This window comes from Thamnophis elegans, chromosome 13, assembly GCF_009769535.1.
Source record: "Thamnophis elegans isolate rThaEle1 chromosome 13, rThaEle1.pri, whole genome shotgun sequence".
Classification (NCBI taxonomy): Eukaryota; Metazoa; Chordata; class Lepidosauria; order Squamata; family Colubridae; genus Thamnophis; species Thamnophis elegans.
This window is the reverse complement of record NC_045553.1, coordinates 27,947,200-28,019,288: the sequence shown is the minus strand read 5'-3', so window position 1 is coordinate 28,019,288 and position 72,089 is coordinate 27,947,200. Positions and strand designations below refer to the sequence as shown.

General features: G+C 42.7%; 1 protein-coding gene across 1 annotated transcript; it reads left to right on the top strand.

The window, feature by feature from the left end:
• The first annotated feature begins 39,699 nt into the window (after nucleotides 1-39,699).
• On the top strand, nucleotides 39,700-70,880 carry STC1 (stanniocalcin 1). Its single transcript, XM_032228798.1, has 4 exons — nucleotides 39,700-39,829; nucleotides 44,961-45,103; nucleotides 56,552-56,763; nucleotides 70,610-70,880. The coding sequence occupies exons 1-4, from the start codon at nucleotides 39,700-39,702 to the stop codon at nucleotides 70,878-70,880; spliced, it is 756 nt and encodes a 251-aa protein (XP_032084689.1).
• The last annotated feature ends 1,209 nt before the right edge of the window (nucleotides 70,881-72,089 follow it).

Here is a 72,089-nt window from a genome sequence, read left to right as displayed (position 1 = left end):
TTTTTTTAAAAAATGTAGTTAAAATTGATATGTGATTATGTGGAGCTTTTCCCACCTCTTGCCAACAGACTTTGGAAAATCTATCTGAGAAAAGTCTCTTTAACCTGTCACGTAGTGACTAAATCCCATCCTTTTTGGTAGGAATGTAGTTTCTAATCTTAGAATCTGGATCAGTAGCTTCCTTCCTGTTAACAGGGTTTATCTCCTATGATTTTTTCACTTCTGTGTTAAAACCTACTTAGATGCAAAGCCCGGTGCTAAAATAAAGGGAAAACAAATTGCTGGGCTAGAAAAATAAGAACAAACAAAACAAAAACTGTCAGATTTTGAAGGCAAGTCATTTTCCTATGACTTATAACGCCCCCACTTCCGTGTAGCTTTTGGCATCACAAAGAGCCTTGCCTTATAAACGCAATTGAAGAAGTCGCAAAGGGAAATCATACTGTATGAGAACTGGCTAAGAGTTGCTTTGCTGGTCACACAGGGGCACTTATCAAAGCCAACACAAAACTGGGATTGCAGGGTGATTGGGCTGGGAGCCACTGGCAATGCACTCAGTGTGTGGGAGAGAGTTTGGAAGCCGACATAACTCTGCCAAATTGAATTCTCCGTGGAGAACCTCTCCCACCTTTGCCTGCCATGAAAGGAAGCAGGAGACAAACGTGAACGTCCATCCCAAGAGCAACTGTGCAACCTCCTGACTTTTGATTTCAATGTCAGGAACAGGAAATAGGGGGGGGGGAGAGATATTATCACAAGAGTGGAGTTGATTCCTGGCAAAGGCTGAGAAAACTTCCTGCACTCCTATGTGGATCTCCTGAGTTGCTGGTGGCTACTATTTAGTCACTGGACCAATCTTCGGGAGGAAGTTTGGCCATGATGCTAAAATGGAATTTATGAAAGGTCATGAAAGGACATTGAGTTGAGACATAGAGGCATGTGTGATATATTTCTGGTTCAGTCTCTAGAAAGAGTGCAGAGAAGAGCAACGAAGATGATTAAGGGTTTGGAGGTGAAAGCATATGTTGAATGATTGTGGGGCATGGGATGTCTACTCTAACAATGTGGAAGACTAGGGATGGCATGATAGCAGTGTTCCGATATTTGAGGGGCTGTCAAAGAGAAGAGGGAGTCAACCTATTCTCCAAAGCACCTGAAGGCAGGATAAGAAGCAATGGATGGAAATTAATCAAGGAGAAAAGCAATCTAGAAGTAAGAAGAAATTTCCTGATAGGGAGAACAATTAATCAATGGAATGGCTTGCCTTCAGAAATTGTGGGTGCTCCATCACTGGAGCTTTTTAAGAAGATATTGGAGAGCTATCTGTCTGGAATGGTTATAGGGTTAAGCAAGGGGTTGGACTACTAGAAGAACTCCAAGGTCCTTTCCTATGCACAGATACAGTATAGGTGGTACCTTCAGGGGAGAAATTCAGGTTCTGACCAGTTCTGGAGAACCGGTAGCAGAAATTTTGAGTAGTTCTGAGAACCGGTAAATACCACCTCTGGTTGGCCCCAGAGTGGGGAGGGAATAGAGATTTTGCAGTATCCTTCCCCTGCCATGCCCACCAAGCCACGTTCACCAAGCCACACCCACAGAACCAGTAGAAAAAAATGAATTTCAACACTGGGTACCTTGCTCAATAGTACTAACTGTGAGAAGGATCTTGGAGTCTTAGTGGACAACCATTTAAATATGAGCCAGCCATGTGCAGCAATTGCCAAAAAAGCCAACACAGTTCTAGGATGCATAAACCAAAAGAGAGAGTCAAGATCAGGTTAATACCACTTTATAATGCCTTGGTAAGGCCACACTTGGAATATTGCATCCAGTTTTGGTCACCATGATGTAAAAAGGATGTTAGTCTCTAGAAAGAGTGCAGAGAAGAGCAACAAAGATGATTATGGGACTGGAGGCTGAAACATATGAAGAACGGTTGCAGGAACTGGGTATGTCTAGTTTAGTGAAAAGAAGGACTAGGGGAGACATGATAGCAGTGTCCCAATATCTCAGGGGCCGCCACAAGGAAGAGGGAATCAAGTTATTCTCCAAAGCACTTGAGGGCAGGACAAGAAGCAAACGGATGGAAATTAATCAAGAAGAGGACTAAGGAGAAATTTCCTGGCAGTTAGAATCAGTGGAACAACTTGCCTCCAGAGGTTGTGAATGCTCCAACACTGGAAGTTTTTAAAAAGATGTTGGATAACCATTTCTCTGACGTGATGTAGGGTTTCCTGCCTAAGCAGGGGGTTGGACTAGAAGACCTTCAAGGTCCCTTCAAACTCTGTTATTCTATTGTAATTCTGTTACTCTGTATCACGTGTGGTTCGCATAACATCCAAGTTTGTGCTATGGTGATAAACGTACCTGGGGTCATCTCCTTTTGTGAATCCTTCCCTAATTAGACAATTTTTTAAAAAGGGGTTATTTTAATTAAAATAAATTGAATGTGAAACAAGCACATTGCAAAACCCGCTTTTTGTTTTCCTGAAATTTGTGGAGTAGAATACTCCAAAAAAGGAGAAAGCCTGAAACATTATAGTAACCTTTAACTCTCTTTACTTCAAAAAAAATTAATAATAATAAGGGGGGGAGAAATAACTATATTTGGAAAAACCCTCCCCCCATATCACAATTCTCCTGTGTTATGTGAATCCACCCACTGTGTTCTTTTGAGTCAACCAAAGACACAGAAAATAAAGCATCATCTGCACCCAGGCTGTGTGGAAAAATTCCCTACCCTTGCTGGATTCTATTATCTTCATTCTTCAAATGCTTAGTCAGTTGAAACAGTAAAAGGAAAAAAATGAACGACCTTCTGGGAATCCCAATGTTTTCAGATTTTTTTTAAAAAAAAAAATGCTTAGGAAAACATGCTTAGTGGACACAGAATACTCCCTATTTTCCTGAAGAAGAGGAGAGTTAGCTCTTGAGAGATGGCTTGGTAAGATGGTAGATCCTGAAAGGTGGACCATTCTGGGCTCCAACATTTTGTCTTCATTTCTTATTATTCACTAGTGCTCATAACCCAGCATTGCCCGGGTATTTATTTATAGGGGGGAAATGTCCAGACCAAACATAATTTCTAATGTTGGATTTCCCCCACTTACCAGAGAGAGCCCCCTGTGAAGCAGTTACCATGGCAAATCCACTGCACTGTACAGTAGAAGCCAGTTTAAGGCACAACAGGCTGCATCTTAACCCAACACGCACCCCGAGGGGTGTTAGGGGTGTCTTACCGCCACAGTATTTGTTTCCAGAGAATAAGTCATCTGTGTATCAAATTTGGTTGAAATTGCTTGAGGCATTCCAGAGTGATGCTGGACCATACACACACACCCAGCCATTTTTATAGAGAGATATTTATCTCAACCCCCGCCCCTTCTGCAAAGCTAAACCTAAAGAAATTAAAAATTAACTCTCTTTGCTCACATCCTATGGTTTCATTGATCCAACTGGCCAATTCCTCCCTATCACAGTTGTGGAGTCTCTCACCACAAACAAGACACTCTACAAGTGCCTCACTTGTTGTATATACCAGGGGTCTCCAGCCAGCTGAGGAATTCTGGGAGTTGAAGTCCACAAGTCTTAAAGTTGCCAAGGTTGGAGACCCCTGGTATATACTATCATTGGCAATTATGTGCCAGATTGCACCACAAAGGTTCTCCGCCTCCTCCGCCTCCTCTACCACCACCTCCTCCTCTCTCCTCTCTCTCTTGCCTCTCTCCCTTCTTTAAATCTGCTTCCCTCTGCTCTGCTCTGCTCTAAGACTTGAAATTTGAAGGAATGAAGCAAAGCCCACCTCCTTCTCCAATCTATGGACATATTCTCTGTTAAAAAGCTTCCTTCCGTTCAGCTGCTAGACAGGTCACTCTTTCTTGAAATACACCACATAATAAGTACCCGGGTAGTCACCAGTGGTGGGAGGTAACCAGTTTAACAACCGGTTTGGTGAGTGTACTTACGCATCTAACGTGTTTTGCGCACAGCATTCAAAATACAGTAATTTGAAACTCAGCTGCTTAACTTCCAAGGCAGCCCCGGTAAGTAGAACAGTGGAGGCGTGGAAATCAACTCTGCCGTGCCAATCAGCTGAGCTAGAAAGAAGGAACTATAGGACAGGATAGGGCAGACAGTGTGTGGGTGTCACCAACTGATTGTTGCCACTACCGGTTCACCTGAACTGGTCCGAACCGTCTGAATACCACCTCTGGTAGGCACGCTGCAGTGCTTGTAAGAGAAGGCAAGAAAATCCAGCACCTTTAGCTACAAATTCCACAAGTATTGCAGGATTTGCTTCAAAGCAACATCAGAAGAAGCTTCAGGGTTAAGCTTTCTTGTGTGTATTTGTTGTGAGTTGTTTTGATTAGTTGGGTGTCGGTCAGGTCATGTTCAACCCTTGATATCTGAAGGATGAATAAACGGTAGGTCTTTTAAGGACATTCCCATAATCTGCCTTATCCTAACCACATTATCCACACCACCTCACCTTTATTCTATGTCCCTCAATGTTGCTGAAGATAATTGCTTTTTCTAATCCACTCCTGAGATCATGTGCTCAAAGTATATGAGGTTTCTCTATTTGACACCTGGTTTCTCATATCTAACTTTCAAATAGACTTGGTTGCTGAATGGATCCTCTCTTTTCTTTTCTCTATCTCTTTTTTACATTTTCCACTTAACAGTGAGTCTCTCTCTGACAGTCAGTCTCTCCTTCCCTCCCTCTTTCTCTCCCCCTCTCCCTCTCTCCCTCTTCCCCTCCCCCACTCTCCCCCTCTCCCTCCCTCCCTTTCTCCTTTTCATTATTTTCCCAGTGTCACCACAATCTCGCACACAGGGCTACAAATATTTATTCACTATACATCAGCTTGGGAAATCCTTTTGCAACTTTCAAGAGTCTGTAATTACCCCAAGATTAGCATTCAAAATACCTTGGCAAAATCCACATAGTCCTTGCTTTCTTCATCTTGCTCAGGTCAATCAGAACGGAGCTGGAAGGGACCTTGAAGGTTTTCTACTCCAGCCCCCTGCTCAAGTAGGAGATCCCATACTATTCCCAACAAAATAGTTGTTCAGTCTCTTTATAAAAAAAACCTCCAGTGATGAAGCACCATCCCACAACTTCTGAAGGCAAGCTGTTCCACTGGTTAATTGTCCTCACTATTAGGTTGCTTCTCTCCTTGATTAGTTTCCATCCATTGTTCCCAAAGCACCCTCTGGTGCTTTGGAAAATAAATTGACCCCCCTCCTCTTTGTGGCAGCCTCTCAGATAATGGAATAGTGCTATCATGTCCCACCTAGTCTCATTTTTCTCTAGATTAGCCAAACCCAAATCCTGCAACTATTCTTCATATATTTTAGTCTCCAAGCCTTTATTCATCTTAGTTGCTCTTCTCTGCACTTTTTCCAACATCTCAACATCTTTTTTTGTAATGTGGTGGCCAAAACTGGATGCAGTATTCCAGGTGTGGTCTGACTAGGGTTTTATAAAGTGGTACTAATACTTCACGTGATTTTGATTTTATGCCTGTTTTACAACCCAATATTTTATTAGCTTTTTTGGCTGTCACCACACATGCTGGCTCATGTTTAAATGAACATCCACTAGGACTCCAAGGTTCCTCCAAGGCACAGTAGAAATCATTTTACGGCAGTACAGCAGAATCCATTTTAAGGCACAACAGGCTGTATCTTAACAGAGCACACACCCCAAGGGATGTTAGGGGTGTCTTACCCACAAGGTATTTTTTTTCCAGAGAGTAAGTCATCTGGGTGCCAAGTTTGGTTGAACACAGTTCTTCCAGCAGGTCCTAGAAGGTTCCACACTCATTTGCTCTTTGATACAGGTGACCCTGAGGGCACAGATAATCTCCAAGGGGCTCTCAGGAAGAGTGCTAACGACAAGATGACTGCAAAGAAATATGACGGTTCCAAGACAGCTCCCCGATCCATCCTGTCAGAACTAATCACCCACACCATCATGCCAGAACTGATGAAACGTCTTGGGATGAGAAGCGAAATGTCTTCTTCTTCCTCAAGGAAAAGAATAGTCCAGCTGCCTTTTGAAAAAAATATGTTTAAGACAACTACGACCTGGATGACTGAGAATTTCCACAGACCTGAAAGGGAGCAGTTATCTGTTTTGATTTGGTGATGGTGTGAGAGGAGAAACACAGCCCTCGTAATCCACCAGTCAATCTCCTTCACATCTTCTGCATTCAGAATAGGACTTTTTCCAGTTAGTTGCTGAATTTAGCTATCACAGCTGTACAGATTATGCCAGGGTAGTTTTTTGCTGACTCAAGGAAGATAGCTGTGGGGAAGAGCTCTCGGGCAATACAGTAAAAAGGTGCTGGAGAAATGATTGAAAAGTAGGAAATTCCTCAATCTAATTGCCTGCTTCAGGAAGTTGCCCAATAATAAGGTGGTTAAATGTGGATTGCAAATCTGGCAGAATAAAAATAAATAAAAACTAGGTCAAGAGCCAATGTCTTTTCTCCATTTTCTGATTATGACCTAATGGCTCGGATGGTGCTTTGCTGCTGACAAAAACTCCAGAAGTCAGATGTTTCTAGCTCTACCTCTGGACTGTAATTTACAGATATTAGTTTGCCAATTCCCATTTTCAGTCTGCTCTGTGGCCTCCGTCGCAGAGTTAGTGGCTAAATTTATTTCCATAAAGACTCTAAGAAAATTCAGAACGTAATTCTTTTGGAACCAGTTTCATTTTGTACTATAAACTGCTCTGGAACTACTTTCATTTTGAAACCACTTTCATACATTGTAGATTTCCCTCTAGGGTTCAAGAGTATTATAATGGTTAGCCCAGTGATGGCTAACCTTTTTATCATTGCGTGCCGAAAGCAATAAAGCAATGTGGTGAACCCCCCACAAATGCAGGCATGACAATGGTGGGTTCCGGTATGGTTGGAATGGGCCAGGCGTCACCCACATGGATGCATGTGGCACGCATGCACAGGCGCATGGCGCGTGCATGCATCATACCTGCCTGCGATGCCTCCGCAAGCCCCCATGACCCTCCAGCTGCTTGGTGGAGTGTTGCGCCATGCACGTGCGCAGAAGCGCCAAAGGCTTAAAGGACAGGTAAGGAGCTCAGACAGGTGGGTGCCCCCCCCCGAGCACCATACTGGAATGTTACCCGGTGCTCCAGGCAGGCTCCACTACGCCCGTACCGGGGTGTACTTCCTGCAACCCACCACTGACGCATGACCCCCTGTGCATGCACACGTGAGACCTCTACACTCCCCCATCCCCCACACATGTGCCCCGCCTCCCTCACCCATTTTTGGCTTCCAGGTTGGTGTTGAAGGATATTTAGACCCAAAATGGCATACCGGGGGGGGGGGGCTTGCGTGTTGTCCACACACCCTGTTTTGGCTTACAGGTTGATGAAAAAGGCCTTTCAGGCCTGAAACCAAGCACAGGCAGACAAGAGAAACCAGAAGACCACTGGCCGGCAGGAGGCATGCGCCAGAGGTAGGTTCCTACTAGTTTGGACCTGTTTGACTGAACCAGTAGTGTTATGCTGGCCTTCGCAGAACCGTCAGCGACCCAAGCTCGCCAAGCCCCCAAACCGGTTCCCCGGTGCCGCTGCCACCATATTCTTTTGGAGTTCTGCGCATGCACATAACAATTTCCATTGAACTGTGCATGCATGTGAAGCACGTGCATGAGTGAACCGGCAGTAATGCTGGCTAGAACCCCTGGTGCGCACACATGCACAGTGGAGCTGGGCAAAGAGGGCTCTGCATGACACATGTGGCCCATGTGCCATAGCTTCACCATCATGGGGCTAGCCAATGAAATGAATATTGTTAAATACTAAGCTCCACTTGTTCTGAAATTTCTTAAATGCTTCCTTTTCCAAGTGCACCTGAGAATTTCTCTGGAGATGTTGAAAGCAGCAGGGGTGGACATGTTTCCTTCTTATGCAACTTCCCGTCACTGAGAAGTCTCCCTTACTGCTAATAGTTGCCTGGCTGCTCTTATTTTCTAGAAAACAAGTATTTAATGAAAGTGTTTGAGCCGAGTGGACTGTACACTGCTAGGAAAGACCGTGGAGATTCTCATTTACCTCTTAGCCCTCATTTCATCAAATATGTGTAAATATATAACTTAAATTTCACCAAAGTTCTCTTCTCATTTCAGGAAAAATGAGACCAAGCTTCCTTCCATCAGAGCAGAAGGGGACAACTCGCCACAGCCAACATGCTGAGAAGCAATTCAACAATTAAATTTAATTATTTAAATTTAATTTTAAAAAATATTTTAAATTTTGGTCATTCACATTTTATTTTGTCCCTCCTTTGGCATCCTTTCTTTAATGATTCCATTGGACTATTTATTTGATATTAGGGTAATGACAGCTGGAAATGGCAAGTTGGAAATGATAAATTGGACATGGCAGGTTGGACATGGCGAGTTGGACAAGATGAGTTAGACATGACGAATTGGCTTCAGAAAGTTGGCTGTGGTAAGTTGACTGTGGTGAGTTGGCCACCGCAACCATGGCAAGTTGCCGTAGACCCCTATCAGACTGGATGAGAATGGGTAACATAGAAAAACACAAGAGGATTCCTTTGACTTCACAGATATGGTAGACACCCACGGAGACCTAGACAGAGACAATAACAAGCATCTTTCCACCATATTCATCCCACTCCATCATTGGCACAGACACCCACAAATCCACAGCTCCAGGCTTTGATTTAAGATCAACTTGCGTTTGTAGCAGAAGACTTGGGGCAACCCAAATGACAAGTTTAGTAGGGCTTGTTTTGTTTGTTTAATCAATAGTTCAGAGGGGAAGGCAGCAGTAGATCTGTTGCACTGACATCGGTTGGAAGGGAGACTGTCTTCTCTGCACACTCACATCAATTAAAATTAAGGGCTTAATGAATAAAAGATGATGAGACTAATTGAAGCCAAAAAAAACCCACATACACAACCCCTGCCCACCATCCTTTGCAGAATTACCCCAGCCAAAGAATTTTCCACTGTCTTTGTGCAATAAATAACCATCTTGGGTTTGTTGTTTTTTAAGCCTATAAATAACCACTTTATGCACCACTGAGAAACTGTAACTTTGTTTTATAATTTAGGCACGCTTGAGAGTCGGAAAACGGCGGCACATGGCATATAGACGGAGAAGGAGTGCAAATGCTCAAACCTGGGTGCAATTAGAAGAAGCACATGGACTCCAGATGCTGACTGTGGGGAGAAATGTGGTGGGACATTGTCAAATGGCACAACCCTATTGAAACGACTAAGAGCTGCAATATTACAACCAAGAACCAGCTTTTTATTTTTCGCTGCTTCCCTGGGCAAAGTGCTGCTGAATATACGGTGGTGGTTGTGTTTAAGTGTGAGACACAACCTCCCCCTCCTTGCAATTCTTGCAAATCTGGTATATATTTCCTGCCCAAAATATACTTGATCTGCATGCATGGTATAGGAAAATTCCATTACAGGTTTTCTCCTTAAGGATGTATGACTCTGGAGATTCGCAGTCATCCGGGTCATAGTTATTTCAAAGGGTGATTTTTCAAAAAGCAAGTGGACTGTTTTTGTTTTTGCTTGAGGAAGAAGAAGAAAATGTTTTGCTTCTCATCTAAGAAGCTTCATCAGCTGGGCTTCATCAGAGTCACCTTTTGTCTTTCAAATGCAGGCAGCAAATGAAGACAGCAAAATCCACATTTTGGATAGAGGGAACTATTGGTTTGAAAGTGGGGGTAAAAGAAGCTATGATAGAAGAGGGGGAGGAATAAGACACACGTGTTGGTTCAGTGGCTAAGATGCTGAGTTTGTCTATCAGAAGATTGGCAGTTCAGCTGTTCGAATCCCTAGCACTGCGTAATGGGGTGAGCTCCCGTTACTTGTCCCAGTTTCTGCAGCCGTGCGAGCGATTATGGGTGCACCTTGGTATACCCACGTTACACCTATCCTCCGCGAGCTGCACTGGCTACCGATCGGTCTCCAGATACACTTCAAAGTGCTAGTCGTAACTTATAAAGCCCTTCATGGTATTGGACCTGGGTACTTGAGAGACTGCTTGCTGCCAATTACCTCCCAAAGACCCATTAGATTTCACAGGGTCGGCCTCCTCCGGGTTCCGTCCACCAGCCAATGCCATCTGGCTACTACCCGGGGGAGGCCCTTCTCTGTAGCAGCTCCGGCCCTTTGGAATGAACTCCCCGTGGAGATCCGGACCCTCACCTCTCTCCAGGCCTTCCAGAAAGCCGTCAAAACCTGGCTGTGCCGGCAGGCCTGGGGTTGATGAGTTCCCCTCCCCTCTCGACTGGTATGGCTGTGTGATTTTCGTGTATTTTAATTATGTGTATTGTGTTTATGTTCCCTTTCCCCCCTGAGTTGTTCGCTGCCCTGAGTCCCTCCTGGAGAAGGGCGGCATACAAATATACCAAATACAAATACAAATTCTGCCAAACAAACAGTTCGAAAGCATGTAAAAGTGCAAGTAGAAAAATGGGAATCACTTTGGTGGGATGGTAACAGCATTCCATGCACCTTCGGTGTTTAGCCATGCTGGCCACATGACCACAGAGATGTCTTCAGACAGCGCTGGCTCTTTGGCTTTGAAATGGAGATGAGCAACACTCCCTAGAGTTGGGAACAACTAGCACTCATGTGCGGGGGGAACCTTTACCTTTACCTCCAGCCTACCACACAACAATTCCAAGAAGATTTCATAACCAATATCACTCTGATTCAGGTGACCCTAAGAGCACAGATATACCCCCAAGTGGCCTCATGAGCTCTCATGCAGAGTACTAATGATCAGATGAATGCAAAGGGATACAATCCTTCCATGCCCCCCCCCCCATCCTACCAGAAGCTTCTTGGATGTGAAGTGAAATGCCTTCTTCCTCCTCAAAGAAAAAAAAAAACTGTCCATTTCCCTTTTGAAAAAGCACCTTTGGGACTTCCTAAATAAATAGCTTCCAGTATTACTTTTATTTATACCTGTACCCACATGGCTTCATTTTCATCCCTGTAGACAAGATCAAGATGAATTTAAGATGCAAAAGTGTATGGACTCACAGAACGTTCAGAAAAGGGTCAGATTTGGTAAACCAATTGTGTTTCTGTTTGCTTTAATGCATGAAGATTATAGGAGAGTGATGGCAAATCTTTTCGGCACCAAGTGCCCAAACCAGAATACGTGTGTGTGTGTGTGTGTGTGTGCGTGCCCAGAGCACCAGAAACCAAAGACCAGGTGGCTGGCACACATGCACATGCCAGAAACCAGAAGAGCAGCTGGCGACAGTGAGTCTGCCCACAGAGAGGGCTCTGCGTGCCACCTCTGACATGCGTGCCATGGGTTCGCCATCATGGTCATAGAAGCAGTTATGAATCTAGGTTAAATCTAAGTTCAGGCATAAAATAACTTTCCCCGGCCTTGAGACATTGTGCTCGTGTGGACTTAAACTATGTGGATTCCCCATATAGCATGACCTTTATTTAAAATTTTGAGAAATCAGTGGCCACTGTTAATTAATTAACTAACAATGGCAACTTTATATAAAGAAAACTTATGTAAAATGGTTCATAGATGGCACCTACCACCTGCTGGGTTAGCCAAAATGTTCAAAAATATGTCTAGTAAATGTTGGAAATGTAACCAGAAATCTGGCACATGTTACCATCTATGGTGGACTTGTGTTAAAGTAAAAAAAAAAAAAAGGGGGCAAAAATACACATGTGTTTAGAAAAGATGTTAGGAAGATCTTGAAGCAGAACATTTCCCATTAGGTAGAGTATCAGAAAAAAATTCTTCAACAAAATATATATTTAATATTGCATGTATTAAGAGCAGTGAGGATTGTATTGGCTTTTTTGGCTGCTGCCACACACTACTGCCTCATATTTAGCTGGTTGTCCACTAAGACTTCAACATCCCTCTCACAATTACTGCTATTAAGCCTGGTTTAACCCAGTCTATATGTCTATGATTTTTCTTACCTAAGTGTAAGATTTTACTACATTGAATTTCATTTTGTCAGACAGGGCCCAGTGTTCAAGTCTGTCAAGATCCATCTGGATCTTGAGCCTACCTTCTAGGGTGTTGGCTATTCCTGCCAACTTAGTATTATCTGCAGATTTGGTAAGTTCCCCTTCTATTCCCTCATCTAAGTCATTTATGAAGATATTGAATGGTACTGGGCCCAAGATGGAACCTTGTGGTACCCCAGTAAGGATTATATTCCAGAAAAAGTGTGCTTTCTTAAAAGCGTAACCAATTTTGTTGTATACATCACAAACAATGACAATAAAGGCTTTGAACTGAGCAAGGGTGGAAACGTAATGTTGTTCTGCCCTGCGCTGTTCACATGGCACACTTAATACGATCCTTTAGATTCATTCACCCAGTTTGCTAAGCTTAGTTACTGCTAACCTCTACATTTCTGGTCACCACAATACAAAAATAAAATAAAATGCTGAGGCCCTAGAAAGTGTGCAGAGAACAAATTTCCAGAGAAGAGTGACAAAGGTAATAAAGGATATGAAGATTAAACTGTATGGTGAACAATTAAGGGAACTAGGTATGCCTAGGCTGATGAACAGAAGGACTACAGGTGACATGATAACTGTCTTCCAGTACTTGGGGGTCTGTCACAGGGAAGAGGGAATGGACGTATTCTGCAAGGCACCTGAGGGAAAGACAAGAAGTAATGGGTGGAAACTTGTTAAGGAAATCCAATCTAGAACTAAGGAGAAATTTTCTGATAGTGAGGACAATTAATCAGTGGAGTAGCTTGCCTCCTGGAGTTGTGGATGCTCCATCACTGGAGGTTTTCAAAAGTACACTGGATGACCATTTGACCAGATATAAGATCTTCCACTTTGAGCAGTGGGTTGGACTAGAATACCATCAAAGTCCCTTCCAGATTTATGATTCTAGGTTCTTTGACCTGATTACTTTTGATAGCACAGTATGCTGATGTATGTCAGTTTGGTTAGTTTATGGTTCAGGGTATTAAATGATCCATGGAAATGTGTTTATTCATAATAATATACACAATCCTGTATAACCATAACCTACGATTCCCAGTACTCCAAACAACATAGAAAACGTTGAAGAACCAACTTTCTCCAGTTGTTTCTAGCCAGCCTCCCCGATCTGGCAGAAGGACCATGCTCTGGATCTTGTCTGTTATAGAATGTCATCTAGAGACCAGAAAGTGGTTTAGCACCCAGGAAATGTGCCTTTTCAGCCCCGGTATCAGCCCTTTGGAACGGCATATCACTCAAAGTTAGGTTGTCCTCAACCCTACTAGACTTTTAGAAACCTGGTGGCGGGGAAAATGGGAGTAGTTGATTCCACATGTGTTGGTGTTTCTGAAGGAACCATTGTAAGTTCTTCTTCTTTTGCTTTTGTTATTTCCAATTTATTGTATTAATTTTTGTTAGCCAGGGTCACATTTGGCAAGATGGGCAGCCATATAGTCAAATTGGATGGATGGATGGATGGATGGATGGATGGGTGGGTGGGTGGGTGGGTAGGTAGGTAGGTAGGTAGGTAGGTAGGTAGGTAAATAGCTAAATAGGTAGGGATGGATGATGGATGGATGGATGGATGGATGGATGGATGGATGGATGGATGGATGGATGGATGGGAGAGTAGATAGATGATAGATTAGATAGATAGATAGATAGATAGATAGATAGATAGATAGATAGATAGATAGATAGATAGATAGATAGATAGAAAGACATACAGACAGACAGACAGACACAGATATAAATGGATGGATGGATAGGTAGGTAAGGATGGATGGATGGATGGGGGAGTAGATAAATGATAGATAGATAGATAGATAGATAGATAGATAGATAGATAGATAGATAGATAGATAGATAGATGATAGACAGACAGACAGACAGACAGAAATGGATGGAGAGGGAGGGAGGAGAGAGAGAGAGAGAGAGAGAGAGAGAGAGAGAGAATATTATGCTGAAATTGTGGAGATAGCTGTTGGTAATATCAGGAGGGTCCCCAGTCTTTGAGTTGATCTCCCATGAAGAAACTGTCTATTCCATTGCATTATCCTCCCTTCTCAAGAACTTAAAGCTTTCCTTTCCTTTGCTTGCCACCCTTGATTAAAATAAAAAGGACAAACAATCTGTTTGCCTTCGGCAAAATTCTTCCACAGGCATAATAAATAAAACAATAAATATGTAAATAAAAAGTAAACAACACTCTCTGCTCATTCCAAGTTGAATAAGCAACTGCGCTGGATAGTTGGAATAAGGCACGTGGTAAGGAACGCATTGGCCCTGTTGCAAAAGAGCCATCAAATCCCTCAAATCCCAGGTCTTTTTGAAACTTCCAGTTGATCGCAAGGATTCTTGGGGACAGAAAGAGAAAAAGAAATAGAGGAATGTCCAAATATGCTATCAGCGCTGACCACATTTCCAAACAAGCTTTCAGTCGCTTTCCTATTTTTTAAGTGTCAAATGTTTCCATGGTAGTTTTGGAAAACTCTTGGTAGTTCAAAATTAGAAGGAGCTGGATTTATGCTTTGCATGCATGGGCTGGAGTCAATTGAGACCCCACCCAGTTTCCACAACATAGAAAAGCTGCCAAGGGTAGTCTACCAAAGCCTTGACCTTTGCAGTTGCCTTTAATGTGGAGGGGCCACGATTCTGAGTTTATCAGCCTGTCTAGAGACAGAAATGCCATCATTAAATCTTTCACAGTCTCACGTAGGTCACCTTCATGTAGAGGGGAATACCAAGGAACTCAAGGAGTCCCAAACCAGCAAATTAAACAAGGATGACTGCAAATTAAACAAGGATGATCTACCCAGGCTGTTTGCTAAAAAACAACAGCATCGCATTATATAGGATACTAGCTGGATACCCATGCTTTATGACGAAACTATGTGATTGGGCAATGCAGGAAAAATCTGGTTCACTCCAGTTCAATCCATTGGCTCAGTGGTGGTCAGTGATTGAAACACATAAAGGAATATTGCACCCACCGCCTTGAGTCCGGAAGCAGTTCCATAGGTGGAAGGCATAGACATGTTGGTGCGGTACTGACATTTAGTACTGTAAAGAGCCCCAAACTGCTCCTGAGGGAAGGAGTGGAACATCTGCCAGTTTGAACTGAGGTAACGGAATGTGAGGCAACTGGCAGTTGGAACAGAATTATTTATAGATGGGGAGGGGGAGTAGAATGTCTAACTCCTTAGCATCAGAGCGTATTAATATAAGGCAACTGGCAGTTGGAACAGAATTCTTTTCAGGTAGGGAGGGTGAGTAGAACTCATTAGCATCAGAGCGTGTTAATTGTTGTATAAGAAGTGCTAATGATCTGATGGTCATTTTGAAAAACCCTTTCTTAGTGAGCACCTAGAAGCCAAGAGGAACATAGGTGCCAAATTTCAAGTTTGTAGGCTTTACAGTTCTGGAGATTTCCTGGTGAATGAGTGATATTTGGCTTTTGTATATATAATGGCAGGATTGACCCAGCCATACAAGTAGTCTTTGACTTACAACTGTACCTGAGACTACAATTTCCCATGCTAACTAAGGCAGTTGCCATCCAATTTTACATCCTTTTTGGCCATGGTTATTAAGGAAATCAATGTAGTTGTTACACAAATCACAGGGTTATTAAGCAAATCCAGCTTTTCCCCATCGATTGTGCTAGTTGAAAGGCAGCTGGGAAGATTGCAAAGATCACATTACCCCAGGATGCTGCAATCCTGGTAAATACATGTTATTTGCCAAACATCTGGATTTTGGTGACATGATGGTGAGGATGCTGCAATGGTCGTAAATGTGAGGAGCATCGTAAGTCACTTGTTTTGATGCTGTTGTAACTTTGGTTGCTAAATGACTACCTATTAAAAATTGGACAAATTTTTAATTTCATAGGCTATAGTTCATTGTGTTGGTGAAAGGCCAGCTATAGTCTTAGCATGTTGCACAAATCACATCATTAGCAATAGCACTTAGACTTATATACCATTTCACAGTGCTTTCCAGCCCTCTCTAAGCAGTTTACAGAGTCAGCTTATGGCCCCCAACAATTTGTGCCCTCATTTCACCCACCTCGGAAGGATGGAAGACTGAGTCAACCTTGAGCCTGGTGAGATTTGAACTGCCAAATTGCAGGCAACTGGCAGTCAGCAGAAGTAGCCTGCAGTACTGCACTCTAACCACTGCACCACCATGGCTCATTAAAACATAATTTAGTGCCTTTGTTCTGAGCATAACGCCAGACTACGTACTGCTAATTCACTACATGATAACAGATACAGCGGAAGATACAGATATTAAACCACCTCTTATTAAATTCTAAAGCTGCTGTAAGTTTGAAACGTAATGATTCCAAGTCCCATTGAATTAAATCTCCTAATTAAATTGCTTTTATGAAATCATTTAAAGACTCCGGCTCAATCCCTGAATTGAACAGATTCAACCATCTGCAAAGGCTTTTACATTTATTAATCAAAACTCTGAATTGGTTGGACTCCATGTGTCAAATGACTCTGTTCCACAAACAAAATTCACAGTTCAAAGGGCATCATTTCAGTTATTTGTATCATCTAGAACAGGGGTGTTCAACCTCGACAACTTTAAGACTTGTAGACTTCAACTCCCAGAACTGAAGCATGGCTGGCCACTTGAAATTTGATTTTTTTTAAAATCCAAAGTGTGTTTCTCTAAAAAACCCAAAAAGAATTCCTCTTATCTGCAGGCTAGATCTGAATTCCACAAAGAGTAAAAGGCACTAATTGGAACAATTTTGCAATCTGCTCTCCAGCACCACCTTATGACCAGAAAGCGTCAAAATGCACAAGCCTTGGTAAATTTGTACAAAAGGAAATCCAATATCAAAGATGGTAGAAATGAGAAGTTTAATCTAAGGATTGAAGTGAAGCTGTGGTCTCAGAAGATAAAACAATAGTTTGAAAAATACAGGCTTCATAGCTATTGATGTATCCTGTTTCCCTGAAAATAAGACCTCCCTGGATAATAAGCTCAATCGGGCTTTTGAGGGCATGCGGTAAAATAAGCCCTCCCCTGAAAATAAGCCCTCCCCCAAAATATTGCAACACAGCAATAACCATGAGGTGACCACGCTCGCCACCTCCTGCACCTCAAAAATAATAAGACCTCCCCCAAAATAAGGCCAAGCGCTTATTTTGTGGCTCAACAGAAAATAAGATCCTGTCTTATTTTCAGGGAAACACGGTTACTAAGGCCCTACCTTCATTAAAGAGCAAAATCTATTGCAAATTCTCATTGATGTGCACCACAATTTTCACTTTGAACTGCAGATAATCCTGTACTACAGGATACACATGAGCACAAGAAACAGAAGTTTAAAAAGTGGGGTGTCGTGATAATAATGTTCAAACATTTGAAGGGCTGTCACAGAGAAGAGAGGAATTCTCCAAAGCACCTGAGGGCAGAACAAGTAGTAACAGATGGAAATTTATCAAGGAGAGACGCAACCTAGAACTAAGGAGAACAATTACTCAATGGAACGGCTTGCCGTTGTGGGTGCTCCAACACTGGATGTTTTTAAGAAGAGACAGTCCTTTGTCTGGAATGGTATAAGGCAGGGGTGTCAAACTCAAGGCCTGGAAGCTGGATCTGGCCCACAAGGTACTTAGATCTGGCCCATGGGGCTGCCCTGGAAACAGTAAAGGACCAGCCCGTGGTGCCTCTGCCAACAAAAATGGAGCTCAGGAGGGCTGTGAGCAGCCCTCCCAAGCTCCATTTTTACTGGTGGAGGGTTGCAGGAGGCTGTCCCAGCTGAAAACAGAGCTTGGGAGCCCGTTTTCACTGGCGGAGCACTTGGGCTACTGCAGGCGCCTCTGACATGAGTGATATCGAGCTGGCCACGCCCCCCCTGACCCCCTGAAGTCAAACACAACCCTGATGCGGCTCTCAATAAATCTAGTTTGATACCCCTGGTTATAGGGTCTCCTGCTTGAGCAGAGGGTTGGACTAGGACACCACCAAGGTCCCATCCAACTCTGTATTCTGTACATTGAGGGCAAAAAAAGAATGAAGAACTCATAGCCAAGACTATAGAATATAGGATAAAGCAGGAATCCAGTTGAAAGAACTAAAATGTGGCAATAAGAGAAGGCATTTCTTGGATTAAAAAAAATCCTAGCCTTGCCCACTAAAAGAGGACCATGTGACTTCCAGTTTTTAAAAAAGTTCAGTCAGACCTTCCAACTTCTTGGTGGGAAAAAAGAACTTGCGACGTTGGAAGGTCTGAGTGAACTTTTTTTAAAACTGGAAGTCACATGGTCTTTTGGGCTGCAGGGGGTTGGCAGCCTCCCAGCTAATCGGCACTGCAGGTTCATTCACACTTTCACAGCCTGCCAGCTGATCAGCACAGTTCCCAGTCAGAATCCTGCAGTTTCCCCACCCTGAATGGTAACCCCAGAGGGGCAAGGGGGCAGGGCAGGAAGAGGGGAGGGAGATAGGGACGGGGCAGGGAGTGGGGGCAGGAAGGATGGAGGCAGGGAGAAGCCAGTGGTGAGATTTACCAATTTACCAAACTAAGCAGAATCTTAACATCCAGTTCAACTCAACCGATACAAACCAGCTGAAGCCCCCACTGGAGTTTTGGCTGCCAAAGTATAGAGGTGAAGGCGCATCTTCCAATATGTCATCTCAGATGACAGCTGAAAAGGTTGAAGTGGTCAACTCTTCTTGAAGGAGACAAAGGATCTATAGATCATTAGCAGATACTGCAGACCAAAGGTTGAGCCCCTGTACACCTCCAACACAACATTTGTGTTGGGATTTCTAGTCAACAGCCCGGAATAATTCTTAACTAGGCTCTGAAAGGAAGATGTGAAAATGAAAATTCTTCAAATCAGCCTTTGATTCTGGGAAAAAGTGATGACTAATGGTTAGGGGAGAAGAGAAACATCAGGATTTGAAGAGATATGAATAGGAGGGACCATAAGAAATTAAGGCTCTCCAAGGCAGTGATGGTGAACCTTTTCAGCACCAAGTGGCCCAGTGGTGGGATTCAAATAATTTAACAACCGGTTCTCTGCCCTAATGACTATCTGGTTAGGTGGGGCTCAGTGGTCATGTGACTGGGTGGGCTTGGCCAACTCAAGGTCACTCAGGTCGTTGGGCGCTTCGCCTTAGCTGTTACAATATAGTAAGGGTTAACCGGAGAGGCAGTTTCTGTAAGCAGGTCAATAAAGATTAGGCTAGAAACAACACTAGAATATTTCCTTCCTTCCTGCCTTCCTTACAGGATTAGCCCTGTAAAGTGGAAAAAAACAAAAGGAAATTTCTTCCAACAATCGTTTCTCTGAACTACCTGGAAAGTTACCAACCGGTTCTCCCGAATAGGTGCGAACTGGCTGAATCCCACCACCGGAGTGGCCAAACCGGAACACATGTGCATGTGCTTTCATGAGCAAGCGCCAGAGCATTGGAAACCCGAAGACCAGCTGGCCAGTTTGTGCATGCCTGTTTTTTGGCCATTTTCAGGCCATTTTTGAGTCATTTCCAGGCTGTTTTCCAGGGCTCTAGCACCCATGAAGATCAGCTGGCACCAGAAACGAGAAGAGCAGTTGGTGATGACATGCCTGCCCGCAGAGAGGCCTCTAGTACGCGTCCCATAGGTTCGCCATCATTTTCCTAACAAAGGTTGGAGCGCCATCAATCAAAAAAGATTTGGTCTATGGCTGTAAAAACTCCTAATATATATATATAGATGATAGATAGATAGATAGATAGATAGATAGATAGATAGATGGATGGATGGATGGATGGATGGATGGATGGATGGATGGATGGATGGATGGATGGATGGATGGATGGATAGAGATAGAGAGATAGAGATAGATAGATAGATAGATAGATAGATAGATAGATAGATAGATAGATAGATAGATAGATAGACAGAGAGAGAGAGAGAGAGAGAGAGAGAGAGAGAGAGAGAGAGAGAGAGATGCTCCTTAGGATTATCTGGCTGCGCATTTACTTTAAGAGTAAGCAGAGAAGATAAAACGAAAGGATTTATGCTCATAGAGACAGTTACAAACAGGCAGGGAGCAGGCAACTATGTAGCCTCCAGATGTTTAATTATATAACTTATCTTAATCAACCCAAGCCTGTCCTCTTCATTGTTCAGCTGTCCTGGCTCAGACACCTCTTCTGCACACCATCCTTTTCAGACTGGAAATAGCAAGCATTCACAGCCTCTTTTTTCCCCCCTCAAGGGCCTAAGTAAATTCATGAGGATACAAAACTCCTACAATGCATTAAACTTCAATGTGGCTCACTTACTTGGTCTTATGGTGTCAGCCTTTCTGATAAATTGATCCCACCCCAAAATGGTTTGTTTGACAAATCTCAATTAACCAAGCCTTAAGAGGGTTAACCACACCTTAGAACAAGGTGTGCTCCTGACCAGAGTTGGGGCATATGGACAGATTCTCTGTATGCAAACACTGTCTATATATGAGCAATGTTAACAGCATAATGGTTTCATATAAGGCAGAAGTGCATCCCTCTACCCTGATATAATCATATGAATTAAATAGGGCAGCAGAGACAATAGAGCCATTGGGCAAACATGAATTTATAAACCTTAATTATATAAACCACAGGCAGGAAAGCAATAATCTCACATGCTGGTGATCATTGTCCATCAGCAAAAAGAAGTTACGGAAAAATATATGCATATTTGGTTGGTAGGCCAACCAAATCAGGGCTACAAATAAAATAGGCAACCATTAGAGGCCAGCAAGGAATAGAATAGAATAGAATAGAATAAAGTTGAAGAATGGAATGGAGTGGAGTGGAGTGGGAACGGGAACGGGAACAGGAACAGGAACAGGAACAGGAACAGGAACAGGAACAGGAACAGAATAGAATTTGGAAGGGATCTTGGCATTTATCCTGCCCAGAGCAGGAGTCTTTATTCCATCCCAGACAAATGTCTATGGAGATTCTGAGTCAACCAGTTCATGGTTGTCCCAAAGATTCTTTTTCAAGAGACAACTGGACTTTCCAGTTTTGCTTTGAAGATGTTTCGCCTCACCAAGAAGGTCCTTCAGCTCTAAAAGAGCTTCTTGGATGAGAAGCAAAACGTCTTCAAAGAAAAATCAGAAAGTCCAGTTGCCTCTTGAAAAAGCACCTTTGGTATTCCAAACAAATGTCCAATCTTTTTTTTTTAAAAAAAAAAACTCTCCAGCAATGGAACCCCTAGGTCAGGAGGCAAAGTGTTCCTTTGACTAATTGTCCTCACTGTCATGCAAAACTAAAAGTTGGATAAGGCAGAAGCCCTGAGAGATGACCAAGAAAGTCCTCATATCTCTGACACTGCACTGGCTAAGTGAACCCACCAAATGCCTTCAATCTTTCTTAGTATTACCAGTTTTCGAGATGGGAGTTGCATCAGATCATCCAAGGAAGGAACAAATATTACCACCATCCTGGCATTCATGAAGGAGGCATCCATTCTTGGTTTCTCTTCTGATGGCATCTCTCTCATTTGTCCCTTTAGAAATGCACTGTGCATGAAAAGATTTGCCTAAACAAAAACAACAAAGTATTTGGAAGCTCGGTTGCTCGTGATATTTAATACTTTGATTGGACAAAGCCGTAGGAATCACACAGCCTTGGCCTGGTTGGAAGGAAGGATTATATGACCACCCACCCCAAACTTTTTTCCACAACTTTCTAACCAGTGAGCCAGAGAAAAAAGTTTCCCTTGCTTGTAACAACTGGTTTCAGGTTGATGACAATACACAAAGAAGCTCCAATTTCCTCTCCTTCAATTGGCCAAATTGTCAGGAAGGCTATCAGACAAGAAAGAGGCTGTTTGCCAGAGGCTGGGAAAGAGAAGACAAGTTCAATGCCTTGAGCAATTTCAACCAAACTTGGTACACAGATGACTTACTCGCTGGAGAAAAATACTGTGAGGGTAAGACACCCCTAAAACCCCTTGGGGGGTGTTCTGTTAAGATATAGCCTGTTGTGCCATAAAATGGCTTCTACTGTACAGCCCATGGAGTTGCTATGGTAGTGGCTTCATGGTACTCCACAAGGGGGCTCCCTCTGGTAAGGGGGAAAATCCAATATTAGAAACTATGTATGGTCCAGACATTTTCCCCTTATAAAAAAATACCCAAGCAATACCGGGTTAGCAGCTAGTCTGGAATATATTAGCAAAGTTGATTACTTTGCTGAAGTAATCAAAGTTGATTGCATAATAGCAGACAAGCACTTTCTCTGTAACCCACTGATATTCTTATTTATTTTATTGAAATCGTGTTGCAGTCAATTGCAGTCACATCATTCAGAGATGCCTATATCAATCTGAGTATATCAACACACTCAAGCCAGGAGAAAAGAAGAATGAATCATTCATTTTACCTAAAGGGTAGAGCCCATTTTCCAATGATTTAACTCCTGTTGAGTCTATAGCTCATTTTTTACACCTCAATGTTTGCCTGAAATTTTTAGTTTTTCCCAAGCAATATCCTATACATACCCATCACTTTATACATACCAAAAGTTGTGAAGCTCAAAATGAGGAAATATGCAGTAGTTCTGAACGAAAATGCTCTGATCTTCTAGAGTGTGATTAACAAAGGCATGCATGGTAGTGAAAGTGTATATACATAAATTATAATATTATACAATATATAATTCAGTGGTTAGAATGCAGTACTGCAAGCTACTTCTGCTGACTGCTGGTTACAGTTCAGCAGTTCAATCCTGACTGGCTCAAGATTGACTCAGCCTTCCATCCTTCCAAGGTGGGTAAAATGAGGACCCAAATTGTTGGGAGCAATAATCTGACTCTGGAAGGAAGGAAGGAAGGAAGGAAGGAAGGAAGGAAGGAAGGAAGGAAGGAGGAAGGAAGGAAGGAAGGAAGGAAGACAATGAAAAGGAAGGAAGACAATGAAAAGGAAGGAAGGAAGCTGTGTTGGTGCAGTGATTAAAGTGCTGTATTGCAGACTAACTCTGCTCACATCCAGGAAGTTCGATTCTGACTGGCTCAAGGTTGACTCAGCCTTCCATCCTTCCGAGACAGGTAAAATGAGGACCCAGATTATGGGGGCAAGAGGCTGACTCTGTAAACCACTTAGAGATGGCTGTAAAGTACTGTGAAATGTATATATGTCTAAGTGCTATTGCTTGGGAAGGAAGGAAGGAAGCCATGTTGGTGCAGTGGTTAAAGTGCTGTGTTGCAGGCTAACTCTGCCCACAGCCAGGAAGTTTGATCCTGAACGGCTCAAGGTTGACTCAGCCTTCCATCTTTCCGAGGTGGGTAAAATGAGGATCCAGATTGTTGTGGGCAATATGCTGACTCTGTAAACTACTTAGAGACGGCTGTAAAGCACTATGAAGCAGTATATAAGTCTAAGTGCTATTCAGGAACGTGCAGTCAGGGGAGGCAGGGGAGGCAGAGCCTCACCACTGTCATTATGAAAAGAAAAAAAAATGTAAAAGGAAAAAGGCAAGAGCTGAGGTCAGGCTGGGCTAGTTGCTGCCAGAGTCACCGTGGATGACTCTGCTTAGTGCTTAACTTTTTTTAAAAGCCTCTAAACCCTCTACAGGAGGAGGCAGGAGAATGATGTGCCTCATCTAGTCTGACTTTAGGCATTTTATGATCACTTGAACAGCGTTAAGCAGAGGTTAAAAGCCTAAAAAGTCCTGACGTAGGTGAGGCACGTCATTCTCCTGCCTCTTTCTGTAGAGGGTGCTTTTTTAGAGGCTTTTTTAAACAGTTAAGCAGAGTCATCCACGGTGACTCTGGCAGCAACTAGCTGAGCCTGACCTCAGCTCTTGCCTTTTTCCTTTTACATTTTTTTTCTTTTCATGATGACAGGCAAGAGCAGAGTTGAAATCCTCTCTGAAACAGCTGGAAAAGGTATGTGTGGGTCGGATAGAAGGGGGAAGAATTTAAATTTCATCCTCAAGTGTAGATCCCTCCCCAAGTGTAGTTTGATTGCAGGCAGAGCCATGTTGCCTTTTCAAATACACACACACACACACACACACACACCTGGATAAACTATATAAGCCCAGTTTCACTGATTACAAGTTTGAAAAGGCAACGTGGCTCTGCCTGCAATCAAAGGCTCAGATCGGCTCCCCTCCAGCTTCTCTGCCTCTTCTCTCACCCCAGCCTGCAAGTAGGAGGTGAGTGGGTGGGTGGACTTTATTGCATTTCAAGCATTTCCCACCCAGACAGCAGGCTGCATTTGCAATGGTGGAGACTTCTCGGTATGCGTGTGTCTGTTTGAGAGAGGGGGGAGGGAGGGAGAGAGGGAGGGAGGAAGTAGGGGGAGGGAGAAGAAAAAGAATGATGGAAACTTTTTCGCAAAGGAGAAAAACAAATGCTCTCCCTTTAAATTGGAACTGAGCATGCCTGGCTGTGGAATTCTGGGAGTTGAAGTCTAAAAAAGTCTAAAAAAATTTGAAACCCACCACTGTGCCAGTGCCTCACCAGCCATAAACCTCAGCACGTCACTGGTGCTATTGGTATATATAAATTAAATTATAAATAAAAGAGCTAGAACTTCTGTAAGCCATCCGGAGCCACTGTGAGTGAGCTGGATGAATGAATGAATGAATGAATGAATGAATGAATGAATGAATGAAAGAAAAAAAAATAAATAAATAAAAATGGATATCAGAAATTGGTGTCATCTAAGGGGGCTGGACCAGAAGACCTGCAAGATGCCTTCCAGCTCATTCATTCTAGGTAAAGGTTCCCCTAGTCATTCCCCACTCTTGGGGGCGGTGCTCTTCTCTGTTTGAATGCCAAAGAGCCAGCACTGTCCAAAGATTTCTCCGTGGTCATGTGGCCGGCATGACTAAATGCTGAAGGTGCATGGAATGCTGTTATCTTCCCACCAAAGGTGGTCCCTATTTTCCTACTTGCATTTTTACATGCTTTCAAACTGCTAGATTGGCAGAAGCTGGGACAAGTAACAGGAACTCACTCTATTACACAGTGCTAGGGATTCGAACTGCTGAACTGCTGACTTTTCTGATTGACTAGCTCAGCATCTTAGCCACTGAGCCACTGCTCAGTTCCCAGCATTCGATCCAGTGTAAAGATGCTGTGGTTTGGTGTATTTGAGATAGCTGGTATAGTCAGGCAAGGAAACAGAACAAGGAGTTCTGAAGCACAAAATCCACTGGGTTGCTTTTGGGTCAGTCCCTCTGTCTCAACAGAGTCAGGACATGGCTACCAAATATCAAAAACATCTGCCAGGCTATCCCTTTACATGGATGATCAGAAGCTGCATGGAAAAACAACATCCGAAACAGAATCCCTGTTCAACATTGTCCAGCCAAGATATTGCAATAGTGTTTGGACAAATGTATCATGTATGTGAAACTTCATTGTAACTCTTTGTTGAGGCTGAAGGGTTCAAATGTATCCCGAGCATTTCTCCTGCTGTCTCAGTTATTGTGAAAGCCATGTGTTGCTTCAATGGTGATGACAGCAGCTGGAAGGCAGCCAAAAGATGGGGTTTTATGTAGTTGTTGTAGTTGTTAGTTGCAAAGTAATGTCTGACTCATTGGGACCCCACGGAGAACATTCCTCCAGGCCTTCCTGTCCTCTACCATCCTGTGGGGCCCATTTAAGCTCACACCTACTGCTTCAGTGACTCCATCCAGCCACCACATTTTGTGTCATCCCCTTCTCCTTTTGCCCTCCATCGTTCCCAGCATGAGGCTCTTCTCCAGGGAGTCCTTCCTTCCCATCAGGTGGCCAAAGTATTGGAGTTTCCTCTTCAGGGTCTGGCTTTCTAAAGAGCAGTCAGGGTTGATGTCCGCTAGGACTGACTGGTTTGATCGCCTTGCAGTCCAAGGGACTTGTGATAGTCTTCTCCAGCACCAGAGTCCAAAGGCCTCAATTCTTTGGTGCTCAGCCTTTCTTATGGTCCAACTTTCACAGCCAAACATTGCAACTGGGAAAATCATAGCAGAAAAAACGGGAAAACCATAGCAGGCCGTAATTTCTCCTTGTAACTCAAAGCACTGGCATATGTCTTTCCCTGCTTACTTTCAGTCTGAAAGCAATTTTTACACTTTGAATTCCAAATCCTTAATATTAGCAAGGATCCTGTGGCCTTCAGTGGGTTTTCATTCAGGACCTCTGCCCATTTTCAAGACATAACCATCCAGCTTTTTGTTTTTCCTTTTGAACTCTGGATGAAGTTCCTCTGATGAGGCTCCAAGTGACTTTTGGAAGCTCAAGGGAATCAACTTTTTTTGATTTTTGGAAGCAAAATCACTCCCGCGGCTATGATGTAGCTGAGAGCTATTTAGGGAATCAGATTAATACAAACTCTTCATGAGCCACTGGCTGTATAACTATAGAGGAATGAATCAGCAGCCTGGTAGCCTGGAGGCTAGTTCTTAATTGAAAATGAAGAGAGAAAATAGAACCGCAAATCCAAAAGTTAAATAGCCTGGAAAAGATTTTATGCAATTGGAATGTTTGAAGGACTAGCTGAGAATCTGGGCAGAACTTAGTCCACAACTGCAATAAAATAAGATCAATAACAACTCTATAACCAATCGTAATAAGAATAATTTTCATCTGCAATCCACTTTATAAGAAGGCTTTTATTGAAATAAATAACACAGGCCTCTACTTGGAAAAAAAACTTTGCAATATAAGAAACAAACCATCTACAAGTTGATTCATAATTGGTATTTTTTTATTTAAAATATCAATCTTTTGGGGGGGGATTCCAGGTATGATCAGGAAAAAAGTAGAGAGCATCTCTTATCCTTGACATGTCTTCTCATTCTCCTCCTTTGCTCACCAGATACTTCTGAATGCTTTTGAGCAAAAAAAGGAGTTGGATCAATAGAAGCAACAATAAACTGGATCTCATTTAAAACGCAACAAACCAGATCCCTAACCATCTTTTTGTCCTGTTAAACCCACATCATTCTCATGTAATCTTGTAGGAAGTTAGCACCCACCTCTCTCCTAGAAAATGAAATATTTTAGGAAATATGAAAGGGCAGAATATTTCCTCTAAAAGGGAGGCAGAAACTCTGTTTTCCCCCCCCCCACACACACACACCTTTGTCCATGGGCCATTAAGGCCCGAACCAGTCTATTCTACATAACAAAGATCTACCCCTTTCAGACAGACTCATCTAGCAAACAGAAACTCACCACAAGGCACCTGGGAAAATTACATCAGCCAGCAAGGCAAACAAGCTTAGGTCTCAGGACAGCCTACAAAGTTAGCTAAAAAAAACAAACCTGGGAGTCTGACAGCCAATCACAGTGCATTTCTTGCACAGGAGCAGGAGGCCTTGGGGCAGGGCCCAACAGAGGGTGTAAAACCCAAGGACTCTTAGCAAGCCAGCCCTTTTTTTCCTTCTTCAACATCTTTGAGGCATGTGATCCCCTTTTCCCCAGGACCTCAAACCATGTGGTCCTGTCCACATTAAAACCATCTTTCCAAGCGGCCTCCATGTTTCCAGTGTCTTTTTCCCCACTTGCAACTGAAGCCAGAGGACATTTCTTCCAAAAATTTGAGGAGAACAATCCGAAAGTAATCAAGGAGAGAATCAATCTGGAACTAAGGAGAAATTTCCTGACAGTGAGAACAATTAATCAGTGGAATGACTTCCCTCCAGAAGTTGTGGGTGCTGCAACACTGGAAGTTTTTAAGAAGACGTTGGATAGCCATTTGTACGAAATGGTATAGGATTTCCTGCTTGAGCAGGAGTTGGACTGGAAGACCTCCAAAGTCCCTTCCAACTTTGTTATTCTGTTGTTCTGATGCTGAACTGCCCAGTTTTTGGGGGATTGGGTGGTACACAATTTTAATTATTATTTTCTTCTTAATATTCTCCCACACTGGAGGATCCATGTTTTAAATCAATCAAGTGTTGATCCATTGATTGTGACATAAGTTGGCTGATGAATTGTGGGCTAAGAGAATGTGACTGGCCCAAAGCCACTCAGCTGGCTTTCATGCTGGAACTGGAATTTACAGTCTCCTGGTGCCTTAATTATTAAACCAAACTGACTCTACTGGTGTACAAATTTAATAATACATTATAATTATGACACTATTTTAACCGTTATCTAAACAAGAGATGATTGGAAGTGAGTGTTCTGACCTAGGCCTCTGACTCTGAAACTGACTCCTCGTCCTGATAAAACCTCTTTTATTTAGGTTAAAGGGATTTCCTCTCCAGTAAAGTCCCGGCAAACAATCTTCCATGAGATTTCACAACTACAGACCTTTATCAGGCTTGGAGAGCTGCCAGGCCGATATCTTCCAAACGCCACGCTGTAGCAGCAAGTACTTGGCAAGAAGTCAGGAACAGATCTTCACCCTAATGAATTGAACTGTTTCCTGCAAACTCCACTCCCCTTTCGCTCCTCTTTATTACCTATGGGAGGGGCCATTTATCATCCACCTGTGGCCTTACTCCCAAGTCAACCCTTGTTCCTAGCTGTTCCCTTCTCCTGGAAGCTCTATGCATGCGCACATTGGGACAGGTTCCAGCTGTTCTTCTGTCCCACTGATCTCCGACTCCAAAGGCAGCTGATAACTGTTAGACGGCCCTGGCCCCCTCTCTGCCTCCGATGCAGAGCCCTCATCAGAACCTTCCCCAGACTCCAGGACTGGTCCATGTTCCTCCCCAGCCTCCTCACTGTCCGAATCTGCTGCCAGATCCGCTGGCCACCTGTGGGCCACAACAGTCAGACTTGCAGCACAGAAGAAGAAAGCAAGTTGTCTATCACATCAAGCTGGCATGAAAAAGAGGAGCAAAAGGATTTAGATGTTGGTCTTGCCAAACTTTGTCTTGAAACCAAATGCATTGAAAAGTTTAATCTGCTTTCCTTGAATGGTTGAATCACAGTGGTTGAGTTGAGTCCGTAAAAAAAAAGATGTTTGCAAACAAAAATATAAAGAAATGGTCTCTGATATCCTTCACAGCAGTTATAAGTCCAAATATAGTCAAAAGGTTTGGAATTTCCCATGTCATTCAATGCCATGACTTGAAAGGGTGACCCAATTCGATTTAATCCTTATGGTTATGATCCCATCAAAACACCTGATCAAATCTTGGCCTGCATCTCTCCTAATGGAATCCAAAACCTATGCATGTGTGTTGAGGGGTCTTCTTTGTGCCTCAATCAAAAGAATTTACTGCACCAAAATAATTTATGTGGTCTTTTATTTTCAGCTAAAAAAGTGATTATGAAATTTTAGGACACTGTTCTATTTACAGGAAGGCAAACTGTGGTTGCATCTCTGATCTTTTTCTTTTCTTTTCTCTGAGCTGCAAATATTCTCTTCTATCAGGATTGTGGTCTTTTAAGTTTTTTGTTATCGCTTTTGAATGGTATGTAGATATTGTTTATCTCTATGTGCCTATTGATGGCTGATTTGTTTGAGTGCCAGGCTTCCAGGAATTCACTAAAATTTTTGAACTTAGCTTGATTGAGGATGCTCACTGTCTCCCACTTGAAACTATGGTGAACTCTGTCTAGGTGTTACACAATTAAGGAGTTTTATATATACAGTATCTTCGGATTGTTAGTCAGTGCTCATGGATGTGTGAGTAAACATGGAAGCAGAGAGTAACCCCACTCCTTTCTAGTAATGATAATGTTACCTAGTTGGGTAATGAAACATCTGGAAGAAAACCACCAAGCTCAGAGAGCACCAAGGACCTCTCATTTCAACCCCGAGTTACAAATATTCTCCTTTGCTGCTAAAGTTATCTCTGTCTAGGTCACATGGATATCAATAAAATGACCTTGTATTTGATTAATCCTCCCACTGAGGACACTGAAATTCAGTTTCTTGCTTTGTCTGAATCACATCATCTGAGTTGCCAGCCTTCCTATAAAACATAGAAAAAAGTCATTTATTCAAAACTTGTTCAAAATGTCCCAAAGTCAATTTTAGCTAGGCTGTTTTGTAAGAAATGTTCTACATAGTTCCATGCCCTCCAATGGTGACTTTCTGCCATCCCCCCCCCTGCCCCGTTTTACCTCTTCTGTCATTATCTCTTCCACTTAACTTTCTCAAGAGTGCTTCCTTCTTCATACTGAAGAGAAAGGGAAGGATGCTGTTGATGGTGTTTGATCTTTTTTTGTGGGAGGAGAAGGGAACCTATTTTTTAATTTCCCTTTCTAGTTTTAAAAGTTGACTGGGGAAACTTTCAATTGGTTGGCTGGGCGAATTGCTAATTTAGTTAAATAATTAAAGAATGATGTTCTAAAGCAGGGGTCACCAACCTTTCGGACCTCAAAGACTACTAAATTCATAATTTTAAGTCCCGCAGACCACTAATATGATCTGCCTAATGACCAGCTGGGTGAGCATGGCAAGGTGGTCATGTGACTGGGTGGGTGTGGCCAACTTGATGCCACTCATGTCGAGGGATGCCTCGCCAGCTTCTACTCGCCCCTCCCCTCACAGCCACTCCTCGCCTGCCCACCCGGGCTCCTTAGGGCCACAACAGGAAGCAGTTGCTGGAGCTAAGCAGCCACCACCAGAAAGAGTTGGCAAAAGAACTCAGTTCAAATTGGATCTGATGACTGAGAAGGAGGCTCAGCAGAAGCACCTCAATGAGGACTAGGAGCATAGGCTTTCCAAGCAGAGGGCTAGGTACCGGTGCCTGGAGGCTCAGTGGGTGAGATGGCCAGCCAGTTCCAGGCCATGATGCAGTCCCACTGGAACGAGGCTCTCCAGCTCTTTGCCACCAGCGGCGTTTCCCTCCAGCCTTCGCCCAAAGCACTGCACCAGGAGGCTGAAGCAGACCCCAAGTTGGAATTTCTGCCCCCCTCCAAACCACACAAAAAGACCCCAAAGGGGGAGACTCTCTGCAGCAACACAAGCATTCATTGCACGTATCCATCCCAGGGGCCGTAGTTTGAAGATCCCTGATTTAGTGCAATATAAAAAATGCAAATAATTTTTCTGCGGACCACCCAAATTTTCCCATGGACCACCGGTTGGTGACCACTGTTCTAAAGTGTTTCAGGAGCTAGTATTTGGATCATTTTAAAAAACATTCTTATAGTGCAATGACATATTTCTGTCTAAGGAAGTTTCTTTCTGCAAAAACTGGCATTTTCACAAGACTTATGTGAGAAAGGCGCTGCTTTCAGCTAGATAACAATCTCGGTTTGAAAACACAGGATAGCAATCAAACAAAAATGAGATTTAATCAGTCATCACACATGTCTATGGAGATTCTCAGCCATCCAGGTCATGCTTGTCCCAAAGGTGCTTTTTTATTTTTCAAAAGGCAACTGGACTTCCTTTGTTTTTCCTTGAAGTCAGAACTGAAGAAGCTTCTTGGATGAGAAGCAAAACATTTTCAAGGAAAAAACCAGGAAAGTCCAGTCGGAAAAAGCAGCTTTGGTACAGAACATCACACATTTGTGATGCTGCTTTGAAGCTGGAGAGTAAAAAGAAGCACGCTTTAGGAGAGCCTGAACTTCTGGAAGTATAAACCTTGCTGCTTCCAAAAACAATATAGTGACATAGCAAAGAGAGGACCAACTGCAGGCATTTATTGGAGAAGCAGCTGCTACAGATGAACTATTTCCTACACCTCTTGCAAAATAAAACTCCTTAAAATAGACTTGGCCCTATCTATCGGCCAAAAATGGAATTACTGTCTCAATGCTTGATCTTCTCTTTCCTCTTCTTTCTCTTTTCCTTTTCTATTATATCCATTAGATGTTTTGCTTGCGATAGACACTAACATTTCAGGATTCACTTAGAGCTAGGGGTTTTACACAGAGGTGAGTTGCCCTCGGTTCAGCTCGGATTGGGTGAACAGGTAGTGGGGGCAGCAGGAGGCTCTGCCCACCCACCCAGATGCTTCTGCGCATGTGCAGAAGTGTCTCGCATGTGCGCAAGAGCATACACACACAAGCGAACCAGTAGTAAAAAGTATGGAAACCCACCACTGAGTTTACAGTTACAGGAGGACCCTGTTTTGCAGTCTTCAGAGTAGTCTAAGGTAGAGAAGACAAACATTTCTACCATTTTTTTTAAAAGAAAGGTATGACAGTCCCTCTGCCAAGGGACTTGCAGAGACAAAGGTGCCAATTCCATCTTTTATGTCTCCCAACTATCTTCCAAAGGAGCTCAAATTTCCATGATGCATGCTGTCAGGGTTCCAATTAAATCATGGGCCTCGACTCAAGCTTCAAAAAAATCCAGTTATTTATTAGAAGCAACATGTCAGCACATACCCAAGTGAAGCCAGCTCTGCCCCCACATAATTTATGGCCCAATTATGACCCTGTTTCTCCCCCTCCCTCCAGGGGGTGTCATAAATCACATTCTCCAATGGAGCACTTTCGCGGGCTATAGAGATCATGCCCCTCTGGTTGTTGCAGGTAACCTGGGATACAGCCTTGAGAAAGGTATGTGTGGAATGTGCTTCTGGTTGTGGCTGTTGTGCTTCTCCATCAGTTTTCCCCCTCCTCTTGCCTGTGGCAACTCAAGAGCAGGCCAGGGATGCTTTGCAAGTTGACATTCGGCTCCTCTCACTTCTCACTACTTCATTAATGGCCACAACCATTTTTAGTTTAGCATATTTTACAAAATTTTAATTATGATGATTAGCATCCAGGTTAGCTTTAATTTCTATATGTTATCTCAGCTAACAGAGAGAAAGAAAACCTGGAGAGTCATGTGTTATCTGCAATCCTTTGACATCCTTGTCCCCAGAGATTAGCCTAATCTTCACGATCTTCTTTCTAATCTCCAACACTTCTCAGTCCAGCTCAGGTTCTTAGCTCACTCCTTGGTGCAAAATTTAAAAAAAATAAGTGCATTAGAATTCATCCATAGAAAGGAATCACCATGTCAAGAAACCATAACCCACACTGACAGGGCAAGCCATTAGTATATAAAATGACAGCAAACCCTACTTCTTTACTAGCACTGATGATATTACCTAGCTTGGTAATGAAATATCTGTAACAAATCAACCAAGCTGAGAGAGTATCAAGGATATACTCTCTATATTTATTCAACCCTGAGCAACAAATATTCTCTTCTATCAGTTCACACATGGCTATATGTTATTATATAACTTGTTCACCTAAAAATGCCTGTTTCAGCCCTGCATGTCTTATCCTCTCCTTCTGGTTATAATGGTATGTGAGAATGACCTTGGAGGAAAGATGGAAGACCTGAAGACTGGAAAACCAACATATAAAGAATATCTTATCACACAGAAGGAGAGGAGGTGTGGGAAGCATTTCAAAAGAGACTCTCCCTAATTTTCTACTGAGTAAAAAGTAAAGGAGTGGAAAAATGTTTTCAATCTTGCAAGATTCTGTTAATGTGCCCTTGCAATACAGATAAAGTTCCAGGGGACTGGAGGCTAAAATCTATGAAGAACAGTTGCAGGAACTGGCTATGTCTAGTTTAATGAAAAAAAGGACTAGGGGTAACATGACAGCAGTGTTCCAATATCTCAGGGGTTGCCACAAAGAAGAGGGAGTCAAACTATTGACTCCAAAGCACCTGAGGGCAGGACAAGAAGCAATGGGTGGAAACTAATCAAGGAGAGAAGCAATTTAGAACTGAGGAGAAATGTCCTGACAGTTAGAACAATCAATCAGTGGAACAGCTTGCCTCCAGAAGTTGCGAATGCTCCAACACTGGGAGTTTTTAAGAAGAAGTTGGATAACCATTTGTCTGAAGTGGTGTAGGGTTTCCTGCCTAAGCAGGGGGTTGGACTAGAAGACCTCCAAAGTCCCTTCCAACTCTGTTATTCTATATTCTAGAATGAGGGGAGCTCCGAGAAATGTTTCACAAGAGATCTTCCCTAATTTTTTATAGAGTAAAAGAAAAGAAAGGGAGAAATTACAACATCCATTAGTCGTCATTGTCGTCCCCCCCATTTTGAGAAAAAAATAGTTTTGGGAAAAGTATGCAGTAGATGGTGTTTGTGCTACCATCACCTCAAAACAATATACTTACATAAAAGGATGAAAGAATATCACTGATTTGGGACTCTGATGGGGATCTGACAGAGAAATGTTTGGCAGCTCAGCTGAGAAGTTGGGTTTTTATTTTAACCTTTAAGAATGACACCAATTTCACAGCTGTTAATGGCATTTGGAAATTATCCATCAAGAACTTCAGGGCTCCGATAAATAGGTTGAGGGAGAAATCTCCACGTTAATTTGCTGGTTTCTTTGTTCTGAAGTATCTAATTTTATGCTTTAATCTGTTCATCTCATTTCTTTTTATTTATTAAAATGGCCCATAAGAAAATATGGCTTGACTATAGATCAGAAATGGAATTGAGAGAGACAGCGGACTCAATTTTGCAATTTTACAAGAAGTCTCTTAATTAATGTAACGCCATAAACACCTGTGGAGAGGGACAAGGAGAAAGTAAATGATTAAATTTGTCTTAGGACTTCAGAAAGAAACTCTACCTTTTATCTAGTTGGGAACAACATGATGCCACCACAAAGGGGTAGACATTAGATGACTCTGCAATAAATACCCTTTTGTCATTTTGGTGTCGTTGTGGTTACAAATGGACAACTATGGTGACCCACTGCTCTAAAAGGTAGGATCATCATCCCATAGATCCCAAAGGTGCCCTTTATAACGAAAGATGCTTTTTCAAAAGGCAAGTGGACTTTGTTTTTCCTTGAAGACATTTCACTTCTCATTCAAGAAGCTTCTTCTTCTGAACAGAAGACATATCTTGGATGAAAAGTGAAATGTCTTCAAGGAAAAACAAAAAGCACCTTTGGTTCAACCATGATCTGGAGGCTGACAATCTCCATAGACCTCTGTATACCTATTTTTCATGGCCCTAAGAAGCAAGATTATTAAATCCTCCACTAAACTTCAAATAAATAAAGTAGAGGATTCTTGAACTTATTTAGGGATGAAATGGCCAGTCTGGGCATGAGAATGTCCTTTCTTCATCATTTCTTTGGCAGGGATTCCTATTTTATAATATGTCGAGTGTTGATTATGGTAGTTTTAGCTCTATGTAGTTATAGGATAATCAGATGTAGAAACAATATGTTTTTGGTCACAGAATGGAAATGGTACTGTTCAATCTTGGAAGATATCATTCATCCCTGTCATCTGCTGCAGTGGGAGGAGATTTTCCTCATTGGCTTACCCTTCTCCTTTCCTAAATGGATTCGGATAATTTATTAAATTGTCATTGCAAGGAAAACTGCATAAGAAGCAACACTTAACTGCATGGTACGTCTCTCAACCCTGAAATTTCTATAAAGCTATTTGTTTGTAATTTAACAGCTATTAGTCTGTCAGAAGAGAGACGCAAGGCAGATCATATGAGTGGTCTGCGGGACTTAAAATTATGAATTTAGTAGGCAATGGTATCTAGCCTTGCACTCCCACAGGTCTTCCCTCTGCTTGGAAAGCCTATGCTCCTAGTCCTCATTGAGGTGCTTCTGCTGAGCCTCCTTCTCAGTCATCAGATCCAATTTGAACTGAGCCAGCTTTTTTTGCCAAATCTTTCTCATGGTGGCTGCTTTGCTCCAACAACCACTTCCTGTTGGAGCCCTAAGGTGAGGAGTGGGGAGTAGAGGCTGGCAAGGCGCCCCTCGACATGAGTGACATTGAGTTGGCCACGCCCACCCAGTCACATGACCACCTTGCCACACCCACCCAGCTGGTCATTTGGCGGATCATATTAGTGGTCCGCGGGATTTAAAATTATGAATTTAGTGGGAGCTGAGGACTGAAAGGTTGGTATCCCCTAGTTTTACTATGTTTACTTCGGACTGTCTGTTAGTAAATTGCCTACCATGGACTAAATGAATTCTTAGCTTAACCTACCAAGATTCTTTTGATGTCTTCTCTTCTTAATTTGTCCATCTATTTTAGCACTGCTGGAGCAGCTTTTAAGGCAGGCAGGTCCAAAGTCCGGCCCAGAGGCCAATTGCGGCCCGTTTTCAAATTTCGAGCGGCCCGCAGCTTCTTCTCCCTGCCAGAGTTATTTGTTTAGTCTTTGATAAAATAGTTCATTTGCATTTAATGTTAATGATTCAAAGAATGTGAGGCTGAATGGTTGGCACCACATATTAGCAATAGCAATAGCAATAGTAATAGCAGTTAGACTTATATACCGCTTCATAGGGCTTTCAGCCCTCTCTAAGCAGTTTACAGACTCAGCATATTGCCCCCAACAACAATCCGGGTCCTCATTTTACCCACCTTGGAAGGGTGGAAGGCTGGAAGGCTGAGTGAACCCTGAGCCGGTGAGATTTGAACAGCCGAACTGCAGAACTGCAGTCAGCTGAAGTAGCCTGCAGTGCTGCATTTAACCACTGCGCCACCTCGGCTACTTCAGCTCACCAAATCTGGCCCTCCTTGCAAAAAGTCTGGACACCCCTGTTTTAAGGGTTTCAAGTGATTTTCCAGTTGCCCCAGTCAGAGAGTAAGTCCAGGCCCTTTTGCATCCATGACAAATGTTTCACTCCTGAACAAAAATCCTTGCCTGCTTTAGCTTCCAGCAGTACTTATTGTTGGTGGGATGTTTCACCATGCAACTGTGCTGCTTCTGCACACAACTATTTAGGGCAGCCTAAGCTAGAGGAGCTGCAGCTTTTCGTAGGAAGAAATGCAAGATTGAATCAGACTCAAAATAGAACTAGAAAGGACCTTGCAAGTCTTCCTCCACTGGATGTCTCCAAAATCAAGTCCCAGTTCATAGGCCACTAGAGATTTGTGATCAGAAAAAGAATGATCGTAATATATCTTATAGGAAACAAATGTATCTTGATGAATTCTGTTCTCACATTCCATTGTTAAGTTCCAAGTGCTGTGTCGTGGCCTGCCAGCAGCCAGTGGAGCTGGCAGCAAATTTGGATAGTGAGGAGGTTGGGGAGGAACATGAGCCAGTCCTAGAGTCTGGGGAAGTCTCTGATGAGGGCTCTGTGTCGGAGGCAGAGAGGGGGCCAGAGCTGTATGCCAGTTATCAGCTGCCTTCAGAGTCAGACATCAGTGAGGAAGACAAACAGCTGGAGACTGTTCCCAGTGTGCACATGCACAGAGTTGCCAGATGAAGGAAACAGCTAAGGAACAAGGGTCAACTTGTGAGTAAGGCCACAAGTGGACAATGAATGGCCCCTCCCATGGGGAATAAAAGAGGAGCGGAAGGGGAGTGGAGTTTGCAGGAGACAATTTGTTCGCTTAATTGGTTCATGACTCTCCGATGCTCCTTGCCAAGTTTTGCAAGTATCGGCCTATCAGTTCTCCAAGCCAGATAAGGTCTGTGACTGTAAATCCTCCCTTGAAAGACTTTGCTGGATGTGAATGAGCAGAATTCACAATAAATTAATAAAAGGGGTTTTTGTTGGGACAAGAAGTTTGCTTCCTGCTCTTGGGAAGCCTAGGTCAGAACATGCTATAGACTCCCATTTGTAGGCCGATTGGCAGATCACTGCAATATGCAGAAATAATTTAAGGAAAATGAATGGTCGTCATGCATTGAATATCAATGGGAAACTGTCCACAGCAGAGAAAATCAACATAATACCTTCCTGATGGTTTGGACCTTGAGTCCCATCAACTCCACCAGCTAACGTGGACAATGGCAAGTGATTCTAGGACTTGTATTAACATTTAAAAGGTGTGACTCTGTCAACTACCCAATCACTTAGTAGCCATCAGACATTGGGCTGGGCTGATGTTCACCAAATGAAATTCTCTGAGGTTCTCCAGAATGCTGCACTCCAAAATTTTCACTGGAAAACTACTTATGCCTCAATGAAGGAAAGTATGTGTAGCTCAGGGTTGAAAGAGGGGTCTTTGATGCTCTCTGAGCTTGGTTTATTTTTCTTGCAGACATTTCCTTACCCAAAGCAAGCAACATCATCAGGGCTGGTGAGGAATGGGGTTTGCTCTAGCACTGATGATGTTACCTAGTTTGGGTAAGGAAATGTCTGCAAGAAAAGCAACCAAGCTCAGGGAACACCAAGGACCCCTCAAACTACTTAGTTTCCTCCATCTCAAAGGCAAATATCAATAGTAAGAATCCTGTCACTCAACTCCAGTATCTATAAAAATCTTAGGTCTTAGAAGCAAGGTGGGAGCGGTATTTAACACACATACACAATATACACACACACACACACACACACACACACACAGAGTATATACATATATACAATGTGTGTGTGTATGTATGCATATATGTACTGTATATGTGTATGTGTATATGTATATGTATATGTACAGTATATGTATATGCATGCATGCATGTACTAGCTGGATACTTGTGCTTCATGATGAAACTATGTGATCAGTCAAGGCAGGAGAAATCCTGATTACTCCAGTTCAATCTGTTTGCTCAGTGGTGGTCGGTGATTGAAACACATAAGGGAATATCGCTCCCACCACCTTGAGTCTGGAAGCAGTTCCATAGGTGGAAGGCATAGACATTGTGGTGAGGTACTGACGTTTAGTACTGTAAGGAGCCCCAGGCTGCTCCTGGAGTGGAGTGGAGGAGTGGAACGTAATTTGAACTGAGGTAACTGGCAGTTGGAACAGAGTTCTTTTCAGGTGGGGAGGGGGAGTAGAACTCCTTAGCATCAGAGTGTGTTAATTACCATATAAGAATTACTAATGATCTGATGGTCATTTCAAAAAATTCTTTCTTAGCGAGCACCTAGAAGCCGAAAGGAACAATAGTGCCAAATTTCAAGTTTGTAGGCTTTATGGTTCTGGAAATTTCATGATGAGTGAGTGGTATTTGGCATGTTTGTGTGTGTGTGTGTGTGTGCGCGCACGTATATTTGTGTGTGTGTATTCATTCATATGCATATGCACATACACACACATACACACATACATACACACACACGTAATGTAAGGAACTGTATAGTAACACTGATCCTAAAGATTTATAATATGCTGCCTTCCTCTGTTCCTGTCAATGGGACTTCTTTTATTCTCCCATTTCATTCATATGGAGGAGGGGGGGGCTAATTGAACCTCTACCTTTTCATGTCTTCGGAACACAAATCCTCTTTGCAAAAGATTTCCCCTTTCTTTCCTCGATGCATCCGAGCACATCCACATTGATTCCGAAACTCGGGCACCAAGTCTCAACGGTCGTTTTGGACCCCAATCCCAGCCTAAGCGCTCAACCGCTCGGTAACACGAAGGGAAACGAAGAAGACGCGCGTGCGAGTCGGTGTGGTTTGCGATTCCGTCTGGAGGTCCTTTTAATAGGTTGGAAAATATTCTTCCTCTGAACTTTCCAGGCGTCCTGTGCTTGAATGAGCATCGCTTCTCATTGGCCGCCCACCACGTCCCCCGATTGGTTCCTGGTCGGGGAAGGACTTTTAAGGGGTGGGGGGAGATAAGAGAAGCTATAAAAGCTCCAGGTTGGTCACCTGCAGCGAGTGGGAGCCAGAATCGAAGAAGAAAGAGGGAGGGGGGCTATCTTGGTGGAGCTGATTCGGCGAGTCTTCATCATCTCCTTCTCCTCCTCTTCTTCCTCTCTTTTTCTCCAACAGCCAGATCTGTGTCTTTGCTCAAGCCGAAGAAGTGGGCACAGAGAGAGAGGGAGAGAAAGAGGCAGGGAGAAAGAGAGAGAGAGAGAGAGTCGAGCGAGCACGCCGCGCGAACTTGGCGGAAACTTAAGAGAATGCGCCAAAAGCCCACGCTTCTCCTGCTGCTGGCGGTTGCTGCTGCTGCTACTTCTGCATCCTATGAACCTGAGCAGAATGACTCCTCCGTCAGCTCCAGGAAGGTCAGGCTGGCAGCCCAAAACTCAGGTAACTTCTCCAGATCCTTTCCCTTTGGTGGGGGGGCGGGGGTGAGAAGCAGTGGGAAGCCGAGTGGGCAAACACAGCTCTGGCCACGCTCAAAAGCTCGCTCGCTCCGGTACCAGCGCTGGGGGGCGGGGAGTTCTGCGCAAGTCTCCCTCGCTGAAATCCAAAGAAGCCCTGGTTCCAAAGGGGGAGCTTGCGCAGGAAAACTTTCCGGGGTGGGGGATGAAATGGGTCTCTCTCACTCTCTGCCCGCTAGCTTGGCTGATTGGGTGAACGACAGGGAACAGGCAAGCGGATCCCTTGTGATCAGGGCTCTTCAGCCTTGTCGTGCCACCCTCCTAAGAATGCCATCCTTCGCGAATGACATTTCCCGACTCGAAATCCTGGATGATTTGGAGTTGGATTTGCTGAGACTAAATTCTCTGGGCATTCCCTCTTAAGCCCTGCCCTTTGCAGAAGTTAACTGAAGCAGGTTTCCACCACTCCTTAATTGCAAATTAATTTTAAATCCCCCCTCCCCTATTCTATTAGTTGGCTTCTCCAAAGAGAGAAAATACCAGGATTGGAAAAGGTGCCCTTAAGAGAGGGGGGGGAGGGAGAGAGTGGGAGAGGCAGAGAAAGAGAGAGAGAGGGAGGGAGAGAGAGAGGCAGAGAAAGACAGAGAGAGGGAGGGAGAGAGGCAGAGAAAGAGAGAGACAGAGAGGGAGGGAGGGAGAGAGAGAGAGGGAAGAAAGGAAGAAAGAAATCGGCCTCCGTATTTAAATAGGAGCATAGATGCTGATTCCAGGAGGTATCTAACTTTTCTTTTTGGAGCCTCTTTCAGCAAACATTTTTTTTTTTGCCTTGTATACCTGACAAGCAGAGCTTGGGGTTTTCCATAGGTGCCTATCCTGCTGCTCTCAAAGAGCTTCCTTTAAAACGAAAGTCTTTGCACTGGGAACGTTCTCCGGCTTCCAGTATGGCAAGATATCGCTTGCATCTTAATTTTCAATCCAGGAAACTCCACTCCCCTAATCTGACACTTGCCAGGGGAATGGTTTTTATTTCAGATCCGCAGGGCTCTGCAGCACTGATGCTGGAGTATTTGCTCAATTTCCTTTTGTACTTGGTTACTATAGAAACCTAGGGTCTCAGTTCTTCCAGGGTGTCTAAAACAATGAAAGCCCCAAATGCTTATTAAACCTGCAGATTGCAAAGTTCTAAGTTGAATCCATGGAAACATCATAAGGGAAAGCAGATGTCCAGGGTACCTACTGATTTGATTTTTCACTCTTTCTCTCTTTTTCACTTGGCACATCTAAATAGCATTGGAAGAGAACATCTCTCTTTTAAAGTCTCCACTTGCAAGGGACTAGAATACAAGTAAAGGGTTGGGGGGAAAATTACTGCTATTGCCCTCCAAAATTCCTTGATCTCCTGCAATATACCTTAGTAAAGCTTTTCTCTTTTTAACAAAAAGAAACTTCAGTATATTCCTGACGCCAACAAGGTGATGAGGTAGAAAAGAAGGCATATGGTTTCAAGGTGGCATAAAGCTACATAGGAATTCAGCTTGGTGGGGGGGGGGGTAATTTAAAAAGAAATATTAGCATCAGGTTTGTTTTTTTTACCAAAACTCCTGGAACAAAATAATTTGTACATCCAGATAGTCCTCAGTTTATGACTACAATTAGGACCAGAATTCCCACTGCCGAGCAAGGTTGTTAAGTGAGACACGCCTGGTTTTATGACCTTTTTTTGCCAAGGTTGTTAAGCAAAGCACTGCAGAGTTCCGTGCATCACAAAGCCATTAAGAGATTCCCGCTTCCCCCATTGTCTTTGCTTGTGAGAAGCTGGCTAGGAAAGTCGCAAGTTGGCGATCACATGACTCCAGAATGCTGCAACCATCATAAATGCATGGAGTTGCCAATCATCTGGATTATGGTCATGTGACCTTGGGGATGCTGCAATGGTCGTAAGTCACTTGCTCAGTGCCATTTTAACTTCAGATTGTAAGTTTACTTAATTCAGTGTTCGTTTGGGATATATAATGTGGTTTTTTTTTTAAATGAGATCTCTTACAAAATGCTGTGTATCTTAGCTCTGGCTCAAGATGAGATTCCTGATCTTTTCCCCTTCCTCAGTTTTACAACCTCCCTTCAAATTGATCTTGGTTGCCTGAAGATCATTCCCTGAGCTTCACAAAATCAAGAAATGATTTAAATCTGGGTCTCCGTGGGCCTAGGGGCAGCCTTTTAACCACGACTTTTCCTTGCCTTTACACAAAATCTTCCACCTGTACTTCACTTTTATGGACTTCCGAAACTTATCTTTAGTGATGACTTTCTAATGTATTTCTTTTGATTGGGTTCAAATGATAAGGACACATTTGCTCCTAGATGGTCTTCATAGAGTGTCCTATATTCACTATCCAATGTGGTCATTTTCAAAAGTGCCCCTTTATAATTTTGATCCATATTATTAAAAAGGTGGTATGCTTATTATAAGGGACGCTGTGGCTCAATGGCTAAGGCGCTGAGCTTGTCAACCAGAAAGTTTGGCAGCTCAAATCCCTAGCGCCGCTTAATGGAGTGAGCTCCCATTACTTGTCCCAGCTTCTACCAACCTAGCAGTTCAAAAGCATGTAAAAATGCAAGTAGAAAAATAGGAACCACCTTTGATGGGAAGGTAACAGCACTCTGAACACCTTCAGCATTTAGCGATACAAGCCACATGACCACGGAGACATCTTCGGACAGCGCTGGCTCTTCGGCTTTGAAACAAGAGATGAGCACCGCCCCCTAGAGTTGGGAACAACTAGCACATATGTGTGAGGGGAACCTTAACCTTTACCCTTATGTTTATTATCTTATGGTTAGCCAAGATGGACAGTAAAGCCATTTTGATTAATGACCATGGAATTCCTCAACGAAACATTTTTCCAGGCTTCCTCATTCAACCCCTACTTGGGGACTTCAGATATACTGGCTTAGATTTCCTATAATTCTGAGCACTTTTCATCCTTTGGAGTAATTGGGTTAGGCAGATATTTCAATGTTTCATCTATCTGATGCTGCTTTTGTAGCTGCTGGGATTCTGAATTAGCTTTGAAATGACTTGGGTTGTCATGTTATGGTCATATTGCCCTGAATCAAATTGTACTGAATTTGTAGAGGACCTTTAGAGAATTATTTCCTTGGGAGAAATAATATAAAAAGATCTCAAATAACGATTCTCTGAGTATTGAAAGGTGGTATAGCAGGTTGCTCAGTGGCTAAAGGGTCACAGTGCTTGTCAATCAAAAAGCAGTTTGAATCCCTAGCACTGCATAACTGAGTGAGCTCCCGTTACTTGTCCCAGCTTCTGCCAACCTAGCAGTTCGAAAGCACGTAAAAAATGCAAGTAGAAAAATAGGAACCACTTTTGGTGGGAAGGCAACAGCGTTCCGTGTGCCTTTGGTGTTTAGTCATGCCAGCCACATGTCCAGAGAGACGTTTTCAGATAGCACTGGCTCTTAGACTTTGAAACGGAGATGAGCACTGCCCCCTTGAGTCAGGAATGACTAGCACATGTGCTAGGGCAACCTTTACCTTTACTTTAAAGCAGGTGGGTTATGGTCTGATAGAATTGCACCAGTTTTCTAGACTCCGAATAACTTCAGCATCTTGTTGGATTTGGAAAATAATGTGCAGTTCTGATGCTCAGCTGGGCTTGATTTCTGCCCAGAATTTTGACCTTCTGACGTAACAGAGTTGGGCCCCAATGAGTGAAAAACAAAGGCATTTTCTTCATCAAACCTTTGGAAATGAATTTGCCCCACTCTCACAGGCTGCAGAGAAACTAGTATTGTAATAGGAGGAGAGGAACATTATTCATGGATGTCTATAGAGATTGTCAGTCATCCAGGTCATGGTTGTCCTAAAGATGCTTTTTTCAAGAGGCAACTGGACTTTCTGGTTTTTCTTTTGAAGACGTTTTGCTTCTCACCCAAGAAGCTTCTTCAGCTGTGATTGGATGGTGGAGAATGGAAGGATTTACACTCCTTGCAAACAGCTGGTCATTTGCATTCTTTCAGGGGGTTGAAGAGCCCATTTATGTCAAAATTGGGAGGTCAAAAGAGGCCATTTATGTCAAAATTGAACAACCCTCTCTCAACTGAGGGGAGAGATTCAACAACATCTATCTCCAATCTACAACACAGTCATTTCAACATTTCCAAGAAGGCTCCACACCCATTTGCACCACTCAGTTAACCCTAAGGACAGAGATAAACCTCCAAGTGCTTCAGTGACCCGCTAAAAAGATGCAAATGACCAGCTGTCTGCAAGGAGTATAAATCCTTCCATTCCCCACCATCCAGTCAGAGCTGAAAAAGCTTCTTGGATGAGAAGCAAAATGTCTTCAAAGAAAAAACAGAAAGTCCAATTGCCTACTGAAAAAAAGCACCTTTGGGACATTGTTCATGGACTGGCATTAGAAATTGTCTGTCTCTTGAAGTCTTAGAACATTCAAGTCAAAATGACTCGTCAAAAGGTAAAGGTAAAGGTTAAGGTTCCCCTCGCACATATGTGCTAGTCATTCCTGCCTCTAGGGGGCGGTTCTCATCTCCATTTCAAAGCTAAAAAGCCAGCGCTGTCCAAGGATGTCTCCATGGTCATGTGGCCGGCATGACTAAATGCCAAAGGCGCAAGGAATGGGTGGTTCCTATTTTTCTATTTGCATTTTTTATATGCTTTCGAACTGCTAGGTTGGCAGAAGCTGGGACAAGTAACGGGAGCTCACTCCATTATGCGGTACTAGGGATTTGAACTGCTGAACTGCCGGTCTCTCTGATTGACAAATTCAGCATCTTAGCCACTGAGCCACCGCCTCCCCCCCCTTTTTTTTCCCTATGGTAGTAGGGGGCAATTTTTTCTTGACACAAAATCTTCCGGAGTAATCACTGGTTCGCTGAGACCCTGAAAGTTGAGTGTGGAAGCTAAAAATGCAACAAATCCCTCACTAAAGGTGGTGTGCTGAGGAGAGCTATCGGGAAGTAAAACATGACTCAGCAAATGTGGCAGATACCCACCATGCCAGCTGAGCTGAAAGCTGCTGTACTTGAACCAAGTGTGCTAAGATGTTCTCTGTTTCTTGCTCACCCCTTTCTTTGCAGCGGATGTGGTTCGGTGTCTAAATAGTGCCCTCCAAGTGGGATGTGGGGCTTTCGCCTGTCTGGAAAACTCTACGTGTGACACGGGTGGCATGTATGACATCTGCCAATCTTTCCTCTACAGCGCTGCTAAATTTGACACTCAGGTACGGTACAAATTTGAATAATATCCTTTTTTATGTGCAGCATGCTTTCCGATAGGCTTTTCTGAAGGAGCTTTGGCTCATGAATATATGAAATTCAATGGCATATAAAATAGGGCACCTCTTTTTGTATGCAAAAACACCTTAAATTTCATTCCTAGAATCTCCTCTTGGGATTGAGAAAGATTTAGATGCGGGGGGAAAATCGGAGGAACAGTAGCAAAATCCTACACAATTGATATGTAGTCCTTGACTTACAACCCCAATCGGGACCAGAACATCTGTTGCTAAGTGAAATGGTTGCCAAGTGGGTCACACCCAATTTTGCAATCTTGTCTGCTGTGGTGGTTAAATAAATCACCGTGCTTAAGTGAAACTTTTGGTTGTTAAGTGAATCCATTTTTCCTCATTGATTGTGCTTGCTTGGAACTGACCAGAAAGGTCACAGTGGAATAGAAATTAATGGAATGGAATAGAATAGAATAGAAAAGAAAAGAAAAGAATATAGAGAGAATGGAATGGAATAGAATAGAATATAGAGAGAATAGAATGGAATATGAAAAGAAAGAGAAGAGACAAGAAGAGAGAATAGAATAGAAATCTTTATTCTTTATAAATGTATTTATTTATTTTTTTAAGGGTGATCACATGACCCTGGGATGCTCCAACCATTGTAAATGCATTAATTTTGATCATGTGACCTTCTGTCACAGCCATAAGTGCAAGAATTGTTTTACAAGTCACATTTTTTGCAGCACTGTCATAATTTTGGTCATTAAACAAACAGTTGTAAGCTGAAGACTACCTGTAAAGATTTTTGAGTTTGGTTGAAGGTGTAGACATCTTTGACTATAGCCATTGCTATATCTGGAATTCAAACATTGGGAATCCACATGATATGGCTAACGCAGAGATTACTGGTAACTATGATTCTTATATTTAAGTCCACGGTCTTTCATTGATTGCATTTTATAAACCTAGCTGAGATGGCTAAAATATCTGCATATCTTAAGGACCATTCAAACGAGAGATATAAACTGGAGTGGAAAAGATGGACTGATTACACTCAAAATAAATATGGGACTAAGAAATTTCAGATAGTTTATGATTAAAGACCAGGAATGATATAAATTGTGTAGAGCTAGTCTAGCAAGGAGGAGCTAAAGCTCAATTGAAAGATGTTATTAACTATCTTTTTTTCTTTTTAAGTGTATTTTAGATTGTTTTTTGTTAAAGATTTATACCCTGTATTGGTTCTGGGAAGTCCGGGGGGGGGGGGAGAAGGTTGGGGGGGGGTTAGGGGGGACAGGGGGGAGGGAAGTAAATATTTGTAAAAGTTTGTTTTTTAAAATTCTCATTAAAAAAAAGAGAACAGGAATCCTGCAACATTCCTTTCAAAGCAATAACCCAGAGGAAAGTTTATTTCAGGGTTCCAAGTAACACCCCCAATGAAAGAAGACTCTGAAGCTTGATTTTCCTCAAAGTTCCATTTTGTTAGAGATGTCACATTGGCACATCTGGGAAAATCCAAATGTGAAAGATCCCAGGTTTTCCCCACCCAAAAGAAAGTCCAAATCCCTGCCTAGCACCCACATTTCCGTCACATGGTCCAACCGTCCCAACTGGAGATGCCTCCCAGTTCCAACCGTCCAGGTGCCGAGCAAGACAGCTTTGACTGACTGAGAAAGAGATGTTATTATGACTATATAGCACCCTTGCTCCATACAATCCCTCCTCCCAGTTTCCCATAGTAGTAAATGTGGCAGGCCTGAAGACCCAATACAAAAGATGGCTTCCAGGCCTGACAGGTTACTCCTAGCTACACATTTTTGTGTGAACCAGCATGCCTTCAATTATTGAGACCAGCTGCACTAGAACACTGGGTCAGCATTCCAAATATCATCTAAAATTAAATCAGAGTCCAAGGCAGAATTTTCCTCAAACTTCCAATTTATTAAGAGAGAGATGTTGGCACATCTGTGGGAAACCCGAATCTGAAAGCTTCCTAAGTTTTCCACCCAGTTGAAAGTTCATGATCTTGCCCCCATATCCACAAGTCCACCACATGGTCCAATCTTCCACTGCCATGCTGGCAGTTCCACCCATCCAGTTCTGGTCAGGCTCAGAGGTGTAGAGACAAAGGATGACCTTGGGCTTCTAGAAAGGAATTTTTTATTTTGACAACAACACATTCTACTCCTTACTATTCCCCCTCCCAATTCCCTACTAATGAAACAGACTAGTAGAAAAGAATATTAGTGTGGCAGGCCAAAGATCCTAAAAGGAACCTGCTGCAGGCTGGACACACTGCTTTTTTTTTGAAGGCCCTATTTCAGATCATCTCATTGTGAGCCAGATCCATTGATGGGCTGTGAACCCATTAATTGGTTGGGAGAAGAAACCATTGATGGGATCCTTCTCCCACGGATCTTACTGCACCAGTTCATTGATGTTGGGTTGGTTCATTTAATGGGTCTGAATCATAAAACATGCACCTTTATAGATAGGTATTATTCTCGGTAGGTGGAAACCTCTAGGCAACCATGGGGGAAGAGTCGGTGTGCCAGGGCTCCAAGTAACACCTCCAACGAAAGAAGACTGGCTTGAGTTTCGTCAGTTCCATTTTATTAAAGATGTCATATTGGCACATCTGGGAAAACCCGAATCTGAAAGCTTCCAGGTTTTCCCCACCCAAATGAAAATCCAAGTCCCTGCCCAGCACCCACATGTCCATCACATGGTCCAATCAGGCACCATCCAAAACTGGAGATGTCTCCCAGTCACACCACTCCAGGTACAGGGCAAGAAGTTCTTGACTCTCTGAGAAAGGAATATTATTTAGACTATATATCTCCCGTACTCCATATAATTCCCCCTCCCAGTTTCCCACAATAGAAAATGTGGGAGGCCTGAAGGCCCAAATGTAGAAGATGGCTTCCAGGTCAGACACTGTGAAGCTGAACAGGGTCAAACTCAGTTGGTGCTTTCATGGGGCACTACAAAAACTATAGATTCAAGTGAGTTATGTTTTTTTAATCCCACCATCTTAGAAGAAGGCAATGTCATTTTATATGACTACCAGGAAAATGATCTAGATGCACTCCTAAAATCACCAGTGTGATTTGTACTTTTTTTTCAGATGCACATTAACTCTTTAGTTTGGGTGTCATGGCTAGCCAACTCGATGCTTTCAAAGGCTGCTATCTTATGGTCAAAAGGTAGTAACAGTTGTAATAAAATTATATAAAGTCTGCTAAAACAGACCTTAAACTTGCAGTCTCACATACAAGTTTAATAAACTATAAACTATAACTCACATTTCAAGCAGGATTTTTTCTTCCAATGCAAACTTAATTAGGTAAAATAAATTTGACTGATGAAGATAATGAGTGAGGACATCTGCTCCATTATCCATTTTACCCCAGCTTTTCAGGTACTTAGAAGGCAAGGACTGAGTAGCACAAACAAACAGGACAGCCAATGTCTTAAAAGCCAGCCATCAACACAACCCAATCAGCATCTAAAAAGCACTCAGAATAGCAAGCACATGTTCTGATAGTGAGAGATTGCTTGAAGATGGGCACCAGCACTAGTCCAAAAGCTTGGAAGACAAAACCTCTAGTTACTAGGAGTGTAAATATTTGTTGTTAGTTGCGAAGTTGTGTCTGACCCATCGAGACCCCATGGACAATGTTGCTCCAGGCCTTCCTGTCCTCTACCATCCTCTGGAGACCATTTAAGCTCATGCCGACTGCTTTGGTGACTCCATCCAGCCACCTCATTCTGTGTCGTCCCCTTCTTCTTTTGCCCTCAATCATTCCCAGCATGAGGCTCTTCTCCAGAGCGTCCTTCCTTCTCATTAGGTGACCAAAGTACTTGAGTTTCCTTTTCAGGATCTGGTCTTCTAAAGAGCAGTCAGGGTTGATCTCCTCTAGGACTGACCGGTTTGATCGCCTTGCAGTCCAAGGGACTCGCGGGAGTCTTCTCCAGCACTTAACACTTTTGTTAAAGGAGTGTGCATATACTATTAGTGAAAATTAGGGCACTTTCCTAAAATAATCAAGAACTAGAAGCTTATCGGTAAAGGAGAATACGTATAGCTGAGGATTGAAATAAGGGGTCCTTGGTGCTCTCTGCACTCTTGTTTTCTTGTAGATATCTATGTAGATTCTCAGTCATCCAAGTCATGGTTCTCCCAAAAGAGTTTCTTTTTCAAGAGGAAACTAGACTTTCTTGTTTTTCTTTGAAGACATTTTGCTTCTCATCCAAGAAGTTTCTTCAGCTATTTGGTGTTCTCTGAGCTTGGCTGTTTTCTTCCAAGCCCTTTATTACCCAAACTAGCTAACATTATCAGTGTTCTGATGATGTTACCTAGTTTGGGTAATGAAGGGCCTGCTCAGAATTTGAATTAAATTAATTTCTCTCTCTCTCTCTCTCTCCCTCCCTCTCTCTCTCTCTCTCTCTTTTACTGCAGTTACAGTCATTAGAACAAGAGCAACTAGAACCAGAACTAAATTGGACATTAGGCAAAATTCATCCTCTAACAGGGATAAGTGGTATTTTCAAAATATGCAACATTCTATCGGGGAACATAAAAGGAATAGTCTGAAAAACAATATATAAAATCGAATATAAAAGCCCAACCCCCTCAAATTGAGATAGAATGACTCACCTGAAGTCACCTTGTTGGCTTTAGGCCCAAAGTAGGATTAAAACTTGGCCTTCCCATTTCTAGCCCAGTGCCTTTACACCAGGAGTGTCCAAACTTGGGAACTTTAAGTCTTGTAGACTTCAACTCCCAGCATGGCTGGTGAATTCTGGGAGTTGAAGTCCACAAGTCTTAAAGTTTCCAAGTTTCGACACCCCTGCTTCACACAGAATGGCAACATGGCTGTCCTAAAAATCCCTTTCCTTTTCATTTGATGGTAACCCACCAGACATAGAAAACCATTGAAATCAATTTCCTCCAAAATTAGAGAAAACTCAAAAGTATTTTGTAGATGGTATTCAACACCAATGAAGGTTGGCCTTCCAAAGCCTAATGCACAGCCCTCTGTGTTAGAGAAAATGTAAAGAATTAGGTACATATTTTCTATAGCTGTCCAGTCTTTTTGGACTGATTTTTTTAAAAGTTAAAATAGGTTTTATATGACATATATGATAACCCAGCGTTGCCCGGGTATTTATTTATAGGGAGCTAATGTCCGGACCAAATGTAATTTCTAATGTTGGATTTTCCCCCTTATCAGAGGGAGCCCACTTGCAGAGTACTGTGAAGCCATTACCATGGCAACTCCACTTAGCTGTACAGTAGAAGCCATTGTAAGGCACAACAGGCTGTATCTTAACAGAACACTCCCCAAAGGGTGTTAGAGGTGTCATACCCCCACCCAGTATTTGTTTCCAGAGGGTAAGTCATCTGTGTACCATGTTTGGTTGAAATTGTTCGAGGTATTCCAGAGTTATGCTGGAACACAGACAGACAGACAGACAGATGGCTTTATTAAAGTTCTGTTTTGTTGGTAATCCAAACAACCTGTTGAAACATCAAAATGTGATACCTTCTTATTTGTCACAGATAGCCAGTAGTATCAAAATCTTGAAAAACAGGAAATGAAATGAATATTACCATTTCCATATGATACTAGATATGCTAACAGTTTGCTTTAATGGAAATGTTGGCCCCCAAAAAGGAATCACTATTACAATAATAGAGAAAAAATATTTTTTTAACTTGATTTAAACTTGTGAGTGATAAAGCAATCACAAGAGCTTTGCTGAACTATGTCTAAGCCGGTCAAAACAGACACTTCCATGCCTATGAAGATTCTCAGTCACCCAGGTTATGGTTGTCCCAAAGGTGCTTTTTCAAAGAAGCTTTTTTTTTGTAGAAGACTTTTCGTTTCTCCTCCAGGAAGCTTCTTCAGCTTTGACTTGAAGGTGGGGAAAGGCCGAAGAAGCTTCTTGGAGGAGAAGCAAAATGTCTTCAAAGAAAAACCAGAAAGTCCAGTTGCCTCTTGAAAAAGCACCTTCGAGACAGACACTCCATGGTTAGAACAGCTCATCCTGGTGTTAAAACAGCCTGTGATGTTTTACAGACCTCTAGTTAATACATAGGAACATGGTGGCTCAGTGGCTAGGATGCTGAGCTTGTCGATCAGAAAGGTCAGCAGTTCGAATCCCTAGCTCCACGTAACGGAGTTAGCTCCCGTTACTTGTCCCAGCTTCTGCAGTTCAAAAGCATGTAAAAATTCAAGTAGAAAAATAGGAACCACCTTTGGTGGGAAGGTAACAGCGTTCAGTGCGACTTTGCCGTTCAGTCATGCCAGCCACATGGCGTCTGCGGACAGCGCTGACTCTTTGGCTTCGAAACGGAGATAAGCACCGCCCCCTAGAGTTAGGAACACATATGTGCAAGCGGAACCTTTACCTTTTTAAGTTAATACATCTGATGATCAAAATTCAGAGGGGAAGAGAAGACCTTGTTTTAAGGCCTATATTAAGTTGCCTGACAATATTTATTTTGTCATGGTAAGACCTTTGGGAGGGGGGTGTTATTAAGTTATTAATGAGAACCCAGATTGTTAGGGGCAATATTCTGACTCTGTAAACAGCTTAGAGAAAACTGTAAGGCCCTGTGAAGTGATATATAAATGCTTTTGCTATTACCGTGGGATCATTTCATACTCAAGAATAATTAGCTTTTTAGCTGTCTTTCCCTTCTAGTTGGTTTTGATCGCTGCAGCAAATGGTGCTGACTGAAGGGTTTGTGAATGCAAATAATGGTGATGTGGGGTGTAACGGAAGGCATCTCCTTATGACATGGTCAGATGAGAAAGTCCCTTTGGTTATAGGTCAGGCAACCTCAGGTCTCCAAGCCAGAATCTTGGGTTAGTGGTATTCAGAATGACTCTGAATGACTTATCCGTGGGAGGAAGTGACAGTAAACCACATCTGACAATAAGAACTGTACAATGATAGAATAGCCTTATCTGTGGGAGTTGCGGGTTCATCTCTAAACCTTTTAAAGGCCTTTGACCTCCGCTAAATGCTTTAAATGGTTTTCCCTATCTATTGCAGAGAGTTAAGAGTTCTGCAGATGATCTTTTGGGTTTGTTCCAGTTCTACAATTCCATTCTGTTTTTTAAAAAAGAGTTCTGTATACAGCTTCAGGCAGCTGCAAATAGCATAGCTAAAAGTTTGTGCTGCTGTCACCCGGGAAAGCCCACAGTGGCCTTCAAAGTTCAAAGCATGATGTTCTACAAATAGCAAGTCAAGACAAGGCATCTCTTTTCTGCCGATACACTTTTTCCCACAAGCTTCTGTGTAAAGCCTTGGCAGAAGACGCCTCATAGAGTGGAAAAGGAAGTTTTCTTTTTCAAGAGGAAACAAATGTGCTTTTCCCATCCTTGGAGTTGGCAAGGAGACTGAATTTTTCACAAGTTGGAAAGCTACATATGTTCCAGCTGTGCCTGATATGAGTCCCCTTCATGCAGGTGACTAGGAGTTTTAGAATAATCTGGCCCTTGCCTTCTCCAGAAGACAACCTGGCCCACTGAAATTGAAATGTATTTATTCGGTCAATGACCAGCAATATAAAGTAACAAAAAGAGAGATAAAAGATAACAATTACAATCAGGATCAACAGAGAGAAGTGGGTGCAATTTTATATTGGCAACTGTAAAATAAATTAAATACGCCATATTTTTCGGAGTATAAGACGCTCTGAAGTATAAGATGCACCTAGATTTTGCGGAAGAAAACAAGAGAAAAATATCTGCCTCTGTCACTCAGCAATTTGCCTCCTTGCAACAAACAGTGCAGACAATATACACTGTTTGTAGTGTTATATTTCAGACTATACTTGTACAGATGATGTTAAAATTGATGTGCTTTCTGGAAGTATAGTTATTCTCTGCTTTTTAAAAGAATAGCACTTTTTAAAACAATAGCACAGAGCCTCTTCAGATCAAGTCTTTGTTTTAAAAGCGTCCTCATTTTGTTAAATTGTCTAGAACAATAATAAAGCAGTCTTTAAAAAGTAAGTTTAATAATTTGAACATTCTATAGGCACTCATAGTTGTTGACTTACCTCCTTGCAGCAAAACAGCCTAATTAGCACAAGAAAAAAAATCTGCCTCCCAGCAATTTGCCATGTGGAGCAAACAGCAAGTTTCACTTTCAATTTCTCCCTATCATCAGCTGTTACAGGCTGCAAGGATTGCTATAGCTTATTGAAGCCTCTGCATCTGTTTGCTGCAAAGAGATAAATTGCTGGGAGGCAGAGGCCAAAGGGTTGGGGCCGGTTGGTGGTTGGGGCCGGTTGGTGGTTGGGGCTACATTAAGCGTATAAGACGCACCCAAGCTTTCACCCTCTTTTAGGGGGTGGGGAAGGTGCGTCTTATACTGATCATTGGTTGTGGGAATGACAGCCTTTGGTTGAGAAGCAAGCTCAACATTGCAATAAAGACTTACAAACTCTTAACTATTTATTGCATTTATTTTGGCTAATCTAAGCACTCCTTAGATTCTTCCAAGCTTGGAAGAAGCTCTTGAATGCCATTAGGAAGCATTGTTCTTCATCTGGAGAATTCCAGCAATGTCCATTCCATTCTGCTGAAACATCTCAAAGGGGGCTTTCATTTTTCTACTTCATTCCCAGAGTGCTTCAGAATTTGTTGGGGAGGGGAGGAGGGTATTTTCAGCTTACTTTTAGGGGTTGTGAGTTACCAAAAGGGAGGAATGATTTTCACTCCCTCTGCAGTGTCCCTGACTGCTCCTGATTTTGGAACTGATCTGAGGTTCCTTCCCTTGTGACTTGAGGTGTGGGAGGCTGCAAACAATTGATCTGAATGAAAAATAGGAACATGAAGACACCAGCCTTCAGAATAACTGTCATTCCTCAATGTAGGACACTCTGATACTAAAATAGACATGAGATACTTGGCACACCGAGTTTATCGATACGAAACCCCTGTTTCTCCTTTCCTTGTGTGAGTAACAGCTGTGGCAAACTTATTTGCTACTGTGTTAACTTCTGTATTTTGGTAAAGAGAGCTTATCTGATTTTGGTTAACAATGGTGATTAATCAACTCTGGCTTTCTAGCTGAAGTGAATCATTCCTACCCAAATGTGCCTATTTTGGAAATGAAGAACAATGAGGGTAGAAAATGCAAAAAAAAAAAATGCTTGAACTTTCATAAATCGTTTTTAAAGCTGAAAGTTTCTGTTGCAAAACTATTATCAAATCTTGCTGAACTTCAACAAACTATCCAGAGCAGGGATGGCGAAAGTTTTTCTGCTCGGGTGACAAAAGGGCCCGCGCAAACGCAATAGCAGACACGTGCGTGCTTACACCCACAATGCAATGTCCTCCCCCTGTGCATGCCCACACAACCCCCCACCCCACTTGCATGTGCCCAGGCCTCACTGAAGCCCCCGGACCTCCCGTAGTCCTGTTGAGCCATTTTTCACCCTCCTCAGGCTTCAAGAAAGCCTCCTGAAACCTAGGGAGGGCGCAAAATGGCCCAACAGGACTACGGGAAGTTTGTTTGCATTTTCTGCCATCCCCCGGCCTCCAAAAGACTGAAAATTAGCCGGCCAGCATGCACATGGGAGCTAACATAGGGCAATGCCTCACATGCCCTCAGGTATGGCACCATGTGCCACCTGTGGCATATGTGCCATAGGTTTGCCATCATGGATCTAGAGGTTCTTTATTAAATGAAGTCTCTTTGTCTGCCTACCCCTGATGTAGAGGACTAGACTTCCAAATGGTGAAGCTACTGGGAAATGCAAAAGTATTGTCCTTTGCATTTGACTAGCTTTCCCAAACATGGTGGTCTCCCAGATCCATTGAATTCCCATACTTCAGTGTCATATCGGAGCCTCTCCTCACTCAGGAAACATCTCTATATGTGCCCCCATAGAGAAGTTCCTGAACATGGGCTCCCGCACGACTCCAAAAGCTTAGAAGACTTAATCTCTGGCCCTGGTTACTGACTCAGATTGGATCCAGCAACATCATCCTGGGACACGTATATTTGATAAGAATCAAATATAAGAGGAAACTGGATGAGTTCATTTTGTTGCTTATTGTTTCCTACCCACAGGAAGCTCCTTACACAGAAAGGTTCTTGTGACAACGGTATGCATAAAGGAAATCCATCACTGACCTGCTTTGGGATTATCATTAGTGTAATAAGAAAAGTATAATATATTTTATAAATAGAATGTGAGCATGGCCTCGTATTTTTAAGTTGTGTGCATTTATAAAATCAATTTTATGCACTGTTAATTACTCTAAATATATATAGTATAATATATAGTCTATTAGATTTTTACAACCCCTGGTAAGCCCCAATTATGGGAGGAAGCTAACTGCTTCCATCATCTGTCAATCGGCTCGTCACAAGAGTCCATCACAACAGAAACCCAATATTTTTACTGTTGCCTTTGTTATATTTGTGTTTTATTTGTGCTGATAAATAAATAAAGGGAGACTAGTATAGATCTATTTCAAGCTATTTAGCTCTCATCAGCTAGCCATACCCTTACTGGGATTTGAACCTGGGCTATATTACATACTAGGCAGACTTCTTAGCTATTAGGCCACAGGCTCTTATCCGTTAGCCTAATGGCTAAGAAGTCTGCCTAGTATGTAATATAGCCCAGGTTCAAATCCCAGTAAGGGTATGGCTAGCTGATGAGAGCTAAATAGCTTGAAATAGATCTATACTAGTCTCCCTTTATTTATTTATCAGCACAAATAAAACTATAATATATAGTATATATATACTCTAATATATAAACAGAATTTATAGAATGTAAGCCCAGAAAGGGTCTTTGGTAATCATGGTTAAGACTCCTACCTGTTGCATTCACAACAGATCATTATTTTTCAGCAAAAGGAGGGGTAGCTCCTGTCTGCTCCGTTGTTGAACAACTCTTAGACGCAGTACATTTTCTTGAAGTCCAACTATTTCCCAGTTGCCCTTTGGAACAGTGCAGAACAATTCAGGAACAACTCTGAGGAATAATGGTGGGAGTTTTGAAACACGTGACAACAATTGATGTGATGGGTCCTTGGTGCTTTCTGAGCTTGATTGTTTTCTTGCAGATGTTTCATTACCCAGACTAAGTAACAGCATCAGGGCTCAGTTATGGGTTTTAGCCTAGGGCAGGGATCAGCAACCTGTGGCTCTTTCCATCCCTCTACTGTGACTCCCTGTCACCTGTTAGCTCCACAATTGATGGGGCTTTCGGTTAGGGCAGGTAGAAGAAAAAGGATGCTGCACTAGGAGGAGACTCTATGGCTGGGGAAACTGGGCTTCTGGTTGGCTCCAGAATTGAATGGGGGGCTTCCAGTTAGGACCTTTGTGGCTCTTTGAGTGTTTAAGGTTGCCAACCTCTGACTAGTTCCTTACATGTTCCTGTCCTTCTGGCTGCAGGGGAAGGCCTTTGTAAAGGAGAGTCTGAAATGCATTGCCAACGGCGTCACATCCAAGGTGTTCCTGGCCATTCGCCGATGTTCCACATTCCAGCGGATGATTTCTGAAGTGCAGGAGGAATGCTATAGCAAGCTGGACATCTGTGCTGTTGCAAAAAGGAATCCAGACGCCATCACAGAAGTGGTCCAACTCCCGACCCAATTCTCAAACAGGTAAGTTTGATACTCCTTTAAACAGTTAAATTGACTGAGGGATGTCCAAGTCCCTGGCCAACAAGATTTCATTTGTTGGTTGGTTTGTACCCCGCCTTTATTATTTTTACAAATAACTCTAAAGTGGCAAACATACCCAAAACACTTCAAACTTCCCCTACAAAAGCAACAGCAACCCTTGTGAGGTGGGTTGGGCTGAGAGAGAGGGAGTGGCTCAAAGTCACCCAGCTGACTTTCATGACTAAAGTGGGACTTGAACCCAGAGTCTCTTGCTTTCTAGCTTGGGGCCATAACCATTAGACAAAACTGGAGTTCCTTGTGTGACAGGCGGATCATCTTTACAAGTTAATATAAAATGTGTTTGTTTATTCTAGTGCAGGGGTCAGCAAACTTAAACACTCAAAGAGCCACAAAGGTCCTAATTGGAAGCCCTCCATTCAATTCTGGAGCTGACCGGAAGTCTGGTTCCCCCACCATAGAGTCTTCTCCTAGCACAGCATCCTCTACCTGTCCTAATTGAAAGTCCTATCAATTGTGAAGCTGACCAGCAAAAGGGAGCCACAGCAGACAGATGAAAGAGCCACATGTGGCTCCAGAGCTGCAGATTGCTGACCCTTGCTTTAGAGTAATCTCCTAGTGCGGCGTCCTTTTTCCTCTGCTGAACTGGAAGTCCAGTTCTCCCACTATAGAATCTTCTCCTAGTGTCCTCTACCTGTCCTAATCAAAAGCCCTATCAATTATGGAGCCGACCGGCAAAAGGGAGCCACAGCAGACGGATGAAAGAGCTACTTGGGGCTTCAGAGCCGCAGATTGCTTACCCCTGTTCTAGTGTATTTAAGTATATAAACTGCTTTTCCTGACTGGTTTCTCTTGTCACTTGGTTGTCAAAGAGAAGGCAGTCCTATGTATTTGCCAAGTGCTATTTTTCTTTCAGTTAATGAAACAACTCATGGGAAGTTATGAGGATAGTCAAATCTACTACCATGTTTCCCCAAAAATAAGACAGGATCTTATTTTCTTTTGACCCCAGAAATAAGCATTTGGCCTTATTTTCAGGAAGGTCTTATTATTTTTGAGGTGCAAGAGGTGGTGAGCATGGTCACCTCATGGCTGCTGCTGTGTTGCAATATTTTTGGGGAGGGCTTATTTTAGCGCATGTGCTCAAAAGCCCGATTTGGTTTCTCATCTGGGGAGGACTTATTTTCCTGGAAACAGGGTATTAGTGGGATTAAGCAGTGTGTTCAGAGTGTGGCAAGTTGGGAGCTCATTGTACCTCAAGTTTACAGCTCTTCTCGGCAGCTCATGTCCTCCATGAATTACTTGGGATTCTCGCAGCATCATAGAATGAGAGAGTTAGATCTTCCTCTCTCTTTAAATTGTAACCTTCTTAGAAAGAAACTAAGACAGCCAACTGCTGAGGGATGAAATTCAGGCCTGGGTTTAATCTCAGTCAAATTGAAAAAGGCTGCAGTGTGAACCCCCCACTTTCCAGAGAAAGCACCTCCAGGGAACATGCAACAGTTCTGTTGGTTGGGAAATCTTGGTTTGGTAGTCCTGACTTATAAGAGGGGTAGGAGATTTAGCAGCTTTTATTGTTGTTAGTTGCAAAGTCGTGTCCAACTCATTGCAACCCCATGGACAACATTCCTCCAGGACTTCTGGTCCTCTACCATCCTCTGGAGTCCATTTAAACTCATGCCAACTGCTTCAGTGACTCCATCCAGCCACCTCATTCTCTGCTGTCCCCTTCTTCATTTGCCCTTAATCTTTTCCAGCATTGGGCTCTTCTCCAGTGAGCCCTTCCTTCTCCTTAGGTGGCCAAAGTACTTGAGTTTCATCTTCAGGATCTGGCCTTCTAAAGAGCAATCAGGGTTGATCTTCTCAAGGACTGACCAGTTTGATCGCCTTGTAGTCCAAGGGACTCGCAGGAGTCTTCTCCAGCACTTAACACTTTCATTAAAGGAGTGTAAATATACTATTAGTGAAAATTAGGGCACTTTCCTAAAATAATCAAGAACTAGAAGCTTATCGATAAAGGAGAATATTCCCGTCCTCTACCATCCTCTACCATCCTCTGGCTTTACAGCATCGGACTTTCCTTTCACTACCATATACATCCATAGCTCAGCTTTCGCCCAACCGCTTCACTCTTTCTGGCGCTACTAGTACAAGACCTCTGCTCTTCCCCAGTAGCATATTGGACACCTTCCAACCTGAGGGGCTCATCTTCCAGTGTCATATCTTTTTGCCTTTTGGTACTGTCCAAAGATACTGGATTGCGTTGCTATTTCGTTGCATAGCTCTCTGCTATGACCTGTTCATCTTGGGTGGCCCTGCATGGTATAGCTCATAGCTTCATTGAGCTACGCAAGCCCTTTCACCATGACAAGGCAGTAATCCATGAAGGAGTTAGACCACTTTGGGCTGGTTGAACAAAGGAAAGGGAAATCAGAGATGAAAAAGGTTAAGAGAGTGGTAGGAATCATGTCATCAAAGCTTTGCCCTTTATTCTGTCTACCACATATGAAAAAGAAGCAAGATTTCAGTCACATGATTTCTGACATCATATTGATTTTATGAACCCCTTATGAGTGGCTTATGAAAATATTGTGGCTGCCGTGTACCACAAAACAAAACACCAACATTTGACTTGTAATATTTTTCCTGAATAGGCATGTGGTGGCTCAGTGGCTAAGACACTGAGCTTGTCAATCAGAAAGATTGGCAGTTCGGCGGTTCGAATCCCTAGCGCCACGTAACTGAGTGAGGTCCCATTACTTGTCCCAGCTTCTGCCAACCTAGCAGTTTGAAAGCATGTAAAAATGCAAGTAGGAAAATAGGGACTACCTTTGTTGGGAAAGTAACAGAGTTCTGTGCGCCTTTGGCATTTAGTCATGCTGGCCACATGACCATGGAGACATCTTCGGACAGCGCTGGCTCTTCAGCTTTGAGATGGAGATGAGCACCACCCCCTAGAGTCAGGAACAACTAGCACATATGTGCGAGGGGAACTTTTACCTTATTTTTCCTGAAAACATTGAAAGAATGGCCATCACACGGTCACAGAGTGTTCTTAAAAGGTGTGGGGTTTGGTGGGGGTTTTTTGGGGGGGGTGTTGAGTGACTGAAATAAAAGGCTAATACTACATCTAGAAATAAACCCAACAGGATTTCCTAGTAAGTAAGTTGACACTTCCCACACCCCTTTCAAAGAAACTAAGAATGGCTAAGTTGGTGATAGACTCGAGCAGGATGTCATTAAAAAGTCAGCACATCTTCCTGTGGTTTAGCCCGAAGTGACATTTGTGATACAGGAAGCAAGGTTTAAGCTTCATATCTTGATATTTATCCTGAAAGACTGCCATTCTCAAGAGAGTTTTTTTTTAAACCCAAAATATAATCTTCACCCTTGGTCTGGATGGTGGTTTTTCTGAATCGAAATCCTACAGCCAAGGCAAAGTTCCCCTAATGACCCTGAAGTGTAGACTAGATGTAGGAAATGGTCAGACTGTATGAGGTCAGACTATACAGGAAATTTGAATTGGGAAAATCCACAGTGAAGCAAAAGGATTTTCCACTCATCCCCAAGAGAAGGGAAACTCAGATTCTGGATTCTCCCTGTCCTTTCATGTCTCTATTGGGAAGATTATTGAAGCTGACAGCTTTGAGAGAGGGTGAAACTAGAATGATTCAGAACTATAGATGGAATAGAACGGAATCCCACTTATGGACAAGGATTTTCAGCATTATTGTCCATTTATCATATGATGGAACAGTTGAGTGAGCTAGGTATATTTAGCCTATTAAAGAGAAGGACGTGGTGGCTCAGTGGCTAAGACACTGAGCATGTCGACCAGGGAGGGAGGGAGGGAAGGAAGGGCTGGAGCTACTAAACAGGCAGCCAAGCTAAGTGCCTGAAGGACCCCTTCCCATCAGTGAGCGGGAGTAATTGCTTCAGCGGGCCATATCTAGCCCAGGAGCCACAGTTTGAGGATCCCTGATTTAGTGCAATATAAAAAATGCAAAGATTTTTTTGCAGACCACCAAAATTTTCTCATGGACCACCAGTGGGTGACCGCTGGACTAGAAGATCGCCAGTCTTATGATTCCCACATTCCATATGTTCTACTTTCTCTCCTTCAACTTGAGTAGAGAGCTAAAGAGCTTTTTTCTATTTTTAAAAATGTGTGAAGCCTAATTTAGGCTATAGCACTATTTCCAGAATAGCAAGAATATTTGCTATTTCTTTACTAGGTTCCTTAATAGAATATCCTGCCTCTCCTCCAAAGAGCTGAGGGAATTCCCTTTTGTTTTATCCTCCAAACAGCCACCCTGTGAGGTAAATTGAGCCAAGAGAGAGCGAATGGCCAAGGCATTCAGTAATTTTCCATGGTGAAGTGAGGGCTATTGGTTTGTTCATTCATTTATTCTTTCCATTTATATCCCACTGTAATCCATACATAGCTTTCAGCAGTTCAGAGGAGACATCTAGTAAAACATTTATGGCATTTATACATTAAAAAAAATTGTAAGTCATTGCATATAATTTTGAGAAATCACGAAGGATAATCATTTCAATTTAATTACATTCAGTCTTAGCCTTCCTGCTTAGAAGCATCTGCAGGAGATATCAGGATCTTCTACCCATACAATTAAATAGAGAGGTCCCTTATGGATCATTGAATTTATGAATACTTTAGGATTTCTGCTATATTATTTCACTAGACTCCTGGAACCCATCAGTGGCACTAATTTATAATCTCAAAAAGAATTTGATAATATCTATCAGGTTATAATCTTAACTATTGGGGTTTCAACTTTGACAATGACAGTACATTAAAATACTAAAATGGTGTGCAAAAATAGTATTTTTGTGTTTAATTATTCTGTTAATTAAGGTATTTCATTGATAAAATCTTCTACCAAATTAAGTTAGCTCTTTGCTGGATAAATGTTAGTTTCTGTGCATCTTTATGTGCTTTTATATTGCCCCATTATTGTTAAATAACTTACTTACCATCATTTTATAGAATATCTATTTGTATTTTTTTAAAAAAAAAACAATGGGGATCTATAATTTTCATTTGTAAAATTGTACATTGTACCAATTCTACAAAATCAATCATGGCCGTTCCTTCAGGCGTAGTCTTACAATTTGACCACAGTGGAGAGGTTGGGCCAAATGTTTAACAGATTAACAGAGTTGGAAGGCACCTTGTAGGACATCTAGTCTAACCTCCAGTTCAAGCAGGGGACCCTACACCATTTCTGACAAATTCAAGTCCAACCTCTTCTTGAAAGTCTCAAGTGTTGAAGCTCCCACAACTTCTGAAGGCAACTTCTGTTCCATGCGTTGATTGCTCTCACTGTCAGAAAGTTCCTCCTTGTTTCTAGGTTGAATCTCTCCTTGGTCAGATTCCATCCATTATGCCTTGTCTGTCCTTCAGGTGCTTTGGAAAATAGTTTGACACCCTCCTCTCTGTGACAGTCCTTCAAATATTGGAACACTGCTATCATGTCTCCCCTGGTCCTCTTCACTAGATTAGCCATGTCCAGTTCCTGCAACCATTCTTCATATGTTTTAGCCTCCAGTCCCCTAATATTTTTGGTTGCTCTTCTCTGCGCTCTTTCTAGAGTCTCAACATCTTTTTTATAGTGTGGGGACCAAAACTGGATGCAGTACTCTACTACTCTAGGTGTGGTCTTACTAGGGCTTTATGTTCTCCAAAGTCCCTCTGATCCTCACATTTTGGCGTATTTAACCAGGCTAGAAACTTGGGGTCATAAGAGAGCTGAAGAAAGGGTCTCAGAGAGTCTCAATGTGGGGAAATTTGATTTTTAATGGAGGCAATTAGAAAATGAGCTATTAACTGAATTTCTGAAAGCTCGGTAATTGTTCTTATATATTTGTGATGAAACAGCTGTCTTTCATTTACCTATTGTTGCCTTTGTTAAACTGCATTTCCTAGGGCCTGGTCTGAAAAGGATATCCCAGCTGGGGGAGGAGGGAACAATTGCCAGTCAACCAGATGTGTTCCCACTAAGGATAGTGGGACTAGTAGAGTCTCTCTCTCTTTCTCTCTTTGCTGTGGATTTTGCTGTTGGGTGGTTGTAGGGAGAGCTGCTCTGTGGGGAGACCAAGTGGATGGCTGCTGGGGGAAGCCCAGCAATGAGGACACAGAACCAGGACCCAAGTTTAAGTAAGAAATTGCTGGATTTACAGTTATTTTTAGTCCGTGTTTTCCCAGGCCTTGTTTTGCCAGACTTTTTTCTCTCAGAGCAATCTGGGGCTGGACCACACATGCATAGGCCTTGCCAGGCTGTGTGATTCACCTCCATTTACTGAACTACCAAAACATTTCCCCACTAAGCTGCAGGTTCAAAACGAGAGGGCGAGTAGGGGGGGGTCATAGGTTACAACCCCCCTTTCGTTCATGACAAACTTATTGTTCATAAATTAAACTAAGAATGTTTTTTTAATTTCCCTCTTTCTGTGCCATCTTCTTTTAATAGTTATCTTTTTTAATAATTTGCATCATTTCATAAGTTTTGCTCACATTTATTTCTTGTAGTCCCAAACCCTATGCATAAAATGAGTAGTGCAGTAGTGCTTGTTTCAATCAAGTTAATGGCCATTTAGGTTTCCTCCGTGTGAGTAGGGTTCACTTTTTGAATAGTAAGAATTATATGTCATGGGTGCATGAGGATTTTAGTGATACTTAGGTGGGGCATGGCCAAAAAAAGGTTGGGAACCATTGATCTAGCCCTTGTGTTTTCTAGATGCTGATTCAAAATATCCAGAGAGTTACTGTACATTACATGAGATGTAAATGTACCCACTGATTATCCCAAAGGTGCTTTTTCAAAAGGCAACTGGACTTTCTTTGTTCTTCCTTGAAGACATTTCGCTTCTCATCTAGGAAGCAAAATATCTTCAAAGAAAAACCTTTTGAAAAAGCACCCAAAATCACAATGTGGATGACTGAGACTCTCCGTAGAGTCACACAGATTCTCTGCTATTAAGTCAGACTTGACTCTTCACAACCTCTGTCCTCGACCATCATTTTTTTAGTGATCATTCAAAGTTACAACAGCACTGAAAAAGTAACGTAGGATCAGTTTTCACACTTAAAATTGTTGTAGCATCTCCATGGACACATGATCCAATTTTGGATGCTTGACAATTCTTTCATATTTATGACAGTTGCAATGTCCCGGGGTGATTCCCTTTTGCAACCTTCTGACAAATGAAGTCAATGGGAAAGCCCGTTTCACTTAACTGTGTTACTAACTTAACAACTGCAGTGATTCACTTAACAACTATGGCAAGAATGATCATAAAATTCACTTAACAACACACTGAAGGCTCAATTGTGGTCCTAAGTTGAGGACTATCTGTCATGATGTGTCCAAACTTGGTCTTTCAGTAGTGCCCCCATAGCCATTGTAACTGAGTCCTCCTTCCCATTTAGAATAACAGAGTTGGAAGGGACCTTGGAGGTCTTCTAGTCCAACCTCCTGCTTAGGCAGGAAACCCTACACCACTTCAGACAACTAGTTATCCAACATCTTTAAAATATTCACAACTTCCGGAGGCAAGTTGTTCCACTGATTAATTGTTCTCACTGTCAGGAAATTTCTCCTCAGTTCCAAGTTGCTTCTCTCCTTGATGAGTTTCCACCCATTGCTTCTTGTTCTGCCCTCAGGTGCCCTGGAGAATAGTTTGATTCCCTCTTCTTTCTGTCAGCCCCTGAGATACTGGAACACTGCTATCATGTCTCCCCCAGTCCTTCTTTTCATTAAACTAGACATACCCAGTTCCTGCAACCGTTCTTCATATGTTTTAGCCCTCCTCTTTTCTTGCACATTTTCCAGGATGAGAGAGAAGAAGAAAGCAATATAAATTATGATTATCGGTCCTTTATATCTTTTGTATTTGTTTAGCCCTCTTGAGTGCTCAGAGAATTTGCCTATGGTTACGGTCTTAATTTAGATCTCCTTTTCTCCCAAGTTTTCAATTCCATTTGATCCCCATGGCACTCGGTGTGCTTTCCTGGCCAAGAACGGATTTGAAGTGTAGGTCCACCAAAATGATTACAACACACCGGGCCCTCCTGCATTTCCTCTATACTTCAGAGGAATTGAAAGAGGAAGATTTTGTGGCTGAGGCCAAGCAATTTCCTAAGCTTTATCTCCATCTCTTAAACTCTATGCCATTTCAAGTTAATTGACTCCGGATGAGTAAAATCTGGAAGTCTTTTGTTGCCCTTAGATTAAAATGACACAGAGAGCATTCTTGACTGGACCAATTTAATAAAGGCCCCTGGTGCTTCTTTTGCTAGTCCTTGACTGAAACGGCAAAGTGGATGAGACTCTAATGGGATTTAAACCTGCCTCCATTTGCTGTTCTCATCAGCCTTCGAAAATTGACATGTGCGCCACTAAAACAGGTTCTTAGTCCATGGTTGCGCAAATTTCCTCTCTGTAAAATGAAAATATGACCTGCATGTCTGGAGCGGTTATTATAGGGCTGGAAAAAATATTTCAGATTTTTAAGACTCCAGTGTCTGGATCGTTGGAGGGGCTGACTTCCCGAGGCCTCGGAGGCAAATCTATGGGAACAATGCAGGAGATTAGCCTTCTTGCTATGTCATTCTGATGTGACTTCAGGCAGTTGCTGGGTGGGAAAAGGGCCTCTACTTGATTAAAGCTCTTTCTTTGCCACAGAAGGGGCTGGACAGCTGCTTTCAAGTTGAAAAAAACGATGTCATTGGTTAGCTCAGGAGACACTGTGTTTTGGTCAGCCACGTGGCTAATGGACTTTGACTTGATAAGTTGGCACGGAGGGGGCACTTTGATGTGATTTATTTGTGCTTTTTAATGGACAAATGTAGATGTCCCATTAAAAGACCCAAAGGTGCTTTCTTGCCAAAGGCAACTGGGCTTTTTTGTTTTGCTTTAAGTCAGGGGTCAGCAACCTGTGGCTCTGGAGCCGCATGTGGCTTTTTCATCCCTCTGCTGCGGCTCCCTGTTGCCAGTCGGCTCCACAATTGATAGGGCTTTTGGTTAGGACAGGTAGAGGAAAAAGGATGCAGTACTAGGAGGAGACTCTATGGTGGGGAAACTGAACTTCCGGTCATCTCCAGAATTGAATGGGGGGCTTCTGTTTAGGACCTTTGTGGGTCTTTGAGTGTCTAAGATTGCTGACCCCTGGTTTAAGACATTTCACTTCTCATCCTAGAAGCTTCTTCTGTCCTGTCTTTAGTAGTGGAGAATGGAAGATTGATGTTTCTTGCCGTAATCTTGCAGAAATCCTTCCATTCTCCACCATTCAGTCAGAATTTAAGCTTCTTGGATGAAAAGTGAAATGTGTTGAAGCAAAATAAGAAAGTCCAGCTGCCTTTGGAAAGAAAGCACCTTTGAGACAACCATCACCTAGATGGGGGAGAATTTCCATAGACATTTCCTAATAGTAGGAAATATCTGTAGCTCAGGGTTGAACTGTGGATCCCTTAGTGCTCTCTGAGCTTCCAGTAGTTGCTTGTTTGCAGATGGTTCATTATCCAACAAGATAACATCAACCTAGCTCAGGGGTTAGCAACCTTAAACACTCAAAGAGCCACAAGGTCCTAAACGGAAGCCCCCCATTCAATTCTGAAGCTGACCAAAGTCTAGTTCCCCCACCATAAAGTCTTCTCCTAGCGTAGCATCCTTTTTCTTCTATCTGTCCTAACCAAAAGCCCTATCAATTGTGGAGCTGACCAGCAACAGGGAGCCACAGCAGAGGGATGAAAGAGCCACATGCGGCTTGAAAGTCATGGGTTGCCGACCCCTGACCTAGCTCAAAGAGCACCAAGGACTGCACAAATGTGGTGTCCTATTACAATTACATCAATGCATTTTCACTTCAGGCATCTTAACATTGTTCCTTGATGACCACCTAGGCTTTTATCGTATTTAAATTGTGGTTTTAGGGCAGGGGTGAAATCCAGCAGGTTCTGGAGAACCGTAGTGGAAATTTTGAGTAGTTCAGAGAACCAGCATATGCCATCTCTTGCTGGCCCCAGAATGGGGAAGGAATGGGGATTTTGCAGTATCCCTCCCCTGCCATGCCCACCAAGCCACACCCACCAAGCCATGCCCATAGAACTGGTAGTAAAAAAAATTGAATTTCACCACTGTTTTAGGGTCATCGAATAGAAAGATTAGAAGATAACTTTGAAGACCATCTAGTTCAGCCTCCAGCCCATGGCATATATCCATTACAATAGCATCTCCAAAGTTGGCTATGCAGTCCCTGCTGAAATACCTCCAAAAACAGATTGCTTCATTGTCCAACAGTTCCTATCATTAGAAAATCTTTCTTGGCATCAAATCATTTCCTTGTAATTTGACCTACCCAAAGTGAATTGAATTAAATGGTAATACTACATTACTGCAATATCCAAACACTGATTTGATTTACAGATGCTGATTTGAAGCACAGCAAACACATTTCTAGAATAAATGAAATAGCATGCTTTGGCTTTCTCTTGTACTCTGCTCTCAAAGAACCAAGTGTTATGGCCCAACAGCAGAGTCAGACAGTGAGGAGGTTGGGGAGGAGCATGGGCCAGTCCTGGAGGAGAGAAGGCTCAGATGAGGGCTCTGCATTGGAGGCAGAAACTGGACCAGGGGCGTCTGGCAATGATCAGGTGCCTATGGAGCTAGACAGCCATAAGGCAGAGGAACAGCTAGAGCCTGTTCCCAGTGTGCACATGTGGAGAGCTGCCAGAAGAAAAAAAACAACTCAGAAATCAGGGTCGACTTGGGAATAAAGTCACAGGTGGAAGGTGATTGGTCCCTCCCATAGGAAATAAAAGAGGAGTGAAAGGGGAGCGGGCTTTTGCAGGAAACAATTCAGTCAGTCGGTCATTAGATTCATTTCAGGAATGTGAAGATCTGTCTGTGAATCTCAGAGTCTCTGTGTCCACTCTTTCCTTGCATGGCACCTCATTTGGAAAAAAAATTACATTGCAGCTTTCCAAGATAAGGTCTGTAGTCATAAATATTCCTTTGAAAGACTGTTTGCCAAGCCTTGCTGAATGTGAATGAGAGGAATTCACATTCGTTTAATAAAAGGGGTTTTGTTGGGACCAGGATTCTGCCTTGTGCTTTTTGGGGAAGCCTAGTTCAGAATACCAATGATGACTTGATGGTTGGAGAGTATTCACCACAAAGCACCACCAAGATAGAAGTAGAAGTTCAGCTCCCAAAGTTCACACCTTCATAAGCTGATGAAAGACAAATAGAAGGAAAAAAATGGAAGAGAAGTAGCAGCAGGGATCATCCCAGGAAAGCAGAATATGGGATCATTTTAGATCCTAGCATACACTTAGGTTCCTGACATAACAGTTGGAAACTAAAGGTTATTTTTTTTTAAAGCCATGCAGAAAACACAGGCTTTGTATACTGATTTAAATGAGAGAGGAATTTCATGAGCACTTTTTTGAATCAATGCTGAGCAGATGGATCGGTGGAAGAAAAGACTCTTGAGTGAGCAGAAAACGTCTTAGTTTGATGGAGAAGTCAGCGTAGCACCAGCATGTTGAGCTGCCAAAGGCAAAAGATACGTGTTGAGAACCTGACTTGGCTGACAGCAATGTAGCATAAGCCATACAGGGCAGCAAACATTGCTCTGACTCAGTGGTGGGATTGAAAATTTTATTACCGGTTCTGTGGACATGGCATGGCTTGGTGGGCATGGCAGGGGAAGGATACTGCAAAATCACCATTCCCTCCCCACCCCACCAACCTGTTTTCCAGCTCCGTTCTCCTGTGCAGGGCAACAAAAGAAGACCCACCCAATCAGCTGGGATTCAGGAGGCACCAAATAGATGGGGGCAGGGCCATCCAGAGATGGTATTTGCCGGTTCTCTGAACTACTCATAATTTCCGCTACTGGTTCTGCAAAACCAGTCAGAACTGGCTGAATACGACCTCTGCTCTGCCCTCCACATACTTCCATTACTACCTTCTCTCCACCATCTACTACTGGAAGGAGTCAACCTTACCATATGTGTACTGTGGCAAATCAGCCCATGAGGTTCAGGAGAGCTGTGTAAGTTTACAGTAATCCCAAATTTGAAGATGTTAATGAAACCTTTTTGCCATTTAAAAAAGGTGCTACCAAACTGATCATTTTGGAAGGGGCTGCTAGGAGCTTCCTCTGTTTCCTTCTGCTGCCTATTGATCGAGCTGACCCTATCATGAGCCATGATTAAAGCGTATTGCAACCAAAAATTGCATTTGGGCTGTGCCAAAAGAGGCTGAGGTTTCTTAAGCCACAAAACCACCTTCATCTCCACCTCTAAATATCAAGCTAGGGACCTGTCATAATAAGTGCTGGTCCTGAATATTGCCCCAAAGGAGCTGCTGATACAGTTCTACAGAGGAATGATTGAGTCTTGTCATCTGCACCTCTATAACTGTCTGGTTTGGCTCCGCAACCCAACAAGACAGACCCGGATTTCAGAGGATAATTAGAACTGCAAAAAAAAAACCCACCAATTACTGCCAGCTTGCCTTCCATTGAGGATCTCTACACTGCACGAGTCAAAAAGAGGGCTGTGAAAATATCTATAGGCCCCTCACATCCTGGGCATAAATTGTTTAAACTCCTACCCTCAAAACCACGCTATAGAGCACTGCACACCAGAATAACTAGACACAAGGACAGTTTTTTCCCCGAACGCCATCACTCTAGTAAACAAATAATTCCCTCAACAGTATCAAACTATTTACTATGTCTGCACTACTATTAATCTTCTCATCATTCCTAACACCCATCTCCTCCCACTTATGACTGTATGACTATAACTTTGTTGCTTGTATCCTTATGATTTATATTGATATTGTTTCCCGATTGCTTATTTGTACCCTATGACTACCATTAAGTGTTGCACCTTATGATTCTCAATGAATGTATTTTATTCTCCTTATGTACCCTGAGAGCATATGCACCAAAGATGAATTCCTTGTGTGTCCAGTCACACTGGCCAATAAGGAATTCTATTCTGATCAGAGGTGGGTTCCTACCAGTTCGCACCTATTCGGTAGAACCGGTTCGTCAAATCTACCGAACCGGTTAGAAGAGGTTCCACCAGTGGACCCGCAAAGCAGGCCACACCTACAGAAGAGGTTCCAATTTTTTTTGAAACCCACCACTAGCCCTTGGATATGATTATTCTACACTATCATGCTCATATTTATAAAACTCAGTGCCTCTGTGAAAGGTAAGGATGACTACTGCGTTTGTGGTGCAATCAGAACATTGCATGTGTTGAAGTTGTTTTAACGCAAACTAAAGATGCCTTTTAAAAAACAAGTTTACATCATATTCTTATGCAGGCCAGTGCTCTGTGTGAGGTAATTTAAGGTGGCATCTTCATATCCGGTCACATCGGCGGCAAGCCACTCCCTTCCGGTCACATGGGCAGCAAGCCACTCCCACAAAGGAGGCCACACCCACAGAGTAGGTTTGAACAATTTTTGAAACCCACCACTGATTCTGATCTATTCTATTCAAAGGTGTTTTTTCTAAAAGACAACTGGACTTTTTTTTTGGGGGGGGGGTGTTCCTTTGAAATGTTTCACTTCTCATCCAAGAAGCTTTTTCAGCTCTTTTTCTTCAAAGGAAAAGAAAAACAAAGTCCGGTTGCCTTTTTGACAAAGTACCCCTGGGACAACCATGACCTGGATGATTGAGAATCTCCATAGACGTTCTGACTACTGGCTTCTGAATGCTATGAACTCTGTTGAGGCTGGGACAATCTTACAGAGTACTAACTAATATTGTCTTTACGCAGGTATTACAGCAAACTTATGAGAAGTTTGCTGGAATGCGATGAAGAAACAGTCGGGACCATTAAAGACAGTTTGATGGCCAAAATTGGACCAAACATGGCCAACCTATTCCATCTCCTGCAGACAGATCGCTGCGGACAGAATCATCCGAGAGCAGATTTCAATCGGAGACACATTGTGGAACCTCAAAAGTTAAAAATCTATTTGAGGAATCTCCGGGGGGAGGGACCTTCACCAGCCCACGTGAAACGTGATTCTTCAGAAAGTGTGTAACGTTCCACTGATTGAGTAGAGAATCCCAGTTGTACCAAACTAAGAAATTGCTCTTTTTTTTTCTTTTGCATTCACAATACACCAGAAATGTACTGTAACTGACTTCTAAGGACATTGAGCCAATCTATACATTCAAACAAACAAAGGAAAAGGGCATGGTATTGTTTTTCTGGGACTGTACCACTTAAAAGGTTGAGGTGGGGGAAACTGCCTATTTAAAGCTTAATGTTGCAAATGTAGTCATGCTTAAATAGTTCTTTCAGCAGTCTAAAATATTTCATGAGGACCTCCTTTAATTGGGAAAGAATAGGAAGAATCTAGTTCTTCTCCTCTGCCATTAATCATAATATATTCTGAAGTGGTACAGTCAGGAATAATTGGTTCTCCATGGTTTTTTTTTTATGGAAGTATAGATTGGTCCTTGGTCCTCAGCTATAGAGTTTTTACTTCTCATCCCCCGGTCCCGCTTCACCCTTCAAACAAACTGTATGAAAATAGAATTCTGGTTAGAACTGTGTAAAATTTCATCATGGAATGGTGGATCCCTTGATCTGCCCCCAACGGATCGAATGAATATAAGCTTTTGTGGAAAGTGATTGTAAGAGCACTTCAGCAAACACCAAACTTTCCTTGTACTGTAGCTCAAGCGACTTGACAGTCAGATAGTGTAGATATAGCTCTGCTTATCCTAAGTGGAAGACAAGAATGGGGAGTCTAAAACAAAGTAAAAGAAGAATTTTTTTTAAAAAAAGAAGTATTCCGTAGATCTCATTGGACCACTGATACGAATGGTACTGTTTCATAGGCAAATATCAGTGTCCTATCTAGGCTCTGAATCTCACTGCTGCAAGGTTTAATTGCCTCACTTTTGAGGGTTCCTGAGATGACTGTTTTTAATCAACATTGACCTCATCAAATTCTGGCCATAAAAGAGGGTCTTACAGCAAATGAACAGTTTATCTTGGATCACTTGGAATGTTCTCCCGGCCTTTCCAATTAAGTGAAGAAACAAAACCTTTTTGCTAGCCTGAGAACTGAGCCAACAAATAGCTCTTGAACTTTTCTAACAACTACACCCCCCCCCCCACTTTTCAGGTCTTCCTTTAAAAAAAGGCACTTTGCCAAAGATTAGATATTTATCTTTTTTTCCCTTATGCTACCTGCAATGTCTAGAGGTTGTAAGCAGGTGGGGTAAAATGACACTATAAA

Excerpts from the sequence above, each read along its gene's own strand:
- STC1 (XM_032228798.1), top strand. The coding sequence starts at position 39,700 with ATGCGCCAAAAGCCCACGCTTCTCCTGCTGCTGGCGGTTGCTGCTGCT. Across the intron at positions 45,104-56,551 it reads CTGCTAAATTTGACACTCAG|GGGAAGGCCTTTGTAAAGGA; the intron begins GTACGGTACAAA and ends TTCTGGCTGCAG. Across the intron at positions 56,764-70,609 it reads CCGACCCAATTCTCAAACAG|GTATTACAGCAAACTTATGA; the intron begins GTAAGTTTGATA and ends GTCTTTACGCAG.